Below are 72,089 nucleotides of genomic sequence, written 5' to 3' on the forward strand. Positions count from 1 at the left end.
GGGCCTTCATTCTTCTGTCAATTCTAAACCAGCATTCACCAGAATGTGCTAAGATATTTTCCTCTTCAGTGAAGCCCATTTTCCTACATTTCAACTCTCTCCCCCAATTCTTCTTAACAATATAGCTGCACAAAATAAATTCACAGACATTATTTGAATTGGGGAAAGTGTCCCCAAAGCTTCATTCTCACTCAAACAGATCTGAAACCCCCCCCCCCAATTTTTTTTTCAAAATATTTAATCTTCAGGCACAAATAAAACTTAGGAAATTTGAGTTTGAAAATTAAAAGTTTCAGAAAGTTTGGAGTAATTGAAAACAGTGGGTTATAATGAAACACTTGAGCAGCTTTAACTCTAGCTGTTGTTAGTGCTCCAAGTAAAGTATTAGTAAAGGCCTTATCTTGTATTGTGTTGAAGTGTTCTGAGAGAAAATAGGAGGCAGAGCAAGATAACAAGAAAGACAGGTAAATGCCTCCATATAATTTTAAGATTACTGCACAGGAGTCCCCTCAGTACTGAAAATGAAATATTAGTTCTTTTTTCCATCTTTATTAGAAGTTTTCTGTGTTCATAGGAATTTCGGTTTTGATCCCAAGCATGCTGATTATTCACTCTTGTTTTTGTGTACGTGTGTGTGTTATCTACAGTTCTGGGAAGGATCATAGGAATATTTTATTTGTCAATAAAACCTGAGGTTGAACTTTCCCTTTATTGGCTGGGACACATGCAAGAGAAGTTGCAGTCCTGTTTCAGATGTCTCAAGAGGGAGAACTGGGATTTGAGTCTAAAAGAGCAATTCAAGAAAAATATTTTAAGGTTCCTGTTGCCAGGCAAGGCTGTTTAAATTAGAACTTGGAGTTACAGCAGTTTTCAAAAGGACACGTAATGAACTGCAATAACAAATAGCAATATATTTCTTGGCCTGCTTATTGATACCATCTCTGCTGAATTGACTGCAGTAATACACTTGTCCCCCTTTTTTATTAGCCCAAGTTAAGAGCAAAGTTGTGAACCGTGTCTAGTGGCAGCTGCCTTTTCCCAAATTACGGAAAACCTTGAATTTTTTTCAAAAGTTGTTCCATTGTTTACAGCCTCCACAGATGAATTAAATGTTCAATCACTCAAAAAACCCTCTGCATTTTTATTTGGTATGGGAAATCAGGTATTGCTAGAATTTTGCATTTCCCACTTCTAGTACTAGCTAGTTGGTAGGGAACAATGGCTAGCATAGGACTGAGTCGCATTTGATTTCTATTCCCTGCTCTGCTGCTAACTTGCATTGTGACTTTAGGCAAGTTAATGAAGCTGTCTATAGCTGTTTCGCTATCTGTAAAATAGTGATTTTGGGAATGCCTGGACAAGTGGCAACACTATGTGCTGGCTGAGAATAAGAACAGACCTCCATTTCTTGCTCTGTAAGAGACGCTTGGCTAGGGCCAGGAGCTGCTCGAGAGACTGCTGCCTGCCAGAGCAACTAAGGTAGGCCTTATGCGGGACTATTGTTGTGATTTGCTACCAGTTCCTGTTGCTGGACAAGACTCCTGCAAGTGGTGCTCCACCTGAAGGCAACAACTAAATAAAAACTTAGGGTCAGCTGCAGGCCCAGGAGCAACCCCATCACAGTAAGTATGTGCAATATTTTTTTTTAGGGCTGTCAAGCGATTAAAATAATTAATTGCATGATTAACCGCACTGTTAAACAATAATAGAATACCATTTATTTAAATATTTTGGATGTTTTCTACATTTTCAAATATATTGATTTTACAGAATACAAAGTGCACAGTGCTCACTTTATATTTATTTTTGATTACAAATATTTGCACTGTAAAAAAACCCCAAAGAAATAGTATTTTTCAATTCATCTAATAGAAGTACTGTAGTGCCAGCTCTTTATCATGAAAGTTGAACTTAAAAATGTAGAATTATGTTAAAAAAAACCCTGCATTCAAAAATTAAACAATGTAAAATTTTAGAGCCTGCAAGTCCACTCAGTCCTACTTCTTGTTCAGCCAATTGCTCAGACAAATAAGTTTTACATTTGCAGGAGATAATGCTGCCCACTCTGGTTTACAATGTTATCTGAAAGTGAGAACAGGCATTCTCATGGCACTGTTGTAGCCGGTGTCACAAGATATTTATGTGCCAAATGCACTAAAGATTGATATGTCCCTTCATGCTTCAACCACCATTCCAGGGGACATGCGTCTATGCTGATGATGGGTTCTGCTCGATAACAATCCAAAGCAGTGCAGACCTATATATGTTCATTTTCATTATCTGAGTCAGATGCCACCAGCAGAAGGTTGATTTTCTTTTTTGGTGGTTCAGGTTCTGTAGTTTTTGCATTGGAGTGTTGCTCCTTTAAGACTTCTGAAAGCATGCTCCACATCTCATCCCTCTCAGATTTTGGAAGGCACTACAGATTATTAAACGTTGGGTCAAGTGCTGTAGCTATCTTTAGAAATCTCACATTGGTACCTTTTTTGCGTTTTGTCAAATCTGCTGTGAAAGTGTTCTTAAATGACCAACATGTGCTGGGACATCATCTGAGACTGATATAACGTGAAATATATGGCAGAAGGTGGGTAAAACAGAGCAGTGGACATACAATTTTCCTGCAAAGAATTCACTCACAAATTTAATTAAACACATTATTTTTTAACAAGCGTCATCAGCATTGAAGCATGTGCTCTGGAATGGTGGCCGAAGCATGAAGGGGCATACGAATGTTTAGCATATCTGGCATGTAAATACCTTCCAATGCCGGCTACAAAAGTGCCATGCAAATGCCTGTTCTGACTTTCTGGTGACATTGTAAATACGAAGAGGGCAGCATTCTCTCCTGTAAATGTAAACAAACTTGTTTGTCTTAGCAATTGGCTGAACAAGAAGTAGGACTGAGTGGACTTGTAGGCTGTGAAGTTTTAAATTGTTTTGTTTTTGAGTCCAGTTATGTAACAAAAAAATCTACATTTGTAAGTTGCACTTTCATGACAAAGAGATTGTGCTACAGTACTTGTATGAGGTGAGCTGAAAAATACTATTTATTTAATCATTTTTACAGTGCAAATATTTGTAATAAAAATAATATACACTTTGATTTCAATTACAACACAGAATTCAATATATATGAAAATGTAGAAAACTATCCAAAATATTTAATACATTTCAACTGCTATTCTATTGTTTAACAGTGTGATTCAAACAGCCATTTATTGCGATTAATTTTTTTTGAGTTAATCGCATGAGTTAACTGCTATTAATTAACAGCCCTAGTTTTTCAATTAGTGACATAACAGTAGAAAATTGATGTATAAATGCTGGTGGAAAAGAATTTGGGATTCTATTACTATGCTTGAACTGTACTGAGCACCTCCTACATGGTTACTGGTATTCTCCTATTATAGTCAACCTGAAAAGATTGGGCCTGTTATAGGACAAATGTTTCTTTTAACTGAGTGTGTTCTCACTTATCAAATTAAAAGGGAAATGTCCAGATTAGTATGCAGAAAGGGCATACACAAATGCTTTTTATCACAATGTGTTTGTTTATTGGAATGCTCTGCTATTGCAAATTTAAAGCAGCCCATGGAATACCAGTGCTAGAGAGCAGTTCCCTAGAAGGACGGGCAACATGGGTCTGATTCTATATATTGCTAAGTGCCATCAATCCCTGTTGACATCAATGGAAGATGAGGGCATTTGCCATCTGGCAGAATCAAGCCCTATGTGATATTTCTCCTGGCTGATAGCAAACCTTATGAAAAACAAGCATAAGAAAAACTGAAATATAATTTGAAAAGCACAAAACCCAGCACCCACCCTATAATGCAAATAATTTTGACTTTTTTTTTATTTAGTCAGAGGAATACAGTATCTGACCACTCATATGGACAATAATAAGAAACATAGTTTTTAGTATGACACAGTCTTTGATTCCTCTTCCAGTTTTCTGTTCATGCAAGTTCACATGACTCTGAGTCATTTGTGATGTGTGGAGTGGCCACGTTTTGAGCTGGCTGGTGAAAGTCCACAAGTGCTTTTTTCCCCAGATGACATGAGAATGTGCAGGTTTGTGAAGAGTTGGTCTCTTGATCACAATGTTCCCTTTGTAAACCCATTCTGAAAATGTATATCTTCATAGCTTCTCTGTCGTCTTATGCTGCACCCATCACTGTGATATCTGGGTCCCTTTCTGAAAAGGGGTTTACCACTGGGGTGGCAAACTCCTTGCCCCTTTAAGGAACAACTTGGGAAAAACTTCCAAGGGGGAACTTATAGAGCATTTTCACCTTGGGCCCCCTCCTGTGGAAGGAGATGATCCCCTCCTCCCTCACCTGCGTTGTGGTTACTCAGCCTCCCCTTCCTCTTCTTTTTTTTCTCTCTTAAATGTCTTTTACAGCAGCTCTCTATACTCTGTAAGCTTCAGCTGGAGCCATTGATTATCATACACAGCAGTGTATCGGTGTACGGAGGGCACGACTGGGTTATCCACTGGTCCCTTGAAAATAAAGCTGAAAATTTATCAGCAAAAGTGAATAATGCATCTTTAGTTCAAATGAATGTTGTTAATGCAGATGGTTTAGGGAAAAATATCATAGTTGATGCAGGTTTTTATATGCAAAAGAAAAATGAAACTTTGGAAAACATCTGCTTAAACTAAAACTGGAGATATTGGGTTTAATCAAAGGCTTGGGTGGGAATAGATGGGCTTAACTCATTGGCCCAAGTTAATTCCTTCTTTAACTCTATTGATATCACTGGAATTAAACCAGGGACAACTTTGCCTTTTGATTATACTTTTGTTACCTGTAAGTTTGGAGCTAAAATGTTTCTCCAAAAACTTAGAAAAAATTCCAGTTTCTTTGGGAGAAATGTCATGCTTCCATAATAGCATCAGAAGGCCAAACATCTGAGGAACAGATTTGGTCAGTAACAAAACCTATACTTTGATCATTTCTTTTGAAATGATCTATGATGAAAAGAGTAAATTGGAGGCAAACAAATGAGGAAGAAGGGAAGTTAAAATTTAAGAAGATGCACATTTCCCCATTTGGCAAGTTTGACTCAAACACAAGGCTGAATGTTTGTGGTACTAGAATACACATTTTTAAGATTAATGCTGAGGTGGCCATATCCCATCTATCTAAAATGAAAATATTCCAAATTTGAAACACCACATGCTTCTTAATTACAGTGATGTAAAGAGTAGCTTGGACGTAAATTGAAGCTTAGATGTAAATTATTTCAAAGCTGTGATAAAGACCAAGACTCTGGCCTTGATAATGAATCCATGATCACGCATTTGCTTGTTGGAGGGTATTTTGACATTATTAGCTAATTTCTTGTTATAATTCATGACAAGAATGGTTATGACTAAATTTGAGGGGTGAAATCCTGGCCCCCATTTAAATAAATGGGAGTTTTGCCATTGACGTCAATGGATTTCACCCAAGTTGTTTGTTTTTCCTTTGATCTTGTAGTTTCTCTCTCTCTCTCGTGTGTGTGTGTGTGTGTGTGTGTGTGTGTGTGTGAATCATGTAAGGGAAGGGAAGGAAGAACCTCGCTGCCCAGATTGCTTATATAAGAAGATACAGTTATAGGTCCTATGTGTAACTAAATATATTTTCTTCCTTTTTAGGTGTCTCCTAATACAAACATGAAATTGAGTTATGATACTTATGACTATGATCTTACATTTTATGTAATGCCACTAACCAATATAGAACCTAAATTTCATTGGACTTCTCTTATTGTACAAACCCCTTTATATATTGACTGATAATAGGTGAGAATCACATTTCCCATAAGTTGTACTTGCTCATACACAAGACTTAATCTTCAGCTCTCAGAGCTCTTCATGAACATTTGTATCTATTTTACAGATCAACAAACTGAGAAACAAAAAGGCTGAGTGATTTGCCCAAGATCATAAAATGAGCCAGAGGCAGAGTTTGGGAGTACAGTAAAATCTGGGTTCCTGACTGAGGGTTTGTCTGTACGAATACTTTGTCAGCTGCAAGCTGGCATATAACTCGACCACCTGCCATGCACTAACTGTCCATATGGACCCTGCTTCCAGGCACTAAAAGTTCCACAGTACTCTTTGATCTACTCTGCTTTGAAACAGGAGTAGGTCAAAGCACACTACAGCTTTTTAGTGTGTGGCAGCCAAGTCTGTGTGGACAGTTAGGGTGCAGCAGCCTACTGCAAAGTAGAGTTACACTGCCGTTTGCTGCACACTACTTGTTCGTATAGACAAGCTCTCCGGATCTAGCTACTAGTGCAGCTTATAATCATTATTCCCACCAATGAAATGCTGTCACTTCTGGATTGAAAAGCAGAAACCGTTAGAGCACAACCACACTACTTGACAATTGGAACAGGAACTGAAAAATACCATATCCAATTGAAACAATGTTTCGTAATGGCACAGAATTAAAATGCTAGTAAAATTTTGGATGTTTGTTTCTTCTGTGTTTTTTTTTAAATAGAATATTGTTTCCTCTCCTCCCCACTGAACTGTGGAAATTGCAGAACAATTAGGGCCATTTCATTTTACACATTTTTTCTCTCTCTCTCTCTCTCTCTCAAACACACACTTACCCTCTCAAAAAAATAATTGAGAAATATAAAGAGGATATCTGCTGGCTTTTCTTGGTGCTATGAATGTGACATTTGCTCTGGGTAACAGTGGGCTGTATTGTTAGTTTAGTATTCATTTTATGATGGATGGTTTTTCTTTTTCCTCAATGAACTATTCATCTGCATAATGTGCACTGATGGCCATTGTCTCTCCCTTTTCTCAGCTGAGAGGCAGACTTGCTGGTGTCAGCTGTAAAACAGCAGTTTGGCTTCTGCATGGTAGAATATTTATTAAAATTTTCACATGGTAGCTTAACTGAATGCAATTTCCTGTCTGCTGAACACACCAAGACTGGGACCTTGCTCCCAATAAAGTGAAGGGCAAAACTCCCATTGACTTCTATGGAGCAGGATCGAGCCCTAGATGCCAATGAGCTGAAATGGCAGCCCTTCTAAAATAGCTTGTACATGAAAATAATATTAAACTCTCATTTGAGGGGTGATGTCATTTGTATTATGAGAGTGCTTATGGGCCCCAACTGAAAACAGACCCCATTATGCCAGGCACTATATACACACAGTAAGAGGCAGTCCCTGACCCAGTATCTAAATCATGGGTGGGCAAACTTTTTGGTCTGAGGGACACATCAGGGTTGTGCAACTGTATGGAGGGCCAGGGAGGGAAGGCTGTGCCTCCCCAAACAGCCTGGCCCCCACCCTTCCCACTTCCCACCCGCTGACTGCCCCCTTCAGAACTCCCAACCTATCCAACCCCCCCCCTTGCTCCTTGTCCCCTGACCGCCCCCTCCCGGGACCCCCTCCCTCTAACCAACCCCTCTTCTCCCTGTCCCCTGACTGCCCCAACCCCTATCCACATCCCTGCCCCCTGACAGCCCCCCCAGGACTCCCACCCCCTATCCAACCGCCCTCTGCTCCTCATTCCCTGACCACCCCTTCCCAGGACCCCCCGCCCCTAACTGCACCCCGGGATCCCACCCCCTTATCCAATCCCCCCTGCTCCCTGTCCCCTGACTGCCCTCCCGACCCCTATCCATATCCCCGCCCCCTCACAGGCCCCCCTGGGACTATCACTCCCAACCCTCCCTGTTCCCCATCCCCTGACCGTCCCCCTAGAACCTCCGCCCCATCCAACTGCCCCCCAGGACTCCCTGCTCCCCGCCCCCTTACCAGCAGCAGGAGCTTGCAGCTGCGACACCCGGCCAGAACCAACTGTGCTCCCCATGCTGCCCAGCGGGAGCGGCGGGCCAGGGCGTGGCTGCGGGGGAGGAGGAGGAAAAGGAGGAGGGGGGGAGGGGCCAGGGACTGGGCTTCCCGGCCGGGAGCTCAGGGGCCGGGCAGGAAGGTCCTGCGAACCGGATGTGGCCTGCGGGCCGTAGTTTGCCCACGTCTGATCTAAATACACAATCCAGATAAAAGGTGAGAGGGGTGAAAAGTCAGAGAGAGCTGAACTGACAGAGCAAGGTTGCATAGCAGATCACTGGCAGAATGAGGCCTAGAACCCAGGTCTGTTGACTCCCAAACCTATCCTAACCATTGGACCATACCATCTCTCAGTAATCCTTCTGTTTTGGTACCTTTAAGGGGAAGGCTGGTAATTCAAAACCGTGTGTGCCCATCATAATTAAACACATGGTAGTTAAATGTCAAACTATGTTTTCAGGATCTTGCCCTGAGTCACTTGTCCATGCTCGCACAGGAACCCTATGGCAGGAACAGAAATAAAACCCTGCTCTCTTAATTCTGACTCTTTTGTCTTAATCACAAAACCATCCATCTTCTCAATATTAATCAGCACATGTTTATTATACACTTCTACCTCGATATAATGCTGTCCTCGGGAGCCCAAAAATCTTACCGCGTTATAGGTGAAACCGCATTATATCGAACTTGCTTTGATCCACCGGAGTGCACAGCCCCGCCCCCCGGAGCACTGCTTTACCGCGTTATATCCAAATTCGTGTTTTATTGGGTCACATTATATGAGGGTAGAGGTGTAGTATTTTAGCAAACGACAGCCCTTCAAGTTCTTTCCTTCTCTATTAACTGTTATTGGGGAAGAGGATGATCTCTCTTTTCTCTATAATTTATTATCTTCCTAGCTTGGCATAATCACAATCTGGCTTTTCCAGTGCCTACCTTCCTCTATATCAGCCTCCTTCTGGGCTGACCAATCATGGTTATTCTTATTGATAAACTAGGCAAATACAATTTAGATGGGGCTACTATAAGGTGGGTGCATAACTGGCTGGATAACTGTACTCAGAGTTGTTATTAATGGTTCCCAATCCTGCTGGAAAGGCTTAACAAGAGGGGTTCTGCAGGGGTCTGTTTTGGGACCGGCTCTGTTCAATATCTTTATTAACAACTTAGATATTGGCATAGAAAGTACGCTTATTAAGTTTGCAGATGATACCAAACTGGGAGGGATTGCAACTGCTTTGGAGAACAGGGTCATAATTCAAAATGATCTGGACAAATTGGAGAAATGGTCTGAGATAAACAGGATGAAGTTTAACAAAGACAAATGCAAAGTGTTCCACTTAGGAAGGAACAATCAGTTTCACACTTACAGAATGGGAAGAGACTGTCTAGGAAGGAGTACGGCAGAAAGGGATCTAGGGGTTAGAGTGGACCAAAAGCTAAATATGAGTCAACAGTGTGATGCTGTTGCGAAAAAAAGCAAACATGATTCTGGGATGTATTAACAGGTGTGTTGTGGGCAAGACACGAGAAGTCATTCTTCCGCTCTACTCTGCACTGGTTAGGTCTCAACTGGAGTATTGTGTCCAGTTCTGGGCACCGCATTTCAAGAAAGATGTAGAGAAGTTGGAGAGGGTCCAGAGAAGAGCAACAAGAATGATTAAAGGTCTTGAGAACATGACCAATGAAGGAAGGCTGAAAGAATTGGGTTTGTTTAGTTTGGAAAAGAGAAGACTGAGAGGGGACATGATAGCAGTTTTCAGGTATCTGAAAGGGTGTCATAAGGAGGAGGGAGAAAACTTGTTCACCTTAGCCTCTAAGGATAGAACAAGAAGCAATGGGCTTAAACTGCAGCAAGGGAGGTTTAGGTTGGACATTAGGAAAAACTTCCTGTCAGGGTGGTTAAACACTGGAATAAATTGCCTAGGGAGGTTGTGGAATCTCCATCTCTGGAGATATTTAAGAGTAGGTTAGATAAATGTCTATCAGGGATGGTCTAGACAGTATTTGGTCCTGCCATGTGGGCAGGGGACTGGACTCGATGACCTCTCGAGGTCCCTTCCAGTCCTAGAATCTATGAATCTATGGTTGGGAATAGGATTGAAAACCGAGGCATGGGGGAGTTGAGTCCTATGCTTCCAAATTCAGTTCCTCGATATCACCAAAGATAGTCTGCATGGTAGCAATGGTCCAGCAGGAGCATCTTTCATATCTATCTTGAGTGAGCACTTTTGATGTCCAGTGGAAAGGAATGAGGCCTCTCTAAAGTATCTATTCTTCTCTGGCTTAGAAGCTAAGAGCTATAAGCAAAATGCATCTACATAGCTGGGCAAAAAATTCACAAAGAAAATATTTGTTCATGAAGTGTCAAATGGAATCAAATCCTTGAACATTCATTTTTTGGATGAAAAATTCATGTGAACCTTTTTGACATGAAGCATCCAATTTCTAGAACCTTCTGGGTTTCCTCTATCCTAAATTTATGCGGAGTTTGGCTATGTCAAGGTTGGTGTATAGCCTGCTTCAACTGTGTAGGAGCCAGTGTACAGTGAGTTTTAATATGTTAATTGTGAGATTTGTGTGTTGCTCCCCTAGCAGTCCTCTTACAGCGGTACACAATTAACAAAAATCAGTAAAGCTTTGTGGAGTACACTGGTGAGGAAAATGCTATTGAGGGAGAACACTGATGGGATCCTGATGAGAATCAGTCTAGCTTATCTGCTGCCACACCATAAAAATAAACAGTAGCAATAATTTTTATTTCCTCAGTCTTCAACTTGTTGCCCTCATCCCAGCTGCCCACAATTCTAGTTTAAAATCATGCACACCTTCATTGGCATGCATGAGATGCTTCTGCAAGGGGAGCCAGAGGGCACATGTCCCCATTCCTATTTGCAGCTGCTCTGGTGTCTGTGGTTGTGTATGGGCATGTAAATGCAAAGTGCTGTAAGTATGAGTGACTTTTTCTCACTGTGTTGTCCCTCCCTGGCTTGTCTCCACAAACCAAAATGACCAGGGATGGCTGCCAGAATCCATTTTGTGCAAAATTTCAAATGCATTAAATTGCAAAATCATGATATTTTAATGTATAAAGAGTCTATCCTGCAAGTTGCTGACCATTCTGGCCCCAGTGCATCCAAGTACTTAAGCATGGGCTTAGCTTTAAGCAGGTAAATAGTCCCATTGAAGCAGTACATTGTATTGTTGAACACTGCCTAACACAACGTCTAAAATAGACACACAAACAGTATAAACACCTCACATCTGCTTATCGTAGCAACCAAAACCATTGTAAGATTCTCCTCGACATAAACACTCCTGCAGAGAATCCTGAGTAAATAGTTAAACACTTTTCCCACTCATATTTACTTCAACAACATTACTGAAGTAATTTGACCATACTTGGTGTATTCACTTCCCATGTGTTTATAGCTTACAAGTTTGCTAGCAAGAATGGTTAGGAAAATAATGACATTAAAGCAATTATTCAATAATATTTCTAGAAAATAAATCTCTAACTATAAATGAGCATGGTCACCCGGAAAGCCTAATTATGAGAGTGAAGCATATCCAATAAGGGAAGAGAAGACCTATGTGGCTGACCAAATCTAAATTAGGGTTACCATACGTCCGGATTTTCCTGGACATGTCCGGCTTTTTGGGCTTCAAATCCCCATCCGGGGGGAAATCCCAAAAAGCCGGACATGTCCAGGAAAATCGGGACATGCGGGGCCGGCGGTGCTGAGCCGGGGGCCGGGGCCGGGCCGGCGGTGCTGGGCCGGGGCCGGGCTGGCGCCCCAGGGCCCGAGCCGACCCAGGCTGGAGACGCCGGGGGTGCCAGACTGGGCCGCGCCTCCTCTTTTCCCCCCCCCCTTACCTGCTTCAGGCTTCCCGCGAATCAAATGTTTGCGGGAAGCAGGGGAGGGGGCGGAGTTGGGGCGGGGACTTTGGGGAAGGGGTGGAGTTGGGGAGGGGGCGTAGGCGGGGCTAGGGGCAGGGCCGGGGCCCCGTGGAGTGTCCTCTTTTTGGACACTCAAAATATGGTAACCCTAATCTAAATACCACCTTTCTAATTCTTGAATATTAAATACACCCTCCAACTATTTGTAAAAAATCTGTAGACCAAGAAATTGATGTTATTGTTAGTTGTCAACCTATTTACAATAATATATGTGAAAAGTAAGTGCGATCTGTTTGCGGACAGAAAAAAGGGTGAAAGTCATTGAATAAATTATTCTACGCTCTTTTGGTCCGTTTATGCTGTCAGTGGTTCCATTATGGCAGTCCCTCCCTATTCAGCAAAGCTCTTGTGCATGTGCTTAAGCCCCATTGACTTCTGTACAACCTATGTACTGTGTTCAAAGTTCACCTTAAGTACTTTGCTCCATAGGGATGGACTTCAGAATGTGCTTACATGCTTTGTTGAAGTGGGGCCATATTTCTTTATGGTTTCACTCCTTGAGATGGAGGGAGCCTTCAGAAGGCATGTGTGTCACACTGGGGGATATATCTTTCAACTTATGAATTCCATTTTGGTTTTGTGAATACCACGTTACATCCAAAAGGCATAATGAAATATAACTTTTAGTGTGGCTTTGAACATTCATTCTGTAGCAGGAACCTGACACCGAATGCTGAGGCTATGTCTGGAAAGCTGTGACAGAGCAATCAAGGAACATTAACATTGACCGACCCTTCCATACTGGAGCAATGGGGGTTCTATCAGCAGAGCCACTGACTTTGAACACCATTCTGTCCAGAAGCCTGGGGGAGATGGGACTGGAGTATGGATTTTAAAAGTTACATGCTCTGTCAGTAAATGGAACCATTTCATCATCAGAAACAGAATGTAAAGTGGAGAGAATAGGGGCAGGAGGGACTTTGCCTCCTTTAAGGATGCAGACCAAATCTGGAGACTCTGAGGGGAGTGAAATCAGACTGAGCGGGATTTGGTTCAGGAACTTGTTGTTTTCCATAGAACTGCCGTAACTCTTGTGTATTTTAAAGAGTAAAATGTGTGTGTTTAACAATTCCTTTACTAAGCTTATGTTCCTTGCTTTACTGCCACATGGTCCCTGTATCTAGGAAACTAGCACTCTCACAGCCAGGTGGACTCTAGGGGAGCATATCTTAGCAACTGGAGGCTCAGGAGTGCTGAGGTTCCAGGATCTAGGTGGCTGGACTGCAGGATCCCACTGTCCAAGAGGGGTGTCAGACGTGGGGTCTGCAGATGAGGAGTGTACTTGAAAGACCCAGAGCTAGGAATAGTGATCAGTCACTACCCAGGGAGCTGTGCAGCACATGAGATTCAGCAGTTGTATCCCACCACAACAGACTGGGGTCCATTCAGCAAGCAGGACTGGACCAGCTTGTGACATATATGGAGATAGCCTTCATAAGGCACGTCTCTGTTTAATGGTTCAACACCATTTATTCATCATAAGGAAAAATAACTAACTAGAGGGAGATCTTATTATGTACCTGGGGACAAGTAGGTTTCTGGGTTTGGATTCTTGCCTTGTGTATTCCTATTCACAGGGGATCTAGACTTCTCTTAGGGGCAGGTCTCTAGCCATGCATAATCTTAAATAAATAAATATTGAAACAACAAAATACCACATCCAACAACTTAGGGCTGACTTCATGCATAGCCTCAGATGGTTATGTATGCCCAGCCCCAAAAGATTAGGATATGGACTGGAATTGGGCCAAAATCAAAATTCTGAATCCAACCATCCCGATAACGTGGTGCCATTAAAAATATCAGCCTGGATCCACGTTTTGCAGAGGTCACATGATGTGCCTGACCAAAGTACAAAGACCTTGTACCTGGGTGCCCATTTCTTTTGTGGTTTGAGCCTACCTCTAATAGGGACCCGTGTAATATATTTAGATTGATGCTGCTTTAAGTTTTAAGCCAAACGCTTACTAATAACTTTGAATGTATGACAGTTGTGGTGACTGTGGTTCATTTTCTGTATGTGCCCCAAAAGAAACAAATATTGCACTAGATGGAATAATAACGTATCTCTCCCTTATTCTCAGGATTCAGACAACCCTTGTGTTCACAGCTTTCTTTAGCATGCCTTTTATTTGAAGACACGTAAGTGTTTTGTAAAATTGGGACTTATAAGAGAAATAAATCTCCCTATTGTTCTCTTGGGGCACAGCTGTTCTAAACAGTAATCCTGGGAATTGAAACAGGTTTCCTCTCTCAATAACATTTATATTTGTTTCCTGACATTCTATCCATTATAATGTGAGCTTCTTCAGCTGACAAAGGGAAAAATTAAAATGGCTGAGGAGTTCTGCCATTACAATAGTGCTCTCGTGGCATGGCTTGGTTATCGATAAACACCAATGTTGGATAAAGTATTTTTTAAATCCCATTCATGTGTTACTTGATGCAAAGATCCAATAGATCTAACCTTTGTCCCTCTTCCTTCTGTATTTAATTTTCCTGTCCCCCACCACATTCTGCCCTCTGCTCTCAGACTTGTTGGCCTTATAAAAGGGAATCGGATTAGCAATCTTATCTGCTTTTACTTAAGGACCAACACAAAAGGGTGGATCAAATGATTTGAGGGAGAGGAAGAAGGAGCTTGTAGGAAAGACTGGAGGGAGGATTGGGAGTCAGGAGAACTGAATGTTTTCCCCAGCTCTTCAATAGACTTCTGTGACTTTAGACAAGTCATTTAGCCTCTATGTGCCAGTTTCCCTGCCTGTAAAATGGAGATAATTCCCCATCTCACAGCAGGGTAACAAACCTACATTGCTTGTGTGTCAGGCAGAGAGTCTTTAGCAAAAGGCTTTAGAGAAATACAAAATAGGGATTCAAATTTCATATTCAGTTGTATGGGTATCAATTGTGAATAATTCCATTGTGGATAAGAGTGTTACTCCAGACTGCCACATGTGTAACTGAGAACAGAGTTTGGCCCTTTTTTGATAGTAGATATTTCTTTTTCTCTAATAGTTGTGATTCAGTCAATTAAAAACTTTTAAATCCAGAGTACCGAAAATGTCACTCTGGCTGTGAATGGGTCAGACGTATTGTCGCTGTCATAAGAATATACAGTTCTAGTGGAGATAACATTTTGCAGATTCAGATGTGAAATTCCAGGAGTGGAAGTTATTTTTGCACTGTTTATTTTTGCAGTGATAATCCATGCCATGTTCTTTCTATACATGTTACAAATGATTCAGTTGTCATTCAGGAAAAGCACCTGTATTCTGTATTAACTTTTCCTTTGCTTGCTATGCACCTATGTATCATACCTATTCTAGGAGGGTGGTGAAACAGTGAAATGGGTTACCTAGGGAGGTGGTGAAATCTCCATCCTTAGAGGTTTTTAAGGCCCAGCTTGACAAAGCCCTGGCTGGGATGATTTAGTTGGTGTTGGTCCTGCTTTGAGCAGAGGATTGGACTAGATGACCTCCTGAGGTTTCTTCCAACTCTAATGTTCTATTATTCTATTCAGTGAAGAGTAAAAGCACTGTAAACTCTTGCTAGGACAACCCTGTCTTCAGCATACAGAATTCTGTACTGAAGCTGTAAGTAAATAACACAAGGAGAGGCAAAGCACCAAGAGAATTTCTTCAGAGGAAGAAACAGGCATGTGAAAATGGCCATCTGCTGGATGCAACAACAGGGTAAGCAGCTCATGTAAAAGAGCTGCTAGTAGCAGGAACATCTGTAAGGGTCTCTGTACTGTTTCAGAATCACAATGTATTTGTTATTATACACTGAAGAGTATTTCTGGCAGAATTTTGTCACAGAACCTTGCAGAATGGACTCCCTGGAGGCAGAGTAACAAATCTGGACTGAGGATACCTGACCCAGCTGGTAAATACCCGCAGAAGCGACTCAGAGCCGTTATTCTCATGTTTTTTCTACATTTGCATCTCCTTTTGAAATTAACTTTTTCTGTTGTTTTAGGGCTATTAATATTAAGGTAGTCCCCACGCTCTAGTAGGCATTGCCTGTGAATAGCGATAGACATAGGCTCTGTCTGGACCGCTTATAATCTGAGGACACAACAGCTAAAAGGACACGGATAAAAATAAATACAGGTTTGAAAAACAATAGACTCTTAGCTGTTTGTTTACCTCAGCATTGTTAGGTGGCTCATTTCTTGTAAGCATCGTAGGAAGAATTGGGTCTAGAGGAGGAATTGAAGGAGCAAAGGGTTAGTGGCCTTACAGTGTAGTTCAGGATGGGCATTCAATGCATAGGGGGCAGTGTGGGGAAGAAAGTTGGGGGGCAGTTGCAGGGAAAGTGGACAAGCACAAGGTTGAGGCTGTCATTGCTGGAGCTGGGTGGGCAACACAGTAAGAGACCAGAGTGGATAAGCTGGGAGGCGGAGATTTGTGAAGGGCTTTGAAGGGGAGCATAAGAAGCTTGAAGGTAATGCAGTGGAAGGGAGAGAACCAGTGGAGCAATTAAAAGGAGGAGAAAGGAAATATGGTCAGAGTCAGGCAAGATAAATAACATAGTACTTGCACCTTGTACAGCCTGGAGAGCTGATGGGGGATATCAAGGAGAAGCTCCCATTGACATTGGGGAATTACTGAGTTCTCGATACTTTTGAAAACTGGGCCACTTACTAAGTACCCAAATAGGGTCTGAAGAACCTAATTTTAGGCACCCATTTTTTGAAAATCTTGGTTGTGCTCAGAAACTCTATAGTAGACAATATTTACTATTAGATTTCATTGTATCTTTAAAAACGTATTGTATAACCATGAACAACATATTTAAGGGCAGCTAGGGGGAAGAGCTTGGGACTGGAAGAGCCAGTTTTGCCTGTGACTTGCTATGTGACCCCAGGAAAGAGGTTTAACCTGTGTGTTTGTTCCTCATCCATTAATAATGCTTTTCTGACTTTGAGGTCTACAGATGAAATCTCTAGAGAATTGCAATGTATTAGTATAGTCAGAGTCCTACAGTTAGTTGCCTTAGTGTTTTAAAAAGAAACCCCAGTTTTGATTCATTCATAACTTTCTGTAATTCTGACATACCAGACTGAAATTTTAGACTAGGTCTCTGCCCAATGAGGATTATTTTTTAAAAGTTGAGGGGAAATGGTTAAGCTGTTTTTGAGTAGAAAGAGAGGTGTGTGTGGGGGGGAATACATTGTCCCCATTATATAAAAACGAAATGAAAAATTGGGTCTTTTAGATTAAACAGCTAGAGGTCATAGGCTTAAGTTCTGAGAAGTCTGAATGTTCCAGTGAAAGCTGGCTACAATTTGACCAAGTTCTGAGACTTTGAGACCATAGTTTTCAGTAGTTCCAACCTTAATGATGCTTTTCATCACGATCCACCAACATTCCAGGTGCAGGCTGGCTGCTCTGCACATGTCTGTGTGGCTAATTTGGCTGCATAATAAAAAAAAAAAAAAAGTAAAATTAAGACAATTGTCCATTAATTCAAAAGCTTCTTGCTGTTCTAATTTTGGCCCTGGTGCTACAAATGACCCGAGACCTATTTGGTTTAAATTACAATAGGATTGCTCATGTGAGTAAAGTTATGTGAAGTAAAGTGTTACAGAATTAAAAGTTTAATGATTAAAATAATTTGATTTATTATTTATAACGTGTGTAGTTTATCTATGATACCAAGGAAATGTCTCTGATTTTAGAACAAAAGTGACGACACTTCCCTTTCACCTCAGACCACAGAGCTTTGATCATGGCGTTATCTGATTTGGACTCAACATGAAAAAGCAAGATCCTGTCTATGGGGCAAATTGCATCCTTGGATGCGCACACAGAACTTGTCGTGACTTCAGTAGGATCCCCATGTGTGTATCCAAAGGCAGAATGCTGTCCCTCATGTTTTTGGTTAGATTTCCATGGTGGTATACTATGAATGAAAAGTGTATCTCCTTTATGGTTCAGAGATGCCCAGATAACAGCAACCCAACCACATGCTGAAATTTCACCCCTGTGTTTCCAGTGCTTCATAGTCTCTAATTGATTTGTTTTAGTCAAATTATGAAGGAGGGGAAAAGTTCCTTTTTAAGTGTCTTGCTTATGTTCCAGTTTTTCATAAACCCAGTGCTTCAAAAGTCTTATAGGAAATGTTTACCTCAAGTTATTGAGAGGCATAATTTTAGTGCTTTTGTAAGGCACCAGCTTGATATCTTTGGAGACTGCAATCCTTGCTCATGGAACAAATACACAGTAGGGATGGTGTCAGTGCAAGGTTCCCCATGCTGACACACATCCAAATACTGGATTTTTCTCTGAACTCAACCTCTTTTGAAGTTCACCCATGTCTGATCAGGACATTTTACTATCAGGGAAAGATCTAGCCAATATGAAACATTTTAAATGCCCGTTTTTATTTTTTAAATAGTGGGGTGTCTGAAGAAACAGATGTGAAACAATGAAAAGTTTCAGAGAGCTGTGCTAACATGTATTTTAAACATTATTTTAAAGTCAGGATGAAAATGTCTAGAGCATTGTTTATTTTTTAAACCTTCCCTCCCTCTTTGAAGTCTCACTTCCAGTGATTGTAAAATATTATACAGTACTCACTTACAGGGCCGTAGCAAAAAGAATGTGGCCCCCTCCAAACATATGTCCGGGCGGGGCCCCTTACAATGCAGAAACTGGAATGCGGTATTTATTTTATACAATATACAGGGTTCGTATTATGTATACATAGGCGTACAGTGTACATGTATTCCGTATTTACGCAAAGCGCTTCTTTCGAGCCTTGTTCTCCACAAATTGGTTAATCAATCATAGTCCAGAGATCTGGCAATCTTGTTTTCGATTGAGATAACTGCAAGCGCAGAAAGCCTGTCATCTGTCGTGGTTGAGCACAGGATATTCTTGATCAGTTTCATTCTGCTGAAGCTCCTTTCAGCATCAGCGACAGTAATTGGTGTGGTCAGAAGAATTCTGATGCAAATGCAAAGATTCGGATATATCTCCTGAAGGCTGTTCTTGTATATGTACGTTAAAAAATTGTTTGCCGTGACAAGTCCTCTCTCTTTCTTGATGACATAAATAAAACAATTCAATTCCATTATGAGTTCGTTGGCATCAATGTCTCCCATTTTTCTTTCAAAATTTTTGCTGTGATTCTCCAGTTCATTTTCTCTGTGACGCTGCTTCAGGCTGTTAGTGTTGTACAGAAATCCAAACAACTTATACCACCCCACGAGTTGGTCAAATCGCAACGAAACAGAAGATATGGTCTGATCAGTGAGAACAAGAAAGAACTGCGATTTGAATTTTTCTTCAGCAGAAAGACGACTCGAATCATCAGCACATTCGTAATCAAACATTCTCTTCTTACGTCGCACCCTGGTTTCTGGAAACACCTGCTCAATACCCATATGCTCTGCTATTTCACGTGCATTTGTGACCACAGAGATATATCCTGTATTTCGATAGTCTTCCAAAAACTTCTTTGTAGCACCGACTTCTGCCTGCAGTACGTTAATTGACACATCTGGTGACTGAATTAATTTGCTGGTTTTATTGACGTGAAATAGTATATCGTACCACGTGTACACAGTCAGAACAAAAGGCCACGTAGTAACATGGTCCAAAAGCGCACCGGCTTCTGTTGCTGTATTGCCATCTTTCTTATCAAGCACATATTCTCGCAAAGATGACAAAGCATTGCACAATTCTTCAAGGTGATAATGCAATGGCTTCACAGCATCAATTCTCGACTCCCAACGAGTGTCCGATAACCCTTTAACAGATATTGGCATATGTTCTTGAAGTATATCCCAACGTGAAGGTGAAGAAGAAAAGATAACGTATATTCTATTAATCAGACCGAAAAAGTCAACAGCATATTTCAATGACTTTGCTGCGTCTGAGATCACAAGATTCCAAGTGTGAGCTCCACATGGTACATACAAGGCACGGTCATTTATTTCTAGCATGCGGGCTTGAACTCCTTTATTCTTTCCTCTCATATTTGTGCCGTTATCATAAGCTTGGCCTCTCATGTCAGCAATGTCTATTCCTAAGTTGTTTGCCTTTTCAAGAAACGCTTCCAATAAGCCCTCGCCAGTTGTATCATGAACATTAAGAAAACCAACAAAAACTTCACGAATATTGACACCATCTTCACCGTTGCATTCAACAAAGCGTAACACCACAGACATCTGTTCTTCATGTGACATGTCGGGAGTACAGTCCAAAATAATTGAATAATATTTTGCTTTTTTAAGCTGCGCTATGTTGACCTCTTGAATGTTACTGGCAACAAATTGAATCAGCTCGTTTTGGATCTGTGGACTGAGGTACTGAACATGTATCTCTGCCTTCTTAATCCTCTGTAAAAGTTCGCTGAGGACAGTATCATACTTTGCAAGCAATTCAAACAGTCCCAAAAAGTTGACATTCGAAGGATCACCGAGCTTTTCATTACTTCCTCGAAATGCCAAGTTTCTTTCGGACAAGAAAATAACGACATCAACCATGCGTTTGACAACATTTCTCCAGAAATCTCTTTCTTTCAGAAAAGCCTGCAATTCGAGTTGGTCAATAGATGTACAGTTTACTATGCCTGACCGAAGGTCAAACCATTTCACCATACAGTCTTGATGACCTTTGCCTGTTTCATGCTGCTGAAGTCTTTTTGACAGTGCTTTCCAACCAGATGTTCCACGATGTAGCGGTATGTCGCCAGTGCCAAATAATTTACAACAAAACCAAAAAATGGCATCTTTTTTAACTGAGTACATTAACCATGAACGTCTTATTTTCTCGCCATTTGCCATGGTTCGATAGAAATGAGTACTTGTGAACCTCCGTCTTTCCTTGTTAAATGGAAATTCGCAACTTTTATTCTGCTGCGGTGGGCCATGTGCAACAATGTCACACACTTGCCTGTCCGATATTCTAGATGGCCAATCTCTTGGATCATCAGTCAGTGGTTCAGATTCAGATACTTCTTTCCCGGCAGCAGCTGGAATATCTGTCACAGTTTGTTTGGTAGAACAACTGGCTTCACCTTCGACCTCACTTGAAGCACTTAGGATACGATTCGTCGCTGCTAGCGCTGTCCGTTTCATGTGCCTGTACCTGTACGTTGGATTGCAGCGCAAAATACGTTGACAACTTTGGAATTTTCTCAAGTTCCTTCTCGGCATCTTTTGCTGCCTTTCGTTTACTAGCTCCGCTCTTATACGTTCTCTTAGACATCACAAAGCACGCTTCTGCGTTGGAAACGAATAGTTTCAAACGATAAAAAATTAAACAACTAAATTAATAACATTTATCCTCCAACTGCCATTATGAACCCAAATACACATTCTTTGAATGGGTCCAACTAAAATTCGAAACTGACTGACAGACAACTGATGTAACCAATAGCATTATAATGTATCATAATGACTTCACGGTTTTGTCAGTAAAACCGACATGGATTGTGCAATAGCGTCAATAAATGTCACTTACCTAGTTATACCTTTTAGGGGCCCCCTTCCTTGCAGAGGCCCCCTTCCTTGCAGGGCCCCCTCCGGTCGGAGGGTACGGAGGGCGCTCGCTACGCCTCTGGTGTGTACGCTGTTTGGGGGAGTCTCATGTACCCTAAAAATGCACTCACTGCAACAAGCTCAAATCGTGGACCCGCAAGAACAGGGAGCTAAGACTGAAACTGCACCTATTAGAAAACTCCCTCAGACCTGCGTCTGACCCGGGCCAGCAAAGCTCTTTAAAACCCTCAAGGGAGAAGGGCAAAACAAAGAAATGGCCAGCTTCCTCCCCGCCCCAGGGGCCGCTCTTCAGCAAAGAAGGCTCAAATGGCTTCCTCCTCACCAGTGCCCGCCGCTCCGCGGCTCAGCACTTTTGACTCTGAAGGCACCTCAGGCACCAACCGTGAGTCAGCTGCTCAGCTACCTGGTGCTGAGGCTCAGGGCTTTCAGCACGCGCCTCATACAGCTCTCCCTCGGCCACCTTTGACAGCACGGTGTCACAGCGCCAAGAGCACAGGCAGATACTACAGCACCGCCATTTGATCTTGTGGTGCCGCTTTCTCACCCGATGGAGCTGACTCTGCCCGCACCAACGGCAGCGGCACCAGCTCCATTTCAGTCACCCTTCACTCCTCTCTTGCCTTACCAATCAGCACCTGGAGTCACTGCACTGCCTCAGTTTTTACATCAAGGGGACTTAAGAGTGTCCCATGCCCCTGAATCTCCACTACTTGGCACCGATCTATCACTGGGACCTTCAGCACCCTATCTGCAGTACTCCCCTATGGCTTCAAGCATCTCAAGTGGAGAGGAGGAGGAAGAGGATGGCGAACATATGTTTTCCTCACAATATTCCTCCCAGGTTCGATTACCTGCAAGTGGGAGATGCACTAAAGCACGATCCTCCTATCCTAGTGGCTACCCACACTGATATGGTAACCCCTGGATGCCACCACCTATGCGCTTTCCTGTGCAATGGCCACACTGGGACCCATGGAACTACACCAGGACACAGTCGGGTGTTCACTGTGCAGCCTGTAGGAAAGATGTCAGACCCTCCCCGATGCTTCCTTACATTGATAAGCAGATAAGACCTGAAGTAGCTGCTCCGCCCGTGCAGGACGTCGCTTCCCACACCTCTCCTACAGTGATACCACCACAGGAGGTCACAGTGCCCCCACCACCTCCCACTACTGATGAGCTCACTCACTTTCAGAAATTATTTAAAAGAGTAGCCAATGAGCTCAAGATTACCTGGAGGAGGTACCAGAAACCCACCATGAGCTCACCAACATATCACAAGCTACCACCTCATCCAAAATAGCCCTACCAATTAATGGGGCCATCATGGAGCCAGCTAAAATTATCTGGCAGACCCCGGCTACGATAACCCCCACTACCAAGAGACTGGACCGCAAATATTTTGTCCCGTCAAAGGGTTCTGAGTTTCTATTTACACACTTATCACCCAATTCACTAGTGGTCGATGTGGCCAACCAGAAAAATAAGCACCAGCACTTCTGATTTACCCCATCTGACAAGGATAACAAGAGACTGGACTCCTTTGGGCGCAAAGTGTATTCATCTTCCACCTTGCAATTTCGAGTTACATGGTGCTCTTAGCAAAATATGAGCTCAAAAATTATTCTAAAATAATGCAATTTATTGATGATGTGTTGGAAGACAAACAACAACAATTCAAAGCAGTGGTGTCTGAGGGCCAATTGATCTCCCGCACAGCTCTTCAGGCCATCCTCGATACTACGGATGCAGCCGCCAGATCCACAGCCACGGCCATAGTCATGTGGCGGGCCTCATGGTTTACTTCTTCCTCCTTTCCCAAGGAGATGCAGAACATTGTTGAAGATCTCCCATTTGATGGAGACAAGCTCTTCGCCTCTACCACCTATGAGGTTCTCCATTCCATGAAAGACTCGTGCGCCACACTCAGATCTTTGGGCATCCAGCCACCTGCCACAAAAAAGAGGCAGTACAAATATCAGCCTTACCAATGGCCACGTTACCATGCTTTTGCGCAAAATCAACATTTCAGACCATATGATATGCAGCAACAACAACGCCATAGACCCAGAACCCAATGACGTCACCCTCCACAAACAATGGTGACCCACCCTCCTACCTCAAATAAACAAATGTGAAGTCTTGGTTGAGGGTATTGAAAGCCTCCCACCCTCTTCAGCGCCAATTTCAACCATCCATTTCTTTGGATACCATCTACGCCCATTCCTTGCCAATTGGGAAGCCATCACTACAGACAGATGGGTCCTGGAAATTATCAGATCGGGTTATGCCATTCCCTTCCTCTCCATACCCCCACCCACCCTCCCACCCCATCAAGAAACAAAAATTCTGGATGGTTACTCTCCCAGTGAGAATTCCGATGCTGGACCAAGGAGATTGGTTTTCAACCCTTGACCTCCAAGATGCATATTTCCATGTCACTATGCACCCTGCCCATCAATGTTTTCTCAGATTTGCTGTGGGAGTGGAATACTATCAATACAGGGTCTTGCCCTTTGGCCTTTCCACTGCCCCACGTATCTTCTCAAAAGTACTAGTAGTCATAACAGCACATCTCAGAAAGAATGGGGTCCTCATTTTTCCTTACCTGCACGATTGTCTCCTCAAGTTCCTCACTTTCTGGGAAGCGATCTGAGTGACTTCTGCAACTGTGCACTGCTTCCACACCGTGGGTCTGCAAATAAACAGAAACAAATCTACCTTACGACCTACAATTAAGAAGAAGCTTCTAGAATCAATTAAGGCAGGCTAATCAGGTCACCTGGGTTTTAAAAAGGAGCTCACTTCAGTTTGTTGGGGGAGTGTGAGGAGCTGGGAGCAAGAGGCACAAGGAGCTGAGAGTGAGAGGGTGTGCTGCTGGAGGACTGAGGAGCACAAGCATTATCAGACACCAGGAGGAAGGTCCTGTGGTGAGAATAAGGAAGGTGTTTGGAGGAGGCCATGGGGAAGTAGCCCAGGGAGTTGTAGCTGTCATGCAGCTGTTACAGGAGGCACTATAGACAGCTGCAGTCCACAGGGCCCTGGGCTGGAACCCGGAGTAGAGGGCGGGCCCGGGTTCCCCCCAAACCTCCCAATTGACCTGGACTGTGGGGTCTCCCAGAGGGGAAGGTCTCTGGGCTGTTCCCCATCCCACATGGTGAATCTCTGAGGCAAGAAAATCCGCCAATAAGTGCAGGACCCACCAAGATAGAGGAGGAACTTTGTCCCACCATCAAATTGTTCCTAGAATATGTCACCTGATTCCAGCCCTCAAGATACTAAGGAGTAGGGAAAGGAGATCCCACAAAAGTCACCCTGAAGCGCAGACTCCAGGTCTGGAGGTGTCCTGACCACCTCCTCAAGGGGACAACATATCATGTAGGGGAAGAGGCTTACTATAGGAGAAGGGGTCATGTGGTGTGAAGAGGTCATGAAGGCCTGCTGGAATGAGTGGATGGGAAGGTTCAGAGATTCAGAAAATTTGGATGAGTTTTGGATAAGCATCAGAGTGCGAGAACAAGCATGTGAATATGTGACAGACTTTGGTATTGTCTGGCAGAGAAAAATGTTGACAACACCAGGAAATATCTGCCTGGTTTGAATAGGATTATAGTGACTCTGAGCCAGCGTGCTGTGGCTCTGCTTATCTCGCCTATCTCCCAAGTGTTTAGAGGGATTTTTGTGAGATTTTTTGCATGTGTTTTGTATCCAGCAGATGTTCTTATCATTTGTTTGTTTAAAAAGCAGCCGAATGTGCTTGTGAGGCAAGTTTCTGGGGAGTTCTATCATCGGTAGTGAAAATCGTCCACACTGTAAGCTTTGAAACTCTCGCACCTTACAGGCTGTGCTGCTGCTGCTTTTATTTATTGACACTGGAGCCAAAACACAATGAGCAGAGCCTTGACTGATTACAATGATCAACGCTTTACATGATGCTCGGGCACTCTTTAGGTGGCTACTTGGCCAGGAGAAACATTTTTTTTTTTTGGTCCAGGCTGGGGAGTACATGAGAAGTCATGCTCTCGTTTAGGCATCTTTATTGTTTGTGTGACAGTAGCACCTTGAGCCCCCAACCAAGACCGGGGTGCCATTGTGCTAGACACCAATGAACAGAGTGTGAGGCAGTCACTGTCCTGAAGAGCTTACAATCCAAATACACAAAGTGTTTGTGGGGGAAACAGAGGCACAGAGAGGTGAATAAATTTGCTCAAGGTCACACAGTGGGGTAGCGACAGAGCTAGGAATAGAACCCAGGCCTCCTAGCTAACAACCCAAAGCCCTATACACGAGTCACACATCGGGCCTCCTTTTGCAGTAGTGTCATTAGTGCATAATATTTGTGAAGCTGTTTGTTTATTTTTATATGTGCAAGAGGCAGAAGCGCACACAGAGTTAAACTACATACCATATATTTGTCTCTCCTAACTTGCCATATGAGCAGGTTAGACACAGACTGTGTTAAACAGCACTACAGCACGTTGCATGTGTTCTATATATATGGAATTGAATTCTACTGAAAGTGAATTTGGGGGGTATTCATCACCACGCATAGATTTCAGCAAAGGGACGATTAGCACCTTACCAGATCAGGCCCAAAAACAGAAAGCAGCCTTGCGTGGAACAGAGACGTGCCTGGGTGTCTCTCCTTCTCTCCCAACCTTTGGTTGGTCATAAAAGCCCTGAAAGACTCCTGGTTACAAAGGCATCTCTGCCTGACAGATGCTTCAAATACTGCGAAGGAAGCAGCATTGCAGACCATATGGAAAGTGCTCTGTGGACCACTAGTGGTCCATAGATCACTCCTCAAGAACCTCTGAAGTATTATTTGGCAAACTATATACAATAAATTAAATAGACACCATAATTTAAAGGGACATAGTCAACTTAACACATCTCTCTCTGAAAGTTTTGTAGCTACTGTTGTTACAAGTAATTCCTTAGATCGCTAGAACTTTAAGAGATCAAAACCAAAATGAAGGTTTCTCTTTGAAATTACTAGCCAATCTGAGGAAAAATAAAGTCAATTTAACTGTTTTCACTTAATAGCCAGTTAATAAATCATTTCCCTATGCTGCTGGTGGGTTTTTCATACACCAACAGGGGAGTGAGATGTAGTTTTAGAAACCGGAGAATGTGATTGTAAAAAAGCACAAAAATTGTCAAAGAAACTAAGGGGCAGTACTTGCAACTATTTTTATAAAACTAAGTAGATCACAATTTAACTGTCACGTTAAACCATCTGTACAAAGGGACAAAATTAAGGTTCAGCCTTCAATGCTAACTCTGTATTTAATGATTTTTGAGTGTTTGATTTCTCAACTTCCATGCTTGTTCTTTTTTCATTTAATTTGACTGTTAAATAATTGATTCATGTTAGATGGTCATCCTTTCTACAAGAGCAAAGCACGGGGTGGGGGGCAAAGGTAAAGAAATAGTTTGGAATCTGGAAACTCTGAAGCTTAGTTTTTGTATAAACCTAATGAGAGCAGATCCTCTAATAAAAAGTAGGACATGAAAAAATCTGTGGGAAGCACACACAAGGAATCACTGTATTAAATTCTTACTCCTAAACAAAGGCCATATTCCCTGAAGTAGATTTGGAATAACAAGTGATTCCATATGACTTTCTGTTCAAGACTTTCTGTCCTGAAATCAATTTCCATGAATGGAGCTGCCCTGCAACTACTGTTCATTATTAAGGGGAAAAGGGAAATAATCAGGTGCCCTGCTTTATCAGTTTGGAACGAATGGCAGACTATTCCAAAGAGATTCGATATTTAGAAAGAGATGTATCTTCCACCTTTGCTTTGTCACAAGCATTTGGTCTGCTTCTATCTTTTGAGATCTACCTCTATGCTAATCAAAAACTAAAGGGCCAAACTTATCTATAGTGAGCATGCACAATGCTCATTGGTTTCCACTGGGATTTGACGGTGCTCAGAGCCATGCAGGATCAAATTAAAAATTAGTAGACGTGAAATGGGGTTTCTTTCTAGCATCAATGGACAAAGCAGGAATTTGACTTAACACTATAGGCAGTCAGGAAATTTTCATCAGAATTATTTTCTGATAGCAAATGCTATTTTTACAAAATCTCAGAAATTTTTCCATTTTCTGTTGGGAAAAATTAAATAACTAGTTTGTTTCTGGGGCATTTGGCCCAAATTCAATGGAATATTTTGGTTTATTGAACTGACCCAAAATGTTTTGATTACATTGCATTTCAATATTGTGGTAAATTGCCTCTGTGACAGTGTACCCCATAAGGCTTTATGGGGAGGGAGTGCTTATAAATGTATGTATGACATAACTGGAATATGTTTTGTGCTGCCTGTGCTATGTAATATATCTCCGTAAAGGTTATGGTCTACTATATCTACTCATCCTATTTGTACATATATATCATTTTCTACTTGAGGTTAAGAATATGGGCTGTATGCTTGCTTGGTTTCTAAGTAAGCTTTGTGAGACATTTGGTCAGCTTCTTTAGGAAGGAATTCACCAGGTTAAGTACCTGATCAGGAAACACTTGGAGAACAATGCATCTAGGAATGCTCAAATCCACATAAGAAGTCTTCCTGGAGACATGCAAGATACCATGTGGACAATGGTTTCGGCCTGTAAAGACTGAGTCATGCAGAGACATGTGACTTGCCCAAGTGACTCCAGAACTCCATCTTGGAGCTGGACTTTGCATAGGAGGGAGGCGCGGGAGCCTCCATGTTAGTCTTAAAGGTGCCACAGGACCCTCTGTTGCACCCACAAGAGAGAGTCTATTTAAATCCATGGGAGACCCCTCCATTTTGTCTTCAGCTGGCTAAAGGAGGAGCCTCTCCACCCCCCAGGGGTGGAAACTTGAAGGAAACTGGAACAGAGGATAGTAACTACAGGGGTTGTGAGTGATTGCTGGACCCAGGCTAAAAGGAGATTAGCCTGTAAAAGGGAGCGTTCTGGAACTGGTGAGATTATCTGTATTTAGTTTGATTAGACATAGATTTGCACATTTTATTTTATTTTGCTTGGTGACTTATTTTGTTCTGTCTGTTACTACTTGGAACCACTTAAATCCTATTTTCTGTATTTAATAAAATCACTTTTTATTTATTAATTTACTCAGAGTATGTATTAATACCTGGGGGAGCAAACAACTGTGCATATCTCTCTATCAGTGTTATAGAGGGTGAACAATTTATGAGTTTGCCCTGCATAAGCTTTATACAGGGTAAAACGGATTTATCTGGGTTTAGACCCCATTGGGAGTTGGGCATCTGAGTGCTAAAGACAAGCACACTTCTGTGAGCTGTTTTCAGGTAAACTTGCAGCTTTGGGGCAAGTGATTCAGACCCTGGCTCTGTGTTGCAGCAGACGGGAGTGTCTGGCTCAGCAAGACAGGGTGCTGGAGTCCTGAGCTGGCAGGGAAAACAGGAGCAGGGGTAGTCTTTTGCACATCAGGTGGCAGCTCCCAAGGGGGTTTCTGTGATCCAACCCATCACAGCCTCATGGGAGTTTGGTCCCCCCATTCTCTTCCATCATCTGGGAGTTCTGACTGGACTACAACTCTCATGATGTAAAGCACTCTTCCTGCTGACTCCGCAGTGTGCTGCACCATTGGAGTCATGTTATTGCAAGTGCTTGATGGGAGATGTAGTCCAGCCAGGAAGCCAGAATGATAGGGTAGAATGGGGCCTTCAGGCAACCCAAACTACAATTTCCATGAAGCTGTGCTCCAAAGGAAAATACCTAAGTGTTGTTTGTTTCAGGTCAGTTCAACAAACAACCCACCCACCCCCATCCCCAAAGAAACAAATACAATTCTTGAAATTCAAGAATACTAAAATATTTAGTTTTGATTGAATATACCAAAATGAATTGCTTAGGCATTTTCAAACAGACATTTTTCTGAACTTTGTGTTCCATGAACATTTTCAGAATTCAGGACTGAAATACCAATTTTGCTCCTCTCTAGTTAGCATTCTTAAATGGCAAATGGAGAAAGAAAGTAGCCAAATGTACTGTATGTTTCCTATATGATAAAATAGTTATTGAGACTGGGTCAATAGTTGCCCAACATTTTTCATGAAAAATGGGTCAAAATCCTTCACTACTGAGTAAACTATTCCACAAAATTCTTGCATCCCTGAATTGTTTCTCTTACTGGGACATTCTTGAAAATCGGTCATTTTCGGTAACAAAAACTTCCTCTTACGCATGCAAGAAGAGTGGAAGAAAATCTTTGTATTTGCTTTATCTTCCCAAATTGTTTAGATGTATTGCAGTGTCAACCACAAGTCTAGACTCCACTCCTGTAATCTCAACTTTATGCACATGTATACAATGTTATTACTCGTGTGTGTGTGCAAGTGTCACATATGTCACTGTTAGTGGATTTCCCTATATTTACAGTGATGTATACAGCTAATAATAAATGTATAGAATTAAAGTACATAGTGGAAACGATGGGGATTATTTTAGGCAATAACTATAAAATACTGCTGGTACTGAGCATGCAATTATAATACTTAATTGCTGAGATTAATCCAGTGTTTCTTTAAGAAATGTAGAGAATAAGTTGCTGAAGATAAGGAAATCTAAGCTTTCTTTTTCTACAGTTATCTGAGGGGTCAGTTTTATCCTGACTAGTCTGACCTCAAGTGGTCAGTTGTTATGCTGTTCAGTTGAGTTGGAGAAATACAGCAGCACCAGGTTTTCTTACTGAGCCGGCTGCACTATCAACATTGTATATTTGATCAATCAAATATGATGGTTTTCCAGTTTGCAAAAAGAGATAGGAAACAACTCCTAGGAGGCTCCCTCTACAATAACACAAATAATGCAGAGAAATGGAGATTTATGTTGTGCACAGATTACTGACCACAGGCTGGCTGTCACTTTTGCAGTGGGTTTCAGAAGAGGAGAAGTGGAAGGTTCCTATGGGTTTGCGGTGACCATTAGCATGCAAGAATGGCATCCTTTTTCTGTTTCCATTGCCACTTTTGTATTTAAGATGGGGTGGGGTGCTGCACATCTGTGAAAGCCTAGCAAAGGGTAGGGTGGACCTGTCTAATAGGGTTACCATACGTCCGGATTTTCCCAGACATGTCTGGCTTTTTGGGCCTCAAATCCCCATCCGGGAGGAAATCCCCAAAAGCTGGACATGTCCGGGAAAATAGGGAGGGAGGGGCCGGCGGTGCTCGGCCAGGGGCCGGAGCCGCTGGGGCTGGCGGTGCGGAGCCGCTGGGGCCAGAGCCAGTGGTGCTCGGCTGGGGGCCGGGGCCCGGCGGTGCGTGGCCGGCGGTGCTCGGCCGGGGGCTGGCACTCCAGGGCCCGATCTGAGCCGGGCGGGAGATGCCAGGGCCAGAGCCTCTTGGCCTGGGCTGGCCGGCCGCCGGAGGGAACTGCTTGGCCTGGGGGGCTGGACTGGGCTGCACCCCAGTCCCAGCCCCAGCCCCAGCTTACCTGCTGCCTCCCTGTTTCAGGCTTCCCGCGAACATTTGATTCGCGGGAAGCAGAGGAGGGGAAGGAGCAGGGGGCAGAGCATTCAGGGGAGGGGGCGGAGTTGGGGCGGGGACTTTGGGGAAGGGGCAGGGACTTTGGGGAAGGGGCGGAGTTGGGGAGGGGCCAGGGCCCGTGGAGTGTCCTCCTTTTTTTTAAATTAAAATATGGTAACCCTATGTCTAAATATTCAGTAACTATCAAAAAAGTTCATTATATTTTTCCTATTTAGGGATTAATCCTGCCCTCTGAAGCACAGGTAGGCAAGGGATGGGGGCAGGGCCTTCAGGGAGACACTACTCCTTGCAGAAGAAGCAGAGACGTATCCCTCCATAGCATACAAGAGAAGAGTAGAAAGATGGCTGGTTAGCTTGCTGGTCAGGTTGGGGTGTCAGAGAGAGGGGGTGTCAGCCTCATCACCAAGCCACTTAGCAGTCAGCAGCAAGGCTAGCTGATGATGGAATTTACTCTGGCTCAGAGCAGCACCAAAATGCTGGACATTCCCTGGCCAACATGGAGCAACTCTCCCTGTGTTGGCATGATTTGCATAGGAGATGGTACACTGGAAAGTAGCATCTGCTCATCATTTTGTGTTGGTCATAGTTGAATTTGGCCAATGATCCCAAATCCCATCTGCAGCATAACCCACTTGTGAATGTATGTTACAAATTCTCCTCTGTGCCTGAGCCACAGAGGATCTGAGTCTGTTACAGCCCCAGTTACAGAGGCATGGCTGTTAAGCTCAAGATGTAGCAGTTTATGATTTGGAGGGCCCTGCTTCAGTCCCTGGCGAGGTAGCCAAGATAGTGTCAATTACATAAGATACCATGGACTTCCAGATCTAAAAGCATGAAGTCCCTCAGCTTCAGCTAAATCTCTTTCTTGCGCTCTCTCTCTCTGTTACACATTTGTAGGTAGATAATGAATATAAAGGGTGACATCAACTGACATATAGCAATATGTCACATTGTGTATAAGTTATTATGCACTGCAAATGTCTTCCTGATTCCAGCTCTTTAACAAAAGGGTGCTTTGAACAATATAATAGAGGGTCCTAAATTCTCAGAGCTGCACAGAGTTTAGCCACAGAGTCACAGTGGTTAAAGTCTGTGGGGATTGTGTAGCCAAATTCCATTATCACTTGAAAATGTAGAAGACAGAGTCAATCCAATTTCCTATTCAGAAATAAGGACTTAATGAGTGTTTTCATAGGACCTCTCACACTGGCTTGTTCAGCCCAAGTCTCAGCAAATTTTAGATGTCCCATTCATAATATCTAATACTACGTACCCAATCAACCACCTTCTGGCTCATCATAACTTTTTCTTATCAATTGTTCCCACCACCTTTCTTTCACCACTATCTTCGTGCCTAATAGGACTGGCTGAATAAAGGAAATATGTATTTACAAGTACTTAATCAATGGAAAAACTTGCCAAAAATCATCAACAAATTATTCATTTATCTCTAATGTATCACATGCAGCACCTGTTTGAAATAACTCACTGACTTAGAAATTAATTGCCATCAATTCACTAGCACCAAGTACTCATGTCACTTTACCCTGAAGTTACACATGAAGGTCAGGTTACTGTGATGTTGGACTCTATATGATTTTCTGAAAATATGCTAATGAGTGTAAATATAATGTAACTGGAACATGCTTCATGTAAAAGGTCTCTTGTAAGGTATCATTACAAAGCTTATAATCTACTGAGTGTGGTCATCCTATTTGTATGTATGTATCATTCTTGTATCTAAAAATAGAAATATGAAATATAACTCTGAGGGCCTATTGTAATTATGCAAAGTGTGGGCCATTAATGGTGGTTTGGAATCTTGATGGCTCCCATTAACCAGGACAATTGACTGTGGATGGCTCTGTTTGCTTGCAGGCCTTCCTGTGAGTCAGGCTGGGAGGAATGAAGAACTGGGGTCTCAAGGACATGTGACCATGTCACCTGGTACTGAAATCCATCTTAAACCCAATGCTTTTCCATTTAGAAGGAGGGGTGGGAACCCAGAGAGGGACAAAGGATTCCCGCCTTGTACAAATGATATATAAGGGGGTGGAACAGAACAGAGTGGGCTGCAGTCATGAGAAATCCTCTAGCTACCACCTGAGCTGGAACAAGGGCTGTATCAGGGGAAAGGATTGTGCCCAGACTAGAAAGGCATCCAGTCTGTGATTGAAGCTTTTTGAAACATCTGAGGGTGAGATTTTATCTGTATTCAGTTTTCTTACTGTACTAGGCTTAGACTTGTGTGTTTTATTTTATTTTGCCTGGTAATGCACTTTGTTCTGTCTGTTATTACTTGGAACCACTTAAATCCTACTTTTTGTATTTAATAAAATCACTTTTTACTTATTAATTAACCCAGAGTAAGTATTAATACCTGGTGGTAGGGGGGGCAAACAGCTCTGCATATCTCTCTATCAGTGTTATAGAGAGTGAACAATTTATGAGTTTACCCTGTATACGCTTTATACAGGGTAAAATGGATTTATTTGGGGTTTGGACCCCATTGGGAGCTGGGCATCTGAGTGTTGGAGACAGGAACACTTCTTAAGCTGTTTTCAGTTAAGCCTGCAGTGTTTGGGGGACATTGTTCAGACCTGGGTCTGTGTTTGTAGCAGGCTAGCGTGTCTGGCTCAAACCAGGCAGGGCACTGAAGTCCCACACTGGCAGGAAAAACGGGCTCAGAGGTAGTCTCAGCACATCAGATGGCAGTTCCCAAGGGATCCAGCTCATCACAGTTACCATCCACCATAGGAGGAGAAGTTATAGTCTAAACATTTGGGAGCCATGCCAGTAGTGCCGTGTAGCTGGTAGCCACATGTCTAGTTAGCCACGGAAAAGCTAAAAGAGCTGTCTTTCTGTCAAAAAGAGCAATACTGTACCTTCTGTTACCAGGTGTCAAATGGTAAATGCTGTGAAGCTAAAACTATACTGCATATTACAGGAAATACTCTAAGATTATTAAAAACAACAAATATTTCTCTATTTGTGCTGTTTGTGTGCTTATTGCACTTCACTCATCTTGGATGATGAAACTAGATGGATCTCTTCTAGCCCCCCTACCCCATTACTGAGGGTTCAATAGGCCATTATTGCATTTTGGATTTTTTTATTCCAAGGAAATATTTGTGCCCCCATAATTGAATACCATCAAATTCTGAAACCAGTCCCCCATCCCCATCATCACTTTCATAGCCAAGGGTTCCCTGATCATCTGTACAATCTTCTGGGGGAAGAAGACCAGGTGGCCTTCTACTTTTGTTCTTTAACTCTGTTCCCCTCTCATTTCCTTAGGAGTGTCTGGCTGGCCTGTGTAACCCCCCCCCCACCTTAATCTTTCAAGGGTAGCGAGATGGCACAGTCTCTGTGGTTCTAGGGCGCCTCCTCCTTGTGTAAATTCAGGGTTCAGGTAACTTTTGGGCCAAATCGTATATGCTATGACCCTTTCCCATCCCACACCTGCAGCAATGGCACCAGAAATGTCTCCTGTCCTTGAAGTACACTCTTGGGCTCAGACAGCTCAGAGTCCACTGGGCTAAAGAATAATGTGGTGCATTATAAACTTCTGAATTGCAAAAATACCTTGTTTGTTTATATGGAAGGCATTTCTCTAGCACTCCTCACCACTGTGTATGAGATCCATGTCCCATGGCAATCGCATACACTAGCTATCATGGACCAACAAGGCTTATATTTATATATAGCCATCGAGTACTGGTATAGATGCAAAGATCTAATGTAGTATAAATATGTGCAATAGGAAGTATTGTTACAAGCCTCATTAATTTCATAGCAATATCAATGGCATTCAGGCTTATGACCTCGGCAGAAAGTATAAGATAACAGGTGTAGCATCATTTCTTGTCATTCTACAGTGTATAACAAACAAAGCCTCTTCATTTTTACCTTCACATTTCATCTTTGAATTCAGATCAGATGGCGAGGTCCTTTATGCTTCTGTAGTTTCAAACTGCTGTATTTTTGTTCAGAGCCTGTAAAGCACTTTTAACATACATTGTTATTATATGACTAATTCTTCAGCTGGATACCAGAGTTGTGTGGTTTTAGTGTGGCTGCCCTTTTTCTTTCCATCATTTATTATAGGACTGTAGAGAGAGATCTTTTTCCCTTAAAAAGCTGCTAGTCTGTTTAAAAATACACTGTATTCTTTGGGAACATTACTGACCTCATGCTTCTGATATGGGAGGTAATGAGTTAAAGGAAGCAGTCTGAAGCCTGAAACAGTCAATCAAAAATCTGTGAGCTCAATCAGAAAACCATTCACAGAGAGAAGGGGTTCATTTCCAGTCTGAAGTGACGTTCACACCTTGTTTGCTTGGAAACATCTTGCTCTTTCAATGGCACACTTCAGTTGGTAAACAACTATTAAAATTCTGAGCAGATCTGCATAGCTTGCAGGAAAACCTCAAAACAGCTGCAGTCTCCTTTCAGCAGATGGTAGTTAATAATAGTCTTTGTTCTGCAGGTTCTTCCATTTGCAACCACAAAATACAATAAACCCCACTTTTACCAGCTCTTTCAGGCATAGGAAAAGGTGCAGATCTGATCCATGGGGAGCAGGTTGCATGGTAACAAAAAGCTATTTTTTTAAAAGGCCATGTAGTGAAATTTCCTCCCTAGCCTATCTTCTTATTAACCATGTATGTTTTTTCAGTAGTCTGAAATAATGTTGCTGTCTAAGCATAAATCCTGTATAATTACAGATGGAATAACTGTGGTATATTACCTTTGTATAGTTTGTTCATCATGCCAGCATTTTCAGTGTGCAGAGTTGTGCTACAAATCCTGTTGATGTCAGAAAAGGATATCATAGGCAATGCATCTGGGATTTCTGATTGAAAGAACAGTTCTATGTCTGGCTCAATCCACTGACTGTGGGAAAGCTTTAAGGTCAGTGAGTTTATGTGAACACTGGTGCACACTAAAATGCTGACAATATTCCATAGCACACATATTGTGTATCCCCCACACGGGCAAAAAAGCTGCTTTTGTCATTGTCTGGCATTCACTGAATGTGAGGAATTAAGTGGCTCTCCTTTATGCTGAGCACCAGTGAATATGCTGTGAAGAGCTAAGCTATTACTATTATTATTAATCATATTAATTACAGCAGTACATAAGGATCAACCAAGAATGGGGCCCATTGTGCTAGGCACTGTACAGACACAGAGCAATAGATGCTCCCTGACCTGAAGAGCTTACAATCTAAACAGACAAGACAGATGCAGGGGTGGGAAAGGGTAGAACTCACAAGCAGAGTGAACAATGTGATAGCAGCAAATGGCATGTTAGTGCCACAATTTTTTTGTTTGGTCAGTTGGTTAAAAGGGGATTAACTAAATGGGACGAAAAGGGAAGGGAGAGGGCACATTGAAGGGAAGAGGGATAAGAGATAGCGGGAACAGGGCAGGGAAAAGAGAGTAAGGGTATGTCTACGTTTCAGCCAGGGGTGTGTGAATGGGCTGCTTGTGTAGACAGACCTGCACTGGATATACTCTCGCTACATACAAGCAATTATGTAGCCAGGGGTTTCAAGTGGGTTTGTACAGCTGAAAGCTGCAGCACAGCACCCTTGCTTCTATTTTTAGAAATCTAGCTAGAGTACAGCTAGCACAGGTATGTCTACACGAGCTGCCATCCTCACCCTTTCAGCTAACAGGGACAGGTATGGAGTGAAGAAGCTAAGGTGAAGACACTGAGGGAGAGGCAGGGGGAGGGTTGGAGCAAACAGCCAATCAGCACAGGGCAGAGTAAGTCCAGTCAAAACTGTAGAAAGTTCTCAACGTCCTAAGGTCCCAGCTTTGGTTGCTTCTGTTCCTGCTGGCTGGAGTCTTTGGCTGGCTCCTCTCTGCAGGTTTTTCTCTAGGGATGTGTATCGGGGGGGGGCACTATCTGGGTCCTAGAGCCCCCCGAGTGTGTGTGTGTGAGGTCTCCCCTACACAATTCTGGGTCGGGGGTACTGTGGGGATGGGTGGCCCTGGCTGGGCCCCATTTTGCTCTGTCCCTCCCACCCCCTGCTGCTGTCTTTGCTTTGGCTGCTTCGGTAGTTGGTACTACAAGCTTCCATCTGTAGCAGGATCCTTCCTGCAAGTAGCCATCTCCACACTGCCCTCTGGTGTTTTCTGATGGAAGGCCAGGGAAATTTACCAGCAAAGGCTATTGTTTTCAAAGTTTGCTGTTTACTGGGCCTTGATGCTTCCAGCAGGCTATTCTCATTGCATTCCTCAGCAGGTTGAGCCTCTCAGAGCGTCTCATGTCTGTGCTCCACACTCTCTGAATGCCAATTCAAGGCCCCTATCTTGATCTTCAAAGCCATCAATAGATCAGGATGCATTTACATCAGAAACTGCCTGACCCATCCATGACGCTCAAGATAGCTGCACTCCTCTGGGATGATGCAGCTGAAAAGAAAACAAGAGGGAAGCCTATGAGAGTCGGAAACAAAATGTTCTTGGCTGAAGAGGCTGGTTTGTGGATTGAGTTACTAGACAAGATTAGATTGAGCCAAAGTCTCTCAGAGGTTAGAACACCCTGCAAGATCTCCCTGTTTTAGTAAAGCTTTCCCACCATAACTAAATGGACAGATGAATAAATATGGCCTAATAGAGAAGGGCAGAGAATAAAATCCTCAATGGAGCCTATTTTGGACACTGGTGTACAGATCCAATTTGCTGACTTGCTGCTTAGATAGCACGGTGGTTGGGTAAAACACCCAAAAGAGATTTTGTATCTACTTGTATTAATGCTGATGTGTTGATTAAATAGCATTTTAATTAAAATTTTCAGCACAAAAATTAATGTAGGATTAATTTTTTTTTGTTCTCCATGAGAGGGTGCTGCTGTGCAATTATTCCCTGGTGCAGACGGGTATCTTTAAGCATAAGTAGCAAAGCTGTAGCACTATTCTACCGATTGATCTCTCCACGAGTTGTAAATTCTAAACCCTATAATTCTGTATATTAATTGTCTCTCTCTCTCTTTTGTTTATCATCAGAATAAATAAAGTCCCTTTTTATGAGTTTCATGTGCACCAAATATTGTCTGTTTACATTCCAGTATATTTAAGATATATTTGGGAGCATAAGAGTAGTGTTTATATGTTTTGTCCCTGGCAATCTTGTCCTTAAAAATGTTATTAGACAATAAAACAAAATACAGAATACATCAGTGAGCAATAATTTATTCCTTGTGTGGACTGTTAAGGTATGTTGGTTTTCTTCCATGTTGCTGTTTGACATTTCCCAATCCTTTTAAATTTCAGTAAATTTGCTTTGCATTGTGTTGTATTATTAGGGTTTTATTATTATGTATCCCTAGATCAGCTGTGTTTTGAAATCATCTCAGACCAACATTACCAGATGCCCTGTTATACCAAAACAGGAGGTGTCAACTTGGCACCATATGCATTTGTACTAGAGAAGCATTTTTGAATAGTGCTGTCTCATTGAATTTGATTTTTCTGCTTTATGTACCACCTCTATACCTGTCTATATAGCTACAATGTTGTATTTCTTCCCCTGATAAACAAGTTAATATAAAATACCGTGGAACATGGGAAGTCAGTTCTCTCTTGTAATACATACCGATGTCTACATTCCACCCCCACAGGTGCACGCACTGAAAGTTATTGAATAAGAACATGTGATATGGACAGGGCTCTCTCCACCCCAAATGCCAAACGTTGTTCTCAAGATGTAAAGTTGTGAAGAATCAGCAAGTGTGTACTGAGCAATTCAATGTAGTGTAAGCCTTAGGGCTAGTCTACGCTACTGCGCTACATCAGTGCAGCTGTAGTGTATCTGGTGAAGACGCACGATGCTGACAGGAGAGAGCTCTTCCATCAGCATAATTACTCCGCCTCAACAAGAGGCGGAAGCTATGTCGGCAGGAGAGCATCTCTCGCCGACATAGCGCGCTGTAGACGCCACTTTAAATCAATGTCACTTACGTCATGGGGGGGGGGGGCTTTTTCACACCCCTGTGCAACGTAAGTTGCATCAACTTAAAGCAATGTTCACATCGTGCTATACGTCAACTTAAACTTGAACTGCCATAGGAATGGAAGAAAATAGCAAACAACTGCACACCTCCATTGTCCTTTTCTGATGACCCACATTCTGTATGTTGTTGGACTCTAGATTACAGAGGGTACAGACAATACATCAGAGAAAAAGAGAGTAGAAGTAATTTACAATTTCTTCCATTTTTAAAAAATAATCTCTCCAGGAGTAGGGGCAAACTTCAAGCAGGTTACCATTGGATCCAGTAAGGTGTATTGTCTTCCAATTAAACTAAAGATGAGCCCAACATGTAAAGGTCAGATCCGGATCCCAACTTTTTCGCAGTGTTTGGATCCAAGGTTGTAGTCTGGACACATCTCTTCATTAAATATGCTGTACATTAAGAGTTAGAAGTCATAGAAACCTACTATAAATATTAGAGCTCTGAGTCACACTGTGCATAGGAAAAAGGCTTCATCTGGGTTTTTCATCAGTTTTGTGAAAGAAAAAATACATGCCTTTGCTGCAGACATACAGAACCTATCCTGCCAAGCACAGACAAGTGGAACTTTATTCAGTGGGACTACTTGTGAGTAAAATTATTCACGTGCATAAGTATTTGCAGTATAGGCCCCCTATAATTTATCTCAGAAAAACCCATCCCAAATTACTGCAAAAATCTATGCAAACTGCAGGAAAAAGTTTGAGAAAAATGAGACATAACAAATGTTGGTGAAATTAGGTGAAAAAAACACCACAAAAAACCCCCAACTAAACCCCAAAACGTAGCAACATTGTATTTTCTGTTCTATCGTCAAAATAAAGCAAATTATGAAAATTTCCATGGAGGGTTGCTAACAATAATTTTGGATTCATAAGGTCTGAAGACTCAAGATTTTAAATATAAAAAACACACAAGCAGACCCTCCCCTTCCCGACCTGGCAATGAAGAGGAAGGCTATTAATTAAAAATGCTTGAGCAGCCCAGGCTTTCAGAGACAGGAGAAGAGCAGCTGAAAAGCAAAATGAGTTATTACTATTGCCCAAACAGTTGAGTGGAATAAGTAGGGCTTTTATAACTATACTGTAGAAATCGCAATACTAGTGAGAAAGTAAATCCATTAGAAAAGAAGATGGGGGGATGACATTAATGTTGACTCAAATGACTGAGACACCAAACTTGCTTCTGAATCTCTCTTCAACAAGGAAAATATAGAAGAGCCAATGGAACAAATAGTAACCACAGAAAAGACCCTGCAAGAATAATTATTGATTTTTAAAAAGACAAAATAATATCTAGAAAAGCTGAACATATACAGGCCAGTTAGTCAGGATGATGTGCATCTCTGGGAATAAACGGAATTATTTTATGAATGTACTGATGACAGGTTTGTTTGTTTTTTGAAAAATCATGCACAACTGGAAAGGCGCTGACAGACATAAGAAAAAGAAATGTCATGCCAGTTTTCCAAAAAGGAAAGCATACTGATTGTAGCAGTGGCCACCCCATAAATCTATCTTCTGTCTTTTGTAAAAGCATGGAACAGATTCTGATCCCCGTTCAAGAAAGCATCCATATTCATAGAAATCAAGCATGGGCATAAGTGCTTTCCCAGATTTGAGCCACAGAGAGGAAAATAATATCTAGACCCAAGTCCTTGGCAACGGCTGAGGAACACACAGAAGCTCAGGAGGTGTCCAAGACCAAGATGACCATGATGTCAATGCCATAGATGGATAGACAAAATCAAATTCATGATCTTAATAATCATGGATTAATACTTCAAAGCTCAGGTGATTAGAAAATCCTTCCAGTGACACCAGGGTGAATTAAGATATGCTAATTATTTCTTTGTTTAACAAATCAGTTAGTTTTAAGTGCAAAACATGTTTTGATAAACTGTTTACACTTATTTGATTGTGTAGCTATAACATTTAAGGTAGTTTTATTTAATAAAACATATAATAAAATGCTGTTTTTGTGCACTTTGAATTGAATTTAAATTTCCATCCAACTAAGTTTGACACACACTGCATCTAAAAAATTAATCATCATCAGTTAGTAAATAAGAATTGAATTATTCACCATTTTCCAACATAACCAAACATGTAAAAATTGAATCTGAATAAATTTATATTAAGCTATACATTTGCTTAAATAAAGTATACACTATATCCTCCAAGCTAGCAAAAAAAAGCATCATATTTAGTGTATATGTAGTTGCAAATCAATGTTTTAATGGTTACCAATCAACGAGAAGCAACATTTCTTTAGAAAAATAACTAAAAAGTACAAATGCAAAACGAGATTAAAATTGAGGATTTCAATCAAGGTTTTCTGCTTGCTTATGAAATTATGATTAAAATCAGTGATTTAAATCAGTTCACCATAGAGTTTCACTCAGGGTAAAGTGCACAGCAATTCCAACAGGGAAGCCAAAAATAAAGCAAGCATAAAAAATAAAAATAACCTTCCCTTATTTCTCAGGCCAGTTTCCATATATTTAAACTTTTATATCCTGAAGAAACTGGGGAGATATGAAGGAAACCATGACATACATTTCTGTATATTAAAAATAGGAAATGAATTTTACTCCTTAAAGTGCCCCAGTGGGTGTAGATATGGAACTGGAAAAAAATAAAAGAGATGTACAGAAATTTGGAATGATGAACAGCTCAACTGAAGCATGCAATCTATTGGCATCATGAAGAATATCAGGGTATTATTAATTGTGGTAATTTTGCCTGTTTAAAGAGAGAGCTCATATCTGGTGGGAATGTATATCTACTCTCTGCAGTTTTATTAAAGGGTTTCATAAACAAAGCCTCATTAAATGGAAGCTCTTCTGCATTCCATCATGCCCCTATCATCCAATCTGGGCAGATAAAGTCCTTGGCCTAAGCTTCTGATACTTAATTTTGTAGTGCAGACAAGGCCTAAGTCGACTTAAGTTAAGTCACTGTACAGCCACTGCAGTAATTACTATGGCGCTTCACGTGCCCACTATGCCCCCTCTGTTGGTGGTGCATGTTCTCCCCAAGAGCTTTTCTATTGACTTAACTGTGCGGAGCATTGTGGGGCACTTAGAGCTGCCCTCAGCCCTGGGGCTGACAGCTTGGGATGTGAGCTCTGCGTTGTGCTGACTGCTTGGGCTGTGGGCCCTGGGGCGGGGCAGGGGCCTCCAGCTATGAGTCTCGCACCAGGCTGACAGCCAACAGACAATAAAAGTAATTCAGTGTCTACACAAACACTGCGTCACCCTAACTACATCGACATAAGCACTATACCGCTCGCAGAGGTAGAGTTATTAGGCTGGTGTAGTGAGTGACGCATCAGTGGGAGCAATGCTGTAGTGTAGACACTTACAGCGACCTAACTCTGCCTTACATCGCCCTAACTCTGTAATGTAGACCGAGCCTCAGTATGGTCCTGATTCAGGAAAGCCCATATAGTTAGGAAGGGCACTTAGAGAGAAGCATAGGGAGAAACAGATAGGTCTATAATTGTTCAAGTCTGAACTTTGAGGAGAGATTTTGCTCTTTTAATTAGAGATGGGCAATCCTATTTTGTCTACTTCTGAACTCACTTAAATATCATGGCTTTGCAAGTTTGGCTCAGATTCTAATGTTGTTGGGTTTGATTTCTCCTTTGGATAGACCGTTAAAAACAAAGAAAAGGGTGCCACATATATTTTCCTGGTCTGCCAAAGAGAACTGAATCTCTCTCTCTCTCACTCACTCAGAATAAGGCTTTGATACAATGGATCTCCTCTCAGTTACACTGGAGAAAATCAGAAGTAACTCAGTTGAAATAAGTGGGTCTGATCTTACACCCAGTGAAATCAATGGCAAACTCCCATTGATTCCAGTGGTCTAGGATCAGAGCCACAGGATTATACTGTGCGCAATCAGGCACCTTGCATTTATCATTATGCTAAGTGAGATTTTTGTTTTTGCCTTGTATTGTTCTGGTTCTCAGAGTGCTATAATTGTTTGTTTCTTTTTGATCTGTTGTATTCTAACACAGTTGGTTTGGTTTCTTTGTGGTTGTTTGTTTCATTTTGCAAAAATGTACTAGGAAAGAAAGTTAAAAATATCCACTTTAAAATGATTTCCAAATCAAATCCGTCCTCGCTAATTGGACTGGGAGGAAATGAGAGAGTGGTGTTCTAAAGGGAGTGCTTTTTCATAAATCAGCATTATGTGGGAAAGCATGTGGCAGAGGCTGCATAGTCTAATGGTTAGGGCATTGGACTGGGAGTCAGGAGAGCTGGTTCTATTCCCAGCTCTGTCTCTGGCCTGCTTTCTGACTTTGAGCAAGTTACTTTACTCCTCTGTTTCCGCTCTGATCCTTTGCCTGTCACGTCTCGTAAGATTACAGACTTTTTTGGGCAGAGACTATTAAGCCTTGTTTACATTAGGGACATCATTCACATGTTTACTGCTCTTGCTGTTCCGTCCCAAGGCTGGGAACAATTCTAATAGCTACAGAGCTTAAAATAGTCTGTGAGAGGCTTTTGAATGTTGCTGGTGTTGAGGGCAGATTTCATCCAATGCAAATGCAATTGCCAGTTTCACCCATGCCACATAGGACAATCTCTTTGAATATTTAGCCCAACATGTTTCTTTGCTTGCAAGAGAAAGATCCTCCCCTATTTACAGTCTTATTTCTGCTTTTTCCTGTCCTTTCTGATCTAGGCACTACTTTCCCTGTGAAAATAAAGGCTTAATTTATACCCCCATGTCCTGGCATGTATATTCCACATGTAAAATTTAGGATAACAAATGGTTCTGTAATGATAACCAGACTGTAATTCACTGAAGTAGCTCACTGATGTCATACAACCAATGCTCAACATTTCTTGAGTGGCTGTTCATTAGAGCGACTTAGTAGCTCAAGGGAATGGTAATGGGATATGGAGCCTTTCACCTCTAGATCACTGTGTCTAACCCAGTCCATGCTGATAGTTACTGGAAGTTGTTATGGTCTGATTCTGTTTGGCTGCCAGAGCATTCTGGTCCTCTGTTCTGTTGAAGCAGACCTCCTGTTAATAACTAACTAACAGGAATCAGGTTAAAGGGGGTATGGTGCTGTAGAGTCCTCCAAGCTCCACAGTGTGATATTTGATGGGGAAAACCCAAACTCTGAGTGGTTAAAGGCTCTGTCCCCCATTAACTATTCATTAATCCAGCCTTTAAAGGAAGTGAAGGGCAGGTCTGCAAGGCAATTGGTTGAGTAGGGGTAGGTCTGATTCTGTGTGGTACACTGGTGTGTAAATCAGGAATAACTGCATATAATTTGCTGGAGTTACACTACTGTAAAACTGGTGTAAGGGAGAGGAGAATCAATCCTATCAACTAAATTAGTGACTGGAAGGTGAGGAAAGGGTAACTTCCGATTCCTGCATTTGGATTCCTCATTTTTTCCCCCTTCTATTCTCCATTTTCTTGCCATCCCTGGAAGAGCCTCTCCCTCCACCCCCGCAACTCAACAGGAAACATCACCCACTCTCCCTATTTTTGCCTTCTGAAGTGTGGGCAGGTATACCTGCCCTGTGTGCCTTAGACATCTCAACACTGCATCACAGACCGAGCACTTTTGTTCAGACATCTTTTTAAAGCTCTTTTTAAAAAAAGAAATGCACGCAATATGAAGCCTGAATAGCAGCATTTCTATCATCTGTTGTCATGACACACAGCTGACGTGGGAACACTCCTCAGCAACAAGGCTGATTGTTAGATGGATTTAATTTTGGTGCAGAATTCTGTTAGAAGAGGCTTTCAAAAATATATCTGGGTGGGAGGGAAACAGGTGGGCACTGGTTATGTGTATGAAAGAGGAGGAAGTAGCTGGTTAATTGTTAGTTCTGCCTATGCACCACTCCTTATCCACCAGCCCCTTGGTACCCTTTACAGGGGAGATTTCTGATACCTTCTTTCTCTCTCTGCTCTACCCCCTTATTTCTGGGGGCAGGTGCTTGTGGATCACACAATGCAAGGAGCACTGGGCATTGGATACCTGGATAGAACCATGATTTAGCTGTTTAATTTGTGCTCTGTTCAAGTGGTTGCATTACAGACATTTTTTTCTAACACCGGAAGGTGATGTTACCATTGTCCAGTGAAGGTCAGGTGAAGGAAGAAACCACCTGAGAAAGAATCCTGAGTGGCCAGATATTAAAATGACCAGTATCATTTGAGAGCATGTTGGATTGGTTTGCTTCTCAGAGGTAATGGGACCAGGTATCAAAACTTGGGGCTCTTTTCCCAGCTTTCCTGGGACAAACCATACATAATCTAGTTTTCAAAGGTGCTTGAGCACTCATGGCTCCTAAAGAAGTTGCTTCAATAGAAGTTGTGTCTTTGAAAATCAGGCTACTAACCCCTCTCTCTCTCTTTCTTCATCTACAAAGCATTCTATATTAAAACTTTGCTTATCTACATTAGTCATCTTTACAAATGATTTTACTCATCTGTGCTAGTTCACTCATCTATTTTAATCCTTTCCTAGATCACAGGGATGTTATGAGACAATTAGTAATCAGTTAAAGGCTCAGAATTCCTTGAATGACAAGTACTATGTACTGTAAGTGCAAAGTATGGCTCCTGGGAAATGTAATTCAGTGCATGGAACTCTTCTCTTTTCTAAATTGCCCTTTTTATTACCTGTGGGATAGTGGCAAATCTGGGGTTTCAGAAGCCCACCTACGATACTGGAATATTTGAAAAGGGTGTAGGGGAAAAATGTTGGTGCTTAACATCATAGGTGCGCCGCGCCATCTTGGAATGCCCAAACAACAACTAGGGATCAATCTTGGCTGCCCTTCTTCCCCTCCCCAGGTGTAGTTTCCGGCCCTTTCTACTGAAAGGTGGGAAACCAAGCAAACTATGTGACCTGTAATCTGCCCAGTAACAGCAGGGCATATAAGGGCTAGCACATCAGAAGGAAGGAGCTGCCCTTCTGAGTGGGCAGAGTCTGAAGGTGCTGCTGCAACTGTTGGAAAGCACAGCAGACACCTCAGCTCTCTAGATTGCCTCAGAGGAGTACACTGAGCAGTGCGCTCTTCCATCTGGTCGCGGGAGGGTAATTCTCACTTGCATACAGAGAGTGTGTCACACCAGCTGCCACTCTTTCACTGAGGACAAACACCGTCCCACGACGTCACAGGGGGAGTACAAGCCAAGTCATCACTGGGGCAGAGCTATCATCACCTGATCCTGAGGTCCACTCCTTACCTGTGGGTCCCACTTACCTGGATGGAGTCCGGAGCTCTCCTGTCATTGCGAGGATCCTCAAAACTGCAGGACATGTTAGTGGTCCATTAATCCTCCATCCTCTTACCTGGGTCCCGTCCTAGGGGAGGGAACTTATCCTCAGTCACAGTCAGCATACTGCTGGTCCTTTACTTATCTTATATCACCTGTTGTGGGGGTCCTTGCTTTATCTGTGTTCCTATTAGTTGGGTTTACCTCTGGTTTACCTTGTTTAGAACTGTTGATGGTTTAATAAATACCTTGGTTGTTTACACCCACACATCCTTTTTGGTTTACCTTTTTTTAAGGGGCTAATAACAAACCCCGATGATGGATGCAGGTAGGGGGACGTTCCTCTAGACTGGTTCAACAAGGGGATTACAAATATTGGGGGTAAGTGGATTCAGAATAAAATGGGAGCAGAGAAGGGGGAAGAGAGATGTCCATGGAAGGAGGTGACTTTGCTGATGGTTTGAATCTGAACTCAAAGGGGGCGGGATGCTTATAGAGGGCCTCCTGCAGAGTATTTCTGCTGAGTTAATGTGATCACAAAGCATGTTCATGCCACAAGAAATGTGACACTTTCCAGCTTTTATTTCAGGTTTCCTTAGTTCAGTCAGGTGAGTTGGCTTTTCCTATCCAATTCCTGCTATTTCACTAATGATTGAAAGAGTTCTCTTTGAAGCAGTGTTTCTGGTTTGCAACCCAAATGAGGGTCTCTCTCTGGTTGGAGGGGTTTTACCCACCATTTAATCGCTTGAATTTACAGTACATCCCTTCATAGGTGCTGAAACTAGGAATGCTTGAAGTGGTTCCCATCATATACAGGGTTTACAGTTTGGTTCAATGGCTCTCAGCACCCCCACTATACAAATTCTTCCAGCACCTCTACATCCCTTCCTCTGCTAACTTCCTGTTTCTCTTTTGTTTTCTATTTCCTCTCCTCACAATCTTCTGACTCCTCCTATTGCTCCCATCTAGAACTACATCATAAGCATCAAATATATGTAATCATATGTAATATGAGCTGTTTCTGCTGACTTGTATTAGATCATCATGGTTTACTGGCCCAAGTATGTTATAGTGTAGCCATTATTCCTTTAAGCAAACTTCCAGTGAGTCATTGCCTACCAAAATATTTCACAAATATGGCCTGATTCAACAGGCAAGCTCTGTATAAATCCCCTGGGAACATGCATATTATGGGCTCTATACCTAGCTGAGCTGTCAGCAGTCACTTTGGCACTGGCTGCAGTAACTGTTAATTCCAAGACCACTGGCTGTTATCTAGTGAAGAGCTGCTTATACGAACCTTCTCTTCCCACTCAATAGTATTTCCATCTGATTCAAGGGAACTGAAACAAATTAGATGACGTTCCTAATGCTAAAATTTACTCCAGCAGAAGATTTAGCTTGTTTTGCAAACAAAGACAAGATTTATGCATGATATAGAACATTAAATATAGGGGATGGGGATATAATTAATTTCTTGATGCCTGTCAGTTGTCTTGCATAAGAAGCAGATCTATATAATAGTAATATAGGGGGAAAATTGTCTAGGTTATCCATTCCTTTGGTTTTCACAATGCAATTATTCAGTAAGTTTTATGGGGCAGGGAAAATACGTTATGCTTTGTACAGTGCTGAGCAATATACAATAATCATTTGAAACGGGGGAAATTAAAGTAATACAACTTTTTTTTTTTAAGCAAAATTCACTTGGAAGTGCCAAGTAAAGGCATTGACTTCCCCTTCTTCCTAATGAACAGGTTTGAATTAATTTTTCTGAACCATCTTTAGGCAGGCAACCTGAGTTACCCTCCTTCCTCTGTAGGCAGCACTGCCTTTAGCAGATGGTATGTGTTTAATGATTTCCTGTACATAAATAGCAACCATTTACACCTCTACCCCGATATAACGTGACCCGATATAACATGAATTTGGATATAATGCGGTAAAGCAGTGCTCCGGGGGGGCGGGACTGTGCACTCTGGTGGATCAAAGCAAGTTTGATATAACGTGGTTTCACCTATAACGCGGTAAGATTTTTTGGCTCCCGAGGACAGCGTTCTATTGGGGCAGAGGTGTACTTTCACTCAACATCTTGCACTCAGAATGACCTAACCAAGAAAGAACATAATTAAATCTTTTAGGCAACACATATTCTGTGTATGAGTCTCCTCTGTAACAGTCTGCTCCGAACTGAACACAAAATGGCTGCCTGTCTCTGAAGACAGAAGAATTCTTTGAGATTTAAAAGTGCCCTGTGGGGAAACTTACCTTTAACAGGCTCTGGCAAGAACCATCTTGAACCCGTTATGTTACTCAGAGCCTCATGTTAAGCAATGCTGATCAGTTAGAACCGAAAGAAGCAGACCTTGTCAGACTCCTTGGCTTGGAGTGATTACTGAACATCACAATACAATGCCCAAAAAACAAAGGCATAGCAATTACATAGTTAAATACACTATCGTGTATATAAAAGGATGAATGTTTTTGTGTGTTTGATTTTTTTTGTAGGGATTTGGGGGTGGGGTGGAGTGGCAGTGGTTAAACATAATTTTGGAGCTATTACAAGATATTGTATAAATATGGTAATATCTCCTAAATAAGTACACATGAAATACACATTTGCTTATCAGAATCTAACAGTTCCAGAGGAGGCCTTGCAATCTGTCAGGTGAATTACATAATCACCAGAATTAATGTATTTAACTGAGTAAATAAGATGCTTTTTAGAAATGTCTAAATACACATTTCCCTGAGAGAGCTCTTCCAATCTCTAGGGTAAATAAATCATGTCTTGTACTAAGCCTCCATGAAGATTGTTCTTTTGTTTAAAATGTATGATTGCTAGAGTAAATAATGTGTTACAAGCATGTATAGCACACACCTAAATGTGTATTTACTTCCACAAATACTGTGTTTTCAAAATGCCTAATCTCAAACTGCATCAACCCCTCAGGATTTAATAACCTGTTATGATTTTTCCCCCATTAGAAAAAAAAATGCAAAAAGAAAACAGATAAAAATTTCAGTCAACAAAATTGCCTTCACTGTTAAGAATGTTCAAGTTGTGACACAAGCTGCCAAAAGCCAGGAAATTAAATTGTGAAACCAGCACTCTATCCTTAACTCACCCTGTTGTGCTTTCCCCTATTATTATGCAGAAGAGCTGCTTTTAGTACTGTTGTGAATCTTTGAAACACGGAAATTCTCTGGTCCATTTTTGGGATGAAATTTTCTGGCTGTTAAATAACCATAGATCTATTACAGTGGGTCATCTTAGTCCATCTCTATCAATGCATGATTAGTCCCTACTGCACATTTACTAGTGGTTTTTCTGGTCTAATTTTAAATGTCCCAAGCGACCTGGCTTCCTTCTTAACTCTAGATTGCCATTTAGCTGAGTTTTCAGTCCTGAAACTGTGTAATAAAGTCATATTTTGTCAAGGTCTTAGTATTGATACAGTTAATTTCAATAAAAACAAGGCCAACCCACTTCCTACACACAAACAAACTAGTGATTCATTGCTAAACTCTCTCTCTCTCTCCCTCTCTGTGGTAGTAGTGCTGGCAGGGTAAGAGGAGGGGAGAATGGAAGAAAGTTAGGAAGCATTATTTGCAAAAATATTATGCTGAGTTACATAAATGGTGTAACGTGACTATTGCTTAAAGCATTGATGCAAATAAATTTATTACACAAGGGTAAGTGAGCACTGCTACTGTATTCAGTCAAGTACCACAATACAAATGGCCTTGCATTGTAAATATCCTATAGACTCTGTATTTTTGAAGCTGTTGCATTTTCCATTTGATTGGAGTAAATTGTGATATCTGCCAATGCCATTTGACATTTCATGTTTTATTTCCTTAACATTTGACTCTCTTGTAAAATGGTTCCAGGAAGGAACTGGTCATTGAGCCTTCCACAGTATATTGTTTCTTGGAGGCTCTGAGTGGGGTTTTGCTGCTGTTTGGGCCACTGAATTGGGGACCTGAATGGTTTCTCTGAGAACAGGGTGGAGCTGAGCAAAGTTGCAACTTCTGTATGTTTCCTGGTCCTGAAATCTAGCAGCTGCATCACAGATAATTGCTTATTTGAGATTTATGGGGGATTTTCCCTTCACGGTTTTGACTTTGAAAAGGAATTCAAACCCCAGAATCAGCATCAATATTTTAATACCAAATGCACATATTTATGTACTTTTACATAATGCAAAGAGGAGAGGAAAATTGATTAGTTGAATTAGCTTTTTACCCCTAAATTGGACAGTATTTTATTCCCATTTGTCTTGCACTTAACATCTTTCATCAGAGCATCCTAAAGTAATTCACAAACCTTGCCTCATGACTTATCCATATGAGATAAGAAGCAGTATTATTCCCTTTTGAAGATGAGGAAACTGAGACACAAAGAGGTTACCTGATTGGTCCAAGATCACACAAAGTCATGCCAGAGTCAGCTACTTAACCCCATATCCCCGACTTCTAACCATATATTCTATTATTAGATCATGATCTACCTTAGATGCCCAAGTTTGAAAAATGTACTCTCCGTATCAATTCTCTTCTCCCTGCCTTTCAGTGAGGTTCCTTAGTTTTGTTCTTTCTATACTGCTTCACAACACTATCATCAAAATGCAGACTTAACCAGGTACTGAAAATACAGTGATTTTAACAGCTCCATTGTGCTATACACTTGTTTGTTAAATGCTGATGCTCAAAAAGAAAGAGAATGAGAGGAAAGGCATACTGGAGGTAGGACCTTAATTTAGAAAGACAAAGGGGAAATCAGATTAAAATTATAGATGAAATTGCCAAAAAAGTTTCAAAGTTAATACACTTTTCCAGGGAGCGATTGGTAGTTGTATTAAAGTGAGAAAAAGAAGGGCAAGCATCTATGATGGCCTGTTTTTTAGTTCACAATTTGTTGCTTAGATGGGTTTATCACTTGGTGGCAGTGCTCTCCAGCTCTGCCAGCAGCTATTTCACCTCTGTGCTGCCTTTACCTGCTGATCTATCTGCAGATATAGCTTTTCTAGCCTGCAGGAAAAGAAGGGGACAGGGGAAGGGAATGATGACTCTAGAGAATCTGAGCCTCATTGTCTGTGTAGCATTGTTTTCTTACTTCAGTTTAAACACCATTCCGCTGATAGAGCTCCGCTGTTTTACAGTATTGATTCCTATCATAGCCCTGTGAGCCCCTAAAAGTAAAAGAGAAAAAAGGGGTGGTAGTGGAAATGCATAGCATTGTTCACTATTCAAGACATTGAGTGCCCCTCCTAGTCAAAGGATAATTCTTAGAAATAGAAGGGGAGAGAGAAAAATATTTTAAAAAGATGCATTCCACCATGCACCTCTTGTGCCCTTCACAGACCATGCTTATTAATGTGTTTTCTAGTATACTAATATCATGGCAAACAGGCTTGAAAAGGCTAGTGGCACTTTTGGGATCCAGCAGACTGGGGGGAAAATGTCAAGGTGCAGGAACTCGCTGACCACCTCAGTCCTGGTTGTGAGAGCCAAAACAAGCAGAGGCCAGCATCCAGGTAAGCCCCTCTTGGGAGGAATTTATTAACAGTCCCTCAGATCCCTTCTCATAGACTTTAAGGTCAGAAGGGACCATGATGATCATCTAGTCGGACCTCCTGCACATTGCAGGCCACAGAACTTCACCCACTCCTGAAATAGACCCCTAACCTCTGGCTGAGTTACTGAAGTCCTCAAATCAGAAGACTTCAAGTTACAGAGAATTCACCATTTACACTAGTTTAAACCTGCAGGTGACCCATGCCTCATGCTGCAGAGGAAGGTGAAAAAACCCCAGGGTCTCTGCCAATCTGACCTGGGGAAAATTCCTTCCAGACCCCACATATAGGAATCAGTTAGACCCTGAGCATGTGGGCAAGATCTGCCAGGCAGTGGGAAAGAATTCTCTGTAGTAACTCAGAGTCCTCCCCATATAGTGCCCCGTCTCCAGCACTTGAGATTTTTGCTGCTGCTTCTGACAAGGTCCATTCAAAGGCTGGGGCAACAGATTGGCACTGAGGACTGTGCTGATCAATGCAGGTAGCTGTTGATTAAAACCGCCAGGCTCCATGAATGGGCCTCAAATTAGACCCTGGTACTTGCTGGAATCATCAAAATCTGGCTGAATGAACGCCCTGATCCAGTGTTGGCTCATCTCATTTCAAGGAATTATTCATTATAGCATAAGCCCAGAGTGGGAAAGGGAAGTGAAGTGGCTATGCTATATGAATCCAGATTCCACTGCAGAAGAGGCCTCACTTGAAGACAAACTTATTGTGTCTAGGGACAAGACCAATGTATGAATCTTGCGGTTAGACAGACCACTCCCCAGCTCTTGTTGACTTACTTCCTCCTGGTAACACACTATACCATCTGTTAGCCCCTATAACCTGGGCTCACTAGTGAGTTAGTAATATATTAGAATATGTAACAGATCAGTGATACTTCTGTAGATATTCGTTACAGGATGCTCTTGTGTGTTGCTATTTGATAAGGGGTTGCAGGAAAGCTGAGGGAATGCAGTGTTGTCAGCTCTGATGATTTTGTGAGTTTGGCAATACTTGATGCTTTTCTTAAAGCCCCAGTTCCTGGATTCATGTGGTTATGTAAGAATCTCCATTTTCCTTATTGTTTTGAAATAAGTTTCTAGTCCTCATTGTTGTAAATAAAAACTTGAAAACATGAATCCTAAAGGTTATGGTACCAGAAGACATATAAACACCCCCCCCCATCTCATGATTTTGGGCATCTTGACTCATAATTTTTGAATCCTTGGATATTGGGGATGTTTCCTGAGGCCAAGGGGTGGAAGGAACTTTTTAATTGCTTTGACTTACAAGCTTGGATGAGTTCATGTGTCAGTTTAGTTGTTAAATTCAGCCCAACTGGAGCATTAATCTGTTATTCGTATATGTTTTTTTAATGCTGGTGGTCTTTATATGTTAGCAGTAGAGTAATGCTTCTGATCTACTCTGTGCTGATTAAGTCTCAACTGGAGTATTATGTCCAGTTCTGGGTGCCACATTTCCACATGTGGACAAATTGGAAAAAGTCCAGAGAAGAGCAACAAAAATGATTAAAGGTCTAGAAAACATGACCTCTGATGGAAGATTTAAAAACTTGGGTTTGCTTAGTCTGGAGGAGAGAAGACTGAGAGGGGACATAACAGTTTTCAAGCACATAAAAGGTTGTTGCAAGGAGGAGAGAGAAAAATTGTTCTCCTTAACCTCTGAGGATAGAACAAAAAGCAATGGGCTTAAATTGCAGCAAGGGCGGTTTAGGTTGGACATTAGAAAAACCTTTCTGTCAGGGTAGTTAAGCACTGGAATAAATTGCCTAGGAAGGTTGTGGAATCTCCATCATTGGGGATTTTTAAGAGCAGGTTGAACAAACACCTGTCAGGGATGGTCTAGATCAGTGGTTCCCAAACTGGGGTTCACAAAGTGTTACAGGGGGTTCTTGGGAAAAAATTCCCTAATAGCGGACAGAGCTGTCCATAGGGACCCCGGGCAGCACGGGGAAACGGAGCCTCTGGACTTCCAAGAGCTAAGCAGATCAAAGCAAGCATATCTATCACACTGAGGAGATTTAAACTTCAAAACTCCTTATAAGAAATGGAAAGGGAGGTGGATATTTTTTGCTGTTTTTAAAATAAATAGGCAGCTAGTATTGTTTTTAAAATTATTATGAAGAATAAGTTTAAGCTTTGTTGTAACATACGTTGTTTGCCTGGACTGCTCAAGACCTGAATGCTTGTGTAGGAGGAACTCTGAGCTGGCTTCTTAAATACCTTTATGCTGTTTCACATCTGATACTCCTTGATGAAACATAGGAGCCTTGTCTTATAACAGGCTTATTCAAAGTGATACAAGCTACGAAAGTGAGATCTTGGAAGAGTATTGCTGCTTTCATAATGTAATAAAAATACTGTAATGATAAATAATAATTAATAATAAATAGTGTGTAATAAAATGTGTTTTATGACATGCTTATATTTCCAAGATCACTACTTTTTATAATTTATACTCAGGTAAAGGAGAAAATCCCTGGAAATATTCGTTTTTAGGAGGGGGTTCATGAGACTTGACATTTTAGTGAAAGGGGTTCACAGGTTGTTAAAGTTTGGGAACCACTGGTCTAGATAATACTCTGTCCTGCCATGAGTGCAGGGGACTGGACTAGATGACCTCTTGAGGTCCCTTCCAGTGCTATGATTCTATGATTATGTTGTAGCGAGATGAATTGTCAGAGCACACAGAGGTTTTTGTATTGGTGTTAGGTTATTTTTTTTTTACTATTGTTTAAATTTAAATAATGAAATAAATAAATTGTTCCTCACATTTATTGTTAATAAAGTTCATTGCTGCACACTGAACAAGAAAGCCTAAGAAGCCAGCACTTACATAGGATGATGTGTGAGGACAAAGGAAGAGAACATCAAGGGCACAAACCCCTATTCAAATCTAATTGGCTGTAGCAAAAGGAGTTGATGTAATACAAGGTTATGGGTGTGAGAGGTTTTTGTCCCTAATAGCAGCTGCAAAATCTTGACCAACAGAACTGTTTAAATATTAGGCTAACTAACCCTTTACTGCCTTCAGTCAGTCTCAGAAGCAAATACCTCCTGCTGTATACTACCAGGGGCAGCTCCAGGCACCAGCGCACCAAGCGCATGCCTGGGGCAGCAAGCCGCGGGGAGCGGCGTGCCAGTCGCCGTGAGGGCAGCAGTCAGGCTGCCTTTGGCGCCATGCCTACAGGAGGTCCGCTGATCCCGCTGTTTCGGCGGCAATTCGGCGGCAGGTACGCTGAAGGCACGGGATCGGCGGACCTCCCACAGGCATGCCGCCGAATCCGCATTACCAGCGGACCTCCCGCAGGCATGGTTCAGTCACGCAGCAAGTTAGTCCTGAAAGCCTTAAAATAAGTCAATGCTGGCACATTGACATGGAACTTTGCTGTTATTGGTTAGAGAGAGCCATAAATTACTTTTTCTATCTTCAGCTGACTAGAAGGCAACCTGTAGACCTTTTTGTGGTTACCTATTCTCCCACCTCCTCCTAATGGATGCAGTCTACCTGGGATTGACCGAAAAGGCTACTGGTACAACCTGCTGGGTCCCACTTACTAGGCCAAAAGGACTGGGGAGAACACCTCAGACAATTCTGGATTCATTTCCATGTCCATGTATGAGGGATTGCTCTGTCTCCGTCAGAGTCTGCCTCTCTGTCAATGATCCACAATAACAGTTGAGGCTGACCTGGATGCTGTGGCTGACTGGGACTGGTCATTGCAGCAGGCTTTTGGCTGTGGAATTATCCAGAGGAGATGAGCATGAGTCTTGCTACCTTTAGGATTCAATGCGTCCCTCAATAATGATGGGTGGAGAATAACTGGTAATCTCTATTGGAAAAAAAACAAGCAAGAACAACACCACTTAAGGAAGCAGCATAAATAATGGATGAAAGCAGAAGTATGGCCCTCTCTGACAGAAATTATGCTGCTTTTTAATTTGTGCTTATGGCACCTAAGTAATGGGCACATGAAAAATGCATGGATAGATAGAACCAGGAATAAAAATCCCCGCAGAACCAAATTACACCTACTATCTAGATTCTAGTGAACTCCTTCTTAATAAGAAAAAATAAACAAACATTTATGAAAGAAGAGAAGAAACTTTTTTTTTCCTTTCTAAAATGTATAGCATTTCTACAAAACCAGAATATTATTTAGGAAGAGAATTTCAATAGTAAAATCTTCCTGGCCAAGACATTATTTGTAGAGTGCTCAGCACAATAGGGTCGAATCCTGATTGGGGGTTTTGGGGTGTTACCTCAATATAACTAATTAATAATATGAATCATATTCAAATTTAAAATTCTGATTGCTCATTTCAGAATCCAATCAGGGAACAGTGCCCCTTTAACCTAGCTTCCCCAAGACTTTGTACAATTAATCTTATTAAAATAAATAATGAAAGTATCACCTTTCAATCTCCCCCTGTAATTTAGTTAGGATTAAGCTTGACTTTACTGCATTACCTACTCACAGGAATATCTTAAATACATAGAAATGCTTCAGTCTATCTTGTGCCAGATGGGTATGATGCTGAAAAGCAAGAATCTCCAAGAATATTTATAATTTGAATCATTCTTCACCATTTTTTCAGCTGTAACCTGGAGCATATAGTAGAATTTCAGAGTTATGAACACCTCGGGAATGGAGGTTGTTCATAGTCCTGAAATGTTTGTAATGCTAAACAAAAAGTTATGGTTCTTTCAAAAGTTTACAACTGAACATTGACTTAATATAGCTCTGCTTCAACCATCTTAATTTAAATGAGGCAAGCACAGAAACAGTTTCCTTACCTTGTCAAATCTTTTTAAAACTGTTCCTGTTTTTTAGTAGTTTATGTTTAACATTGCTGTACTGTATAGTAGTTCCTTTTTTTTTCTTTTTTTGGTCTCTGCAGCCTGATTGCATACTTCCAGTTCCAAATCAGGTGTGAAGTTGACTGGTCAGTTTGTAACTCTGGTGTTCATAACTCTGAGGTTCTACTGTATTTTTAAACCAGGTGAAATAAGGGCTAATGTGATTTTTGACTAAGGTAGTTGAAATTAGTTTCTCCCTGGATTTGGTAGGGAATAAAGAGGAGCTTGTTCTTCTAAAGTAAGGAATGTATCAGGGTAAATAGATTTGACACAGCCATTTGCTAAAGCTATCCGCAGAACACAAAAGAATGTCCTATTAGAATCTCTGGGCCAGATCCTCAGTTGATGCAAGTCAGCATAGTTCAAATGAAGTTTGCTTCCTTCTAACTCAGTCTTTCTTTTTCTTGAACCTTTCTGAGACTCTTTGAGCTTCCTCCGTCTTCCTTTTTTGCACATGGGTTGACAGACAAATATAGGAATGCCTTAGCCCGCATATAGGTAAAAGATAAAGGATCAGGCATTCAGTTGGTATAAATCAGTGTAGTTCCCTGACTTCAAGCATATTATAAAGGCACTAACTGGGCTGCACAATAAACAAGGGATTTGTGAGGGGTCCAGCTACACTGCAGTAGGGCACTTCTCTGCTGTTCCTATTTCCTAGCTCTCCCTGCCCCCAAAACCTCATCATCTGACTCCCTTCTGAGTCATTCACCAGGTGCTGACAATGTTGCAATATATCCCACACATGGATTATTGCTGTAGTACCTCAGGCCATAACAAACCTGCAGCAACTACTGGTGGTGCTGCCACAAGAAACCAGAGATCCATTTCATTGGTTCTGAAGGCTGGGAAAGGGCCTTGAGGAGTCAGGGACTCAAACCTGAGGCCTCAAACCTGGCAAGTCAGGTACTCTGACCAAAGGCCTGAACATTATAGACAGGACTGTTTGCTGTCTATGTGACACACTTGCATACTACTATTTCTCTCTCTCTCTCTCTCTCTCTCTCTATTTTTGAGGCCATAGTTAGCAGAAAGATATTTGAAAAATATCAAATTCACAGTAAAACTTTATGAGCTGATTAAGTTCTTTGAAAAGGTCCCTGAACAGCCAGCATAGATCAAACCTTACTAAGAGTCATATACATCATGCAAACATATAGATGTCAATATCTTTTGGTCTGAAAAATTTGACAAGTAGGTTGCATTTGAATGTCCTTGAATACAGCACACTCCTACTGTGTGCTGCAGGAAGCTTGAACTTAAAGATGGAGAACTGTGGTTACAGCAAATCTCAGTTTGACTGCAAAACATACAAAACTAAAGAACATAAAGGCAAATACAGTATTGCTGCAAAACAGGCAACGTTTCCAAAAGAAAGCGGCTTTAGTTTGGCCTCAGGTTTTTGCTTTCATATAAAATGTGAAATACTTGGCCTGTAATGTTAACATCAAGATGTAGTGTAGTTCCTCCCTGTCTGGAGAACAGCTTAACCAATACTGCTGTACAATAGAGGGAGTAGGAAGCCTGGAGCAACATTGCCAGCTCCAAAAGCTGTTGAGCTGGCATGAGGGAGGGTTGACAATCTACTTCTCAGAGGAAATTTACAGTATTTGAAGGAGGGTGCAGTGGATTCATTTGCCTCCATCTAAAAATGTAAGTGGAGGGGCCAATCAGCTGTCTCTAAAGATGTTGGGCTGGCAAGTCCCCCGAGCCTCCCCAGAAGACATCTAAACAATAATACTGGGCCAATCCTGAACTGGTACAAATCAGAGTAGTTCCACTGAAGTCAGTGGAGCTATGCTGGTTTTCACTAGCTGAGAATCTGGCCCAGTTTGTGGTGTGGGGTCAAGCCTGTTGGAGAGGAGAAAGTCTGGTGGTAGAGAGGGTGAGTCTTAGCCTGAACTGGTCCAAATTCTTGAGCTTTGTTTTCACACCACCCTACTTGGAATGTCCTTGTGCCTGGGGAACAGAACTCTTACAAAAATAGGCTTCTGAAGGATGAGATTCAGAGTCTGAGAAGTGCTGGCAGATCATGTACACATATACACGTACACATGTACATGTATCAATGCTCAAATTTGACACACAGATCAAAACACATACTTAAGCAAATGTTCAAAGGTCCACAACCTCAGTGTCATAAGAAAAAGACAACACACAACTTACGAGTGCCTTTACTGGACAGAGTTGCTTTAATTACTTTTATAGAGTTGTTCGGCTGAACACTATTTAAATACAGCAAAGGGAAGAGAAGAAAACCCGAGAAATAGGTCTGTAAAAAGAAATCCCTGCCCACAATCTTTACTGGTCAACCCACTTTCTCCAATCAGATTCTATTTCATAGTGGTTTAGTTTTTCTCTTTTATTTACAATATTTTGACTAGAGGTTTTTGAGGGCTTGGAATCCTAAAACAAATAGATTTTTCTTTGGTTAGTAGGACTTTGGACAGATGACCTTACTTTTTTTGACCACAAAAATTAGCCCCAACTGACAGAATGAATCTTTCATTGCCAGTGCCTGGGGTCTCATCAGAATTTCCTGGAACCTAAGCAGGGCAAAGAGCAGAATCCTTTATAGAAACACAGGACTGGAAGAAACCTCCTGGGTCTTTGAGTCAAGTCCCCTGCTACTGCAGAAAACCACACTATATAATCCTATTCATAAATTTATCAAGGTCCATCTTAAAAACTAGTTAGATTGTTAGCTACTCCTATTGGAAAGCTGTTCCAGAATCTCTACTTTATGGACACTGCTATGCAAATTTAATGTACCTGTCCAGTGGAGCTGTTTGGAAAATGGAATTTCCATCCTTTAGGAAATTCCAATACACCTTGCTATAACGCAACCTGATATAACACGAATTCGGATATAATGTATTTGTCCCAAAATGTGATGAAAAGTCAAAATAGCTTTGTGTGTATATCATAAAAAGTTCCAGAACATTTTGATTCAGAAATGTCAAAATGGGAAATTTTGTTCTTTCCAATCAAAACAAACAATTTTGTTTCTGAATGTCAACATTTGCGACATTGCAAGGTATCAAAATGTTGATGTCAACTGGAAACAAAGTTTCAATAATAAATGTTGATTCAAAACAAAACATTTTGTTTAAAATGTTTCTGTACAAAAGAAAAAGAAACAAAATTTAATTGAAAAATCAACATTTCCCCCCAAAATTCAATTTTGATTAGACAGAAATTTTCCATTTGAAATGTTTTAGTCAGCTGTACTCTTTAGCACTTAGATAATATAATGGTGAGCACTGTAGAAAACCTAAGAAGTATAGATCAGGGAATATCAAGAATTTCTGCTCACTGAGTTTTAAATCTTTATTACTATCCAAGATAAAGATTCTTTCTGTGTTATATAGATCCAGCAGGTGAGATATCTCTGCTCCTCCTCCATTTGTGTGCTAGAAATGGCAAATGTGTTAGGAAGAAATATGGAAGCTGACCCGGAGCTTAGTGAAGGGGCATGTCACATAGCAATCAGACTGGTGCCAATTGCAGTGTTGGCAATGAACTGGATTTAGAGCACTGAACCCATTTCACATACAGGCCACTGAGACATTGTGAGGGACTGGAGTTGTATCCGTGTGATTGAAGAGGGTATGAACTGTATAAACTGCCAATTCATTCAGGCCATCTTTCTGGAAACCTCTTTGGCAATAAAAAGTTTAAGGATATAAAATATTTATCATATTGACAAAGGATAAAGGAAGGATTAACTTATGGCTTTTATAGCAGAATATGACATTCCAATATACCACTGAAAAGAGCAGTTAGGATGTTTGACAATGAAGGTGAACATTTCACAGGTACCTTGGGGAAAGTCTTCCTTATGATTAGATTTATTTATGTATTTTTCAAGTTACAATGTGCCCATTTTAAAGCTTGCAATGTAAAGACTAAAAGCAACTCTTTGAGAAATCAAATTTATTTAACCCGCAGCAAAAATGAGCCCCACCTCACTCATCCTCCTGCTCTCCTGGTAAAAGTTGGCCGAGAGGAGAGGTCAGCCATTCATCTGGCAGACCAATGAGAGAAGCAAATTGCACAGGTAAGGCACCTTCACTGAGAATAGTCTGATCATAGCCCCCAGACATTCAAATCTAGCAGGTATTCGCATAAGTGCTTCAGCTGTCCTCTGCTATAATGGCAGAACTTGGGGTGGGAGGTGGTCCTTCAGATAGCCTGGACCCAAACAATATGGAGCATTTTGGTTCAATGTTAACACCTTGATTTGCACTCAGACAGGAAGTCAATGTGATCTTGGGAGCAGCATTGTTCTATGATTCCTGAGACTACAGCCATCAAGCAGGCGGCTGGCTGCATTCTACACCAGCTGTGACTTTTGAGTGGCCTTCCAGCATAGTCCATGAACCCTTTCCTGGAGATAAGCACCTAAGTCAGGTCAACCCTATCTCATGAAAAAGCAGAGAGAGAGAGAGACCCATGGCAAAGACAGGTTTATGAGGCAACACATTTATATTTATTAAGGCTGTGAAAACACGGATTTTGACTCCTGTGGTTTTGGGGATCTTTAAGTTTTGGGTTCATTTTAACTCAATCTAGTTAAGGCAAAGTACAAAATGATACAAAGAGTCCTATGTATTGCTTCCAATTTTCAAAGGGTTCCACCCAGAAGATCTACCCAGTGGCAAACTGTCCCAAGTCTTCTTACGAAGCCAGAATAAAATTCAAAATTCAGTTTAAAAAAAATTAATTCCTGTTTAGCATCAGGTAATGTTTCAATGCAAGATTCACATACATACCCCTCCTCTCAAAAGTAGATTCCCATTCTTGCAATCCTTCAAGGTACGGGACAGCTTTAACTTTAACATTAGTTCCACATGGAGAAACCTCAAGGTTTGGGCCTAAGTTTTGTCTCCATGTCTTTTAAATTAAATTAATGGAGATATCCTATCTCCTAGACCTGGAAGGGACCTTGAAAGGTCATCAAGTCTAGCCCCCTGCCTTCACTAGCAGGACCAAGTACTGATTTTGCCCCAGATCCCTAAGTGGCCCCCTCAAGGATTGAACTCACAACCCTGGGTTTAGCAGGCCAATGCTCAAACCACTGAGCTATCCCTCCCCCGACTTGTTGTGTGTAATTCCCATCCTTACTCATAATACATTATTGTACAAAGGTTCCATCTTTCTCTGCTGGTATTTTAAAAAATACCCCTCTAAGAATGGTTTCTGTTACTGAGAAGTGACGAGCTGACTGACAGCTGATTGAGTGGTTATCATTTTGAACTAGCAGGTGTGATTCACTCTGAGAAAACAGCACAGAAACATATGGGGTTTTGTGTATGTGTTTGTTCATCCTGAATTTCTTTTGCGATTAGGTTGGCTGCCTGTCAAGTATATTTTCTCAACCTGACACTGACCTTTTATTTTAAACTCCTTTTCTGATTTGGATGGAGTATGTCCCCAACAGCAAAGCATGCTGATTCTAGTTAAAGCATTTTCAGATGTGCCAGCTATTGCTGAATCCTCCTGGTTGCCCTGTGTGCATACTTCTAACTTCACTGAAGACTGAGGCCCTGATTAATGGGCCTGAGTGCATCACTATTTAAAAAAGCATTTATGCATGTACTTAAATTTAAGGATCTGCTTAAGTCCCATTGACTAACAATGTGAGTAAAGCACATGAATTAAATGCATGCTTAAGTGCGTTCCTGAATAGGGATGTTTTCTTGAACTGGAGTCCAAATAACTGAGTTAAATGACCAACTCTTTCCAGAATTAGATGATACAGTAGTAGATGTAATCCATCCCTTTACAAGCCTGAAAATCCTGTATGCTGCTTCTTTAGACTGCAGCATATCCACAAGCAGTTAACTAAAAGTTTTCATTTCACTTAATAGTTTACAGCTTCCCCCCACCCTCTCTTTTTAATAAGAAATAATTCCAGATAAATAATATAATAACTAAACAAATTCGGGGGGGAAGTGATCAGGTGATGGGTTCACTATGATTGATTATGTGATAACTCAATGTGTTAGTCAAACATGCAGTTTCCTTTCTTTTAGTGAGGTATCTCCAGTAATATAAATGAGGCAATTTCAGATCACTTCCAAATCATTTGTGTGCATGTTAAAACAATTTCTGCTTTTGTTTTGTCCAGGGAGTTAAGAGGGAAGAAGTAGTGGAGGTGCTCTACTCTCAAGACACACATGCCATGGCCACACTCCCAGAATTCCAATCCACCCTTTGTGCCCCACTTTCCTAATAAACCTGATTCTCTGTTCCAAATGCGAGTGGATCAGCAAAGTGAAATCGGCAAGACCTCTGACAGGCACTTCAAGGAAAACCACCCCAGGAGTATGTATGAAAGTTCACAGGGTAAGAAACACTTCTCATTATGACTAAACGATGAATTTTATCGTAAAGCTTTGCATTAAAATTAAAGAGGAAGAATGGTCTCATGGTTAAGCAGTAGACTGGTATTCAGGATATCCAGGTTCCATCTTCCAGGCTCTGCCATAAACTTTCTACATGATTTTGGGCACATCACTTCAGTGCCCCCATTTGTAAAATAGTGATTATCTGAGAGGGAAGTATTATTAGCTCAGAGGAGTGCTGGGAGGATAGATTAATTAATGATGGTGAGTTGCTTAGATACTAATGATGGGGGTCCATACTTATGGATAATTGGGATTTCTGAGCCTAATGCTGGAGGTAGCCATCTTGCTAGAAAGTAATGTTGTTATTGACACAGGCAGTGCATGTGAGAACCTTATGGAAGAGAATGTAATACAGTTTAGTATCAATTTTAAGATGTAAAAAATCAATTATCTTTTTTATAATCAGCGGTGCCATTAGCCTCTGCCAGACTCTGCTAACTCCATGCTTCTGTAACACAGGAATTGGGTAAAAATCGAGGTTTGAGATTTTTGGATTCTGTTATTCAACACACCACCACCAGAAAATCCCCATAAACCAGGTGTGTATAAACAGCAGTGCAGCATTTGTCAATCATTTACATGAGTGCAGCATTTGTCAATCATCCCAGGTCTGCTTCCTTTGCATTTATTTATTGTAATTGAATCAGTGGTTCAAAACCCTTGAACTTCATATTCCATTTAAAACTAACTCAGGGCTGTTGCTGGCAAATGGGATGCCTCCTGGAAGAGAGTATACCAATACGAGAGAGAGGGAGAGAAAAAAAATAAAAGAAAGGAACTAAAAGCTTTTAACTTGCGCTGTACATGATAAAGATAGACTTCCTTCAAAGAGCACTGAGGCTTTCAAAAATCACAGGAGTGCAGAGAGGTCACCCATAGATATTTGAATTATTAACACATGTTTAACCATTAAAGAAAGATGTATTGATAGAATATCAATGTGATTAATTATTTAGTTACACAAAGTAAAGCATTGAAGAGAAATTAACTATTCACCACTCCTTGGTGAGGACAAGCCTTCAAGAAATGCATCATAAAAGGATTTGTTACTACGAGGCTTGTTAATAGCTTCCAGACCCAAAAAGCCTTAAAGTACCATGGAAGACGTGTACATGTTATTTGTATTTATCTTGGATACAACATGAGCCTTCATGATTTGATCTGCAATGAGATGGAATGGAGAAAATTGTGATGAGCCAACTTTGTGTTTGAAGGGAAACGTGACATCTATTTCACATGTGGGGACCTATTAAAAACAAATAGGTTTTTAAAGGAAATTTGTACAGATGTGTTTTTTTTTTAAATCTATCCAGTAAGACATTTTGCACATGGAGTTTTCCACATCTGTACAACACACCTCCTTTGAGGGAGGGAGGTCTTACTATTGCTAATACGGATTCTGTGGGAAAAGGTAAAAGTCCTTTGTTAATATGTTCTGGCAGGGGAAAAAATGGTCCGCCACTGAAACTTGCAACTCAGTGTTTGTCAATTGTTACAAAGAAAATCTTAGTGCATTGCACACCCATGTTTGAATAAACTCATGTCTGAAATTCCTCAGAAGCATTGACATAAATATATTAAATTACACCACAGTTTCCTGAGTACCTGACTAACCATCCATATAATCCAACTGGATTTTTTAAAACACAGTCCCCAGATGTAGTATTAATAGCCTAACATGCTCACTTCTCTATGTAGCTTATAGAATATGGGAATATTACTGGGTAAACTTCAGACGGTTTGAAATTTGGCTTTTGTTGTGGATAATTACTACAGATGGGAGGAATATGAAGTTTTCTGAACAATACAAAGGTAAGGGCTGAGCTCACAAATGCTCCCTCGCCCATCCTTTATGTTTCAGGCCCTGCTGTGGCAGGGCAGTGCTGGTTGGGCACTTGCCCTCCTCCTGACCAGAGAGACGCAAAATAAAGAACACTGATGTATGTATCTCCCCTGGCCTCCATGGTGAGGTGAGAGAAACACCTTTGCTCCATTTCAGCCTTTCTCTCTGGCCTCAGAAGGGAGAGTGAAGAAGAGAATCCCCAGTGGCGGCATTTGGAGACTTCCCTTTCCCAGGACTCAGAGAGGGGACTGAATTCCCTGTCAAGACCCTCTCAACCACAGATGGGCTGAAGCATCAAAAAGCAAGGGGTTACCAGGACACACTGCTACTCTCCCCCACCACTCCACGACTCCCTTCTCTCTCCATCAAACCTCCCCCTACTTCTCTGCTGCTGATTTGTGGGTGAAGCCAAGTATAGAGTAGGGCATCTCTCAGCCGCACAGTTAAATGGGAAGTCATCAAGTGGGAGCAGAAGTATTTTAATTCTGCTGCTGCTGCAGATTAGACAGGAAGACAACCTACATGCTAGCTGGGAGGGTGTGTTGAGAAAACAGGCAGACCCCCAGCAAGGATCTGTTCCATCAGATCCACCCTTAGAAGGCCAAGAGGTGGAGTCGGGCTGGCAAACCATCATCTGAAAATATTGGGAAGGGACAAGGAAACTGTCAAAGGCCATTGCACCTCCCAACCATAGACAGCACCAGATAAGATGAATGCCAGAGCTGATGGAGGGAAAATGGACTTGTGTCCTATTCTGGGAAGGGTGATAGCAGGTTTAGTTGAGTATAAATCTCAAAAATAAAGAGCATCTGAATATAAATATTGAGTTATTCACCCACCCTTACTAAGCTTCCCACCATGAGCTTATCTCAACTATCGGCACTTTCTGATAATATTTCTGCTTCTGTTAAGGTAAAAAAAAATCCTGTGTGAAGAGAGACCATTTTATGGCACTTCTGCTTATATGTTCTGGCCAGGACTGGGAAGGCAGGGATGTGAAAAGGGTGGAGGGTTGTTTGGGGTTTTTTTCCGGGGGGGAGGGGACTTTCATTCCAAAATGGCTAATTTTCTCCTTGTGTAAATGTATGAAAATAACGTTACTCATAGCCAGATGTGCAATTCATCTGGAAAAACAGAGAAAATCTGTATGCAAAAAATCAGGAACAGAAAAATCAATAATTTTATACATCTCCAGTCAGGAATTGTGCATATAATTCCCATGGGCCACAAAGAAAATGGAAAACTAAAAAGCAATGCAGCATATGGCTTCCAGGCTCTCTGGAGGCTAGAATTGTATCTCAAGGGGTTTTTTGGGTTGCCAGCTAGACATTTTCAGTTTGTCAAGCTTGCGCATACCATATATTGTAAGTCACACATCAATTCATTAATCCACACTGCCAGTTAAAGAGGACTTGCAAAGGTAAGGTAGGACATCATAGCAGCTTTAGCATTAAGTGCTGAATGCCCTAAACAGCCAAGCAAGGAGGAGCATTTGGTGCAGCTCCCCAGACTGTTGTTTGAGGCCTACTTTTTATCTACCATGGGTAATCAGCTCATGTTGTAAGGAAACACTCCAACCTGGATCTTACAGCTACCAAGAGCTTCATGCTCCTGCTGGTTTATAGGGTCAGGTGAGTTCTATTTTTTTTCTTTAATACATTGTATGTTTTCCTTTTTTCATTTGTATTTGATACCAACAGAGAAGGCAGCCAGATTATTAGTATACTTGCTAATTAGTCATGGGTGAATCTCAGAAGCTTCTGGGGTTTGGTTTAGATGCTTAACCAAAGCTCACTGAAATTATCAGGATCTTCTGAAGCTCCCTCCTTCTTTGATCATCCTTCCCTAATGCCTCCCTCTAAGGCAGGGGTAGGCAACCTATGGCACGCATGCCAAAGGTGGCACGCAAGCTGATTTTCAGTGGCACTCACACTGCCTGGGTCCTGGCCACCAGTCCACGGGGCTTCACATTCTAATTTAATTTTAAATGACGCTTCTTAAACATTTTAAAAACCTTATTTACTTTACATACAACAGTAGTTTAATTAGATATTGCAGACTTATAGAAAGAGACCTTCTAAAAACATTAAAATGTAGTACTGGCACGCGAAACCTTAAATTAGAGTGACTAAATGAAGACTCGGCACACCACTTCTGAAAGGTTGCCGACCCCTGCTCTAAGGCCCCATGGACAGTGCAATTATGGCCACATACCTCAACTCATAACTCCACACATATATTAATAATGCGAAGCTCATAAAGTGCACAAGAGCTCAGTCAGAGAGGCAATGGGACAGCCTGGGTGGGGGACTGTAGGGAGTCAAGGCAGGCTAGCTTGTGGCAGCTGCTGAGGGAGATGGGTCTCCTGTGAATCAGACTGGGATAGGGAGAGGCTTTGGAAATGAGTGTTGGTCAGGGAGCCAATCATGGTGTAACTGGTTCACATGGAAAATCTTTTGAGTTTGGTGTATAGGATTTTTTTGAATGGCACCAAGTTCCTGTCAGTGTGCAAACTGGTTTATCTTTCAATGGCTCTTGGGCTCACCTTCAGCCCACTTCTCAAGCCTCCTCTGTATCCAGGACCTCACCCTTTTGAGACCCCTTCTCCTCCATTCATTCTTATAAGATGGCTTCAAATTTTAACCCAGATGGTCATGGCACCCACTGCACCCCCTAGTCAGCCTGGACTATCTTCTCTGAGGTACAACCCCTTAGGTTTCAGTAGGCGGTCTTGTTGCTGTGAAGGTTAGGAGCCTTCCCTGTTTAGTTCCTTAGCTGTAGTAGAACTTAGGAGCATCACAGGGCAGGAAACTCTTGCTGTGAACCACACGCTGCTCAGTTTTAACAGTAACTATTCCTTGACTCCAGCTCCCCTACTCAGGCCTGTCACTCAGAAGTCTTCCCGTCTTCCTGGATGGTTTTGCGTATGTCCTGGGAAAGGAGGTTTATGGCACTGGGCTGAAGGACTGGAGACATTTCTCAGCTGTAATAGACTGGTATGAAAAGCAGGGAGGTTTGTAGGAACTAGCTAGAATTGTGTATGAGGGGGTTCTCCACAGTGCTCTGCTACATAACTTTGGGGAAGCTGCTGCATACTTTAGGTCTAGTGTACTTACACAAAAAGAACAGAAGTACTTGTGGCACCTTAGAGACTAACAAATTTATTTGAGCATAAGCTTTCGTGGGCTACAGCCCACTTCATCGGATGCATGCAGTGGAAAATACAGTAGGAAGATTTTATATATATATAAATATATATATATATACACAGAGAGCATGAAACAATGGCTGTTAACATACACACTATAAGGAGAGTGATCAGTTAAGATGAGCTTTTATCAGCAGGAGAGAAAAAGAACTGTTTGTAGTGGTAATGAAAATGGCCCATTTCCAGCAATTGACAAGGAGATATGAGGAACTGTATGGCGGGGAAAAATAAGCATGGGGAAATAGTTTTACTTTGTGTAATGGCCCATCCACTCCCAGTCTTTATTCAAGCCTAATTTAATGGTGTCCAATTTGCAAATTAATTCCAATTCAGCAGTCTCTCGTTGGAGTCTGTTTTTGAAGTTTTTTTGTTGTTGTAATATTGCGACTTTTAGGTCTGTAATCGAGTGACCAGGGAGATTGAAGTGTTCTCCACCTGGTTTTTGAATGTTATAATTCTTGCCGTCTGATTTGTGTCCATTTATTCTTTTATGTAGAGACTGGTTTGACCAATGTACAAGGCAGAGGGGCATTGCTGGCACATGATGCTGGCACAAATCAGGTGCCACGAGTACTTCTGTTCTTTTTGCAGATACAGACTAACACGGCTGCTACTCTGAAACCTGTACTTACACAGTATGTGGGGGACAGAAGACATCTAGTGTGGAGGAGAGGAGGCTCTAGGCCCATTTGCTCTGACCATCAGCAAGGGTCTTCTAGTTTACTACTTACACTGCACTTTGCATCTTCAAAGCACTTTACAAACATTAACTAATTAAGCCTCACAACACCCCTACACAGTAGGTATAAGCATAGGCGGCGAGTTATATTCTTTTGTGGTGCCCGGGCTCCAGGAATATTGAGGGCTAGGGGCCCTGCTCCACCGGCCCCCAGCCCCCGCCTGCCAACTCTTTCCCCCTCCCCCCTCGCCCCGCCTTGTCCCTGCCTGAAAGAAAGTGGTGTGCGCCTCTCCAGTGCCTGCTTGTGCTGCCGTAGTGGCATCCTACACTACACCGGCTCCCGGCTCCCGGCATCAACTGCTGTCTGCTGCCCCAGGGTCCTAGTGCCCCACATCCGCTAATGGCAGGGCAGGCTGTCATTCCCCTGCCCTTCTGCCCTAGCCCTGAGCCTCACCAACGCCCAAACCCCTCATCCCCCCACACCCTAATCCTCTGCCCCAGCCCTGAGCCCCCTCCTGCATCATGAACCCCTCATCCTCAGCCCCACAGCCCACACCCTAACCCTCTGTCCTAGCCCTCAGCCCCCTCCCATACCCCAAACCCTCATCCTCAGCCCTCACCCCTGCACCCCCTCCTATCCCCAAACTCCCTCCCAGAGCCTGCACCCCTTCCCCCTTCCCACACAAATTTCTACAAACCTGCCACCCATGGGTATAAGTTATTATCATTAAGTACGAAAGGCTCTGGACTCTCTTCCCTCCAGACAGTAGAAGTTGTCAGGGGAAATTCTAACCCTGCAGGCTGCAACCCCTTCTTGTCTTTGGCTTTCTCTTGTAAATCACATTCACAGACTCAATTCAAAACTGAGGAGCTGTGAAAGTCCTTGTACCTCTCCTATGAATTTCTGAGTACTCTGGGATTTGCTACTTATCCATTGCACCTATCGCTAGCGTCAGCATGAAGTTATTAGTCGTCTTATTGCTTTGTATGGAAGTTCTGTGATTCTTCTCTCTTTCCTTCATTATCTTCCTCTTTCCTCAAAAATTCAGATTCTAGTGGGCCTGCTGGCAATGTAATAAGTGCCAACAATATGTTTTAATGGTTTCAGGAAACTCAGTTATAAAGCACTTTCCAAAGCAGAGCATGGGGAAAGACTAATGCATATATTACTTAGCAGTGAAGGAATGAGGGAAAAGCAAGAGAGCACCTATTTGTTTGGGGTTTTTTAGTCTGATCTTGCTTTCAATGAAATCAATGGTAAAACTCCCATTGACTTTAATGGCCTTTATTACAGTAATCTGAAACCCTTAAATTTTCAAAGGGATATAAAGGATATGGGCATTAGTCCCCATGAAGGTCAATGTGCCTAAAGCCTGCACCTCTGTCTGAAAGGTGGCAGTGTTTTATTTATAGAGTGGAATAAATGACTGGAATGGGGAGCATAATCCCAAAATGCATTGCAAGGCAAACTAAATGCCTGTGTCAAAGATTATCCCATAACAAGAGAATTTCCTGCAAAGCTTGGACCAATTTGTCTTCTTGTGTTGAAGTGCCTGGTAAGTATTTATGTAAGGAAGCTGCACTAAGAAGACTCAAAAGCACTCGTAGCATTGGCTGCTGTGAAATGAACCTTTGGCTAGCACATGTCAGAAGTGGAGACCACCCGCTCCTTTACTCCTGATAAGGGAATTCTCTATAGCACTAATGGCAGCCCCATTAATGGTTCAGATCCCCCAGAAATCAAATTGCTGTTCAATAGAGCCCCTTGAGAGGTTCTGGGTTTAATTTTTATAGTCATTATAGGGCTGTTAATATGCCACATTAAAGAGACTCTTTGTAGCTGAGAAAAGCAGAGTGAGAGAAAACAGAATGACAGCTGTTCTGTCAGTCACTTGCTATTCTGTGCAAGGCAGCTGCTTATTATTATCGCTTATTATTTACCATTTAAGCTAGTCACTTTAACAAAAAAATTATATAAAAAGTCCTACATGGCCACAAAAAAAGACAAAACTGGTCTTTGGGGCTTTGGCAACTTTTTTGTGGCCAGATACACATTTAAGTTGATACTTTTAAATAAATCTCATTACTTTCTCCTGCTGCCACCTCAGCTGCCATATTAAAGTGATCAAGTTGACCACAGATTTAATAAATGGAAATATGCAGCTCACTTAGCCTTTAAACCACATAAATACCTAAGAGGGATTTCTTTGAGTTCTGACGTTCATCATGAAACTACTGTTTAAGCTTAATCAGCTAGACTTCAGGCTGTGTTTTCAATCCATGATCAAGCATTCAAAAAACCCAGCCATCTTTCACCAGTATCCATTGCATGGACTAAATATTGAACAAATCTTTATCAATGCTGAGAGAATCTCAAAAGTTTTATAGAGGTTTTGTTTGAGTAAACACAAAACATTCCAGAAACTTGTATGAATTTTTGGAAGCTAAACTCTCCCTCATACCTGCCCTTACCAAATGACCACTTTATTAAGAACATACTGTAGTGCAGATGCACAAGGGGGCAGAGTTAGGGTTGTGTGCTTAACCTTAACTAAGGCATTTCCTGACTTTGGCATCCTTAACTGTGTAAACTTAACATTCTCTTCTCTGTTCTTTGCATTTCATTACCTAGGCTTTTTTAAGGGAAAAAAGAAAGAATTAAAAAAAAATCACTTTTCAGAATAAAGACCTTCAGTATCTAAGGACTCCAAAATGTTCTTGTCTCCCCCCAAAAGACTGCTGTGAGAGTGTGAAGTTTATACTAAGCTTCAATTGACGGAGGACACCAGGACCAAGCCACTGAGGAAGAGGAGAAGGCAAACAACTTTGCACTTTCTCCCATGTTGCTCTTTATACACAGGAAGAGCTCCCTGTAAAAATCTGCATTGTCCTCCTTCAGATCCATCCTTATAACTCTTCTCTGACAGGATCCCTACAAAATACTTGACAATGGCTAGACAGCTAGTGTAATGCTACTGCTGCTTATTGTGCCAATCGGTATAGTCCCATTGTTGCCATGTCCTGCTCCCATCTGTTTGTTGTAGTCACCTGTTGCTGCTTGATTTATTACCTAGATTATAAACTGTTAGGGATGGTGTCCATCACTTTCCTATGTGTTTATACAGTGCCTAGCACAATTGGGCTGGAGTCTCTAGAAGCTAGTGCAATACAGATAATAAATGAATAAAGGTGGTGGGTGGAGGAGAAAGGAGGAAAGAAGAAGAGGAGGAAAGTGCTTTTTGCCATATCTGGGTTTTCCAAAACATTCAGACCATATTCTTGGTTGGTTCAGAGAAATTCAAGTTATGGGGCAGTTAACTACAAAAGTTAATATAGCTGTAATTGTATGCACAGGCAACCTGCATGGGCATAACTTTGGAGGTTCTTCTATGGTGTGCTGAGGAAGCTCCTTTTC

General features: G+C 41.8%; 1 protein-coding gene and 1 long non-coding RNA gene across 2 annotated transcripts in view; one reads left to right on the forward strand and one right to left on the reverse strand.

Moving 5' to 3' along the window:
- Positions 1–17,624: 17,624 nt before the first annotated feature.
- On the reverse strand, positions 17,625–37,110 carry LOC135984380 (zinc finger MYM-type protein 1-like). Its single transcript, XM_065599429.1, has 3 exons — positions 34,703–37,110; positions 23,893–23,979; positions 17,625–23,234 (listed from the first exon to the last, which is right to left on the reverse strand). Exon 3 carries the CDS (start codon positions 20,937–20,939, stop codon positions 18,558–18,560), a length of 2,382 nt encoding a protein of 793 aa, XP_065455501.1. The 5' UTR covers positions 20,940–23,234; positions 23,893–23,979; positions 34,703–37,110; the 3' UTR covers positions 17,625–18,557.
- A 23,151-nt stretch (positions 37,111–60,261) lies between these two features.
- Positions 60,262–72,089, forward strand: part of LOC101950337 (uncharacterized) — a 26,025-nt gene continuing 14,197 nt past the window's right edge. The window contains exons 1-3 of the long non-coding RNA XR_256588.5: positions 60,262–60,591; positions 62,665–62,882; positions 63,404–63,483. This is a non-coding gene — a long non-coding RNA (uncharacterized LOC101950337). The remainder of the gene's footprint in view (positions 60,592–62,664; positions 62,883–63,403; positions 63,484–72,089) is intronic.

This window comes from Chrysemys picta, chromosome 6 (genome assembly GCF_011386835.1).
Source record: "Chrysemys picta bellii isolate R12L10 chromosome 6, ASM1138683v2, whole genome shotgun sequence".
Taxonomy (NCBI): Eukaryota; Metazoa; Chordata; order Testudines; family Emydidae; genus Chrysemys; species Chrysemys picta.

Coding starts and splice junctions, on each gene's coding strand:
- LOC135984380 (XM_065599429.1), bottom strand. CDS start 20,939: ATGCCGAGAAGGAACTTGAGAAAATTCCAAAGTTGTCAACGTATTTTG.